This window comes from Cetorhinus maximus, chromosome 5 (assembly GCF_964194155.1).
Source record: "Cetorhinus maximus chromosome 5, sCetMax3.hap1.1, whole genome shotgun sequence".
Taxonomy (NCBI): Eukaryota; Metazoa; Chordata; class Chondrichthyes; order Lamniformes; family Cetorhinidae; genus Cetorhinus; species Cetorhinus maximus.
Window position 1 is genome coordinate 146,407,745 of NC_135883.1, and position 72,089 is coordinate 146,479,833.

Below are 72,089 nucleotides of genomic sequence, written 5' to 3' on the forward strand. Positions count from 1 at the left end.
TGTCAATTGATAACTTAATGGCCTTAACAGGCCTCTTAATTGTCGGTGAGCGCACTGCCGACTCCGGCGCACGCCCGCCAACCAAACTATCACACGACGTCAGCACGCTCGGCCAACATCAGCGCACATCATTTCACGCTCGAGCGGGTCAGGCGCGCGCCCACCCCCTCCCCCCGAGCGAAAATTTCTGCCCAGTATCTTCAAAAATCACATCCTTGTAACACGTCTGTACCACACAGAGTTCAATGAGATTGACTCTAATTTCATTGCAAGACTGGGAAATAAACACAAATAAAAATAAACAGAACCCATTCATACACATTCATCCACACACTCACACCTTCTCTCTTTGTTGTACTCTGTTTAGGTTCTGGTTTTTGTTACCACGCGGGTTTTAAACTCTGAACAGAACGCCCCTGCAGCGAGAGTAATTTTTAAGCGATATGTTTGGAGGAACAAACTCCAACAAAATAGTCTTGCATTTTTGGTTATGAATTTTTCTACAAAGATCAAGGGATTGTGATCCATATAGACTGTAGTCCCTGTGTAGCCATTTTGGATATATATATATCTCAAAGTGTTTGAGAGCTAGTAATAATGCTAAGATTTCTTACTCCACTGTGGAATAGGACTTCTGGTGTTCAATTTCTTGGAGCAACACCTGATGTGTATCCCTGTGCTCAATTCATCCTCCTGGAGCAGGACAGCCCCTACCCCGTGGTCACCAGCATCAATGGCCACTTTAAAGGCTTTGTTGATGCCTGGAGCTCCTAGCACTGGTTCGTTTGCTGCAATGGCTTTCACCTTACAAAGGCAGAGATCTCCTTCACAAGGGTGACCAAAGGTACTTGTCAGTACCCCTTTCATAAGTCTATCTTGGTGCTGTGGGCTGCATTGCCCACTCTGTCTATGCAGTCTTCCAGGCAGGGAATTGGGAAGGAGTCAACTCTGATTACTGTATTATTCTTTCGGTAAGCAATGCAGAGTCCCGTGGAGCCATCCGGCATAGGCACAAACATAACTGGGGAACTCCAGCTGCTCTTACTGGGTTCGATTAGTTTGCGCTCCAGCATATATTTGATCTCCTCCAGAACCTGATCAGTTTCTCTGGACCAGGACAGTAGGGATTCTGCATAATGGGAGGTCCCCCCACCCCCCCCCCGCTTCCAAAGTGGTGCAGCCTGGCTCACCTCTACAGATGCTGCTAAAACCAGTGAGCAGCCTTGCCAGGCCATTTCTATGTCCTGCATTTAAGTGGGCAAATATGGCGTCTAATTTCTCTAAACTTTCTGTGTTTGTTAACCAGATGGCAGGGGGTTCAATTTGAGTCTCACGCAGGCCTTCCTCTAATTCGTCCTCACTGTCCCTTTTGTCCTCCAGTTCTTTTGCTATCTAACAGACCGTTACCTGCTTGTCCCCTTCCCAGCTGTGATACTCTTTTAACATGTTGACATGACACAGCCCCTGTTTTTCCCTATGGTTTCGAGCGTCGATTAAATAGTTTGCTTCCCCAATTCTGTTTGCTGCCCTATATGGGCCACTGAACAGGGCCTTCAGGGGTTTAGCCTGTACCGGTAGGAGTACTAGCACATAGTCTCCTGGCTGAAGGGTTCAGGCCTCAGCACGTTTTCCTGCCTGCTTTCTCATGGCCTTTTGAGATGTTTTTAGTTGACCTTAAGCCACATTACATGGACCGCTCACAGAACATGGGTACATGGTCTAATATGGAGTCCTCTTTCTACCATTCCAAAAATTTCTCCTTGATTCATTTCAGGGGACCTCTCACTTGGTGTCCGTAAACTAATTCAAAAGGAGTAAACCCGGTGGATTCATTGGGTCTGTCCTTGGTGACAAAGAGAAGAAAACCCAGTCCTTTATCCCAAAATGGGGATGCTCATAGCAGTATTCCCTGACCATTGTTTTTAGACCCTGGTAGTACGTTCTAAAGCCCCTTGTGACTGTGGGTGGCATGCTGAGGACTTTAGTTGGGTTATGCCCAGGTTACCTATGACTTCCTGGAATACGCTGGACATGAAATTTGAGCCCTGATCTGACTGGATCTCGGTGAACAGTCCACATTGGGTAAAGAATTGTGTTAATCCCTCCACCACTACCTTGGTAGAGATAGTTCTCAGTAGAATGGCCTCTGGGAATCAGGTAGCTACATCCATGATAGTAAGAATATACTGGTAACCCCCTTTTCTTTTTGGCAGGGGTCCCACACAATCCACTAGCACCTTGCTGAAAGGTTCCCCAAAGGTGGGTATTGGAATCACAGGGGCAGGTTTAATTACAGTTTGTGGCTTCCCATCTATCTGATAGGTGTGGCAGGTTTTGAAGAACCTCACCATATCTTTGTGGAAATGTGGCCAGTAAAAATGCTGGATCATGCAGGCTTGGGTTTCTCATAGACCAACTTGCCCAGCAACAGGATTTAATGGCTATTCTCAGTATTTCCTCTCGATACCTTAGCGGCACCACCACCCTGTGGGTCACTGTCTACTCCTTGCCTGCAGGTCTCTGAAGGGGTTTCCACTTCCTCATCAGCACCTCATGTTTAATATGATCGCACTCCGCAACTTTCTCTACTTCAGCTTCAGTTTGGGCTAAGTTTTTTTAGCATAGGGTCGGCTTGCTGAGCCACAACCAAGGGTGACCTAGTCACTACACCCTTAATGTCTCCTAAATTCCTGAAAAAGGTTTCACATAACCAGATAGCAGAGTCATCCATCTACACTGCCAGTTTGGCCTCCTCTGATGGGGCTTGTTTGGCCATAGACCAGGTCACTACACAGTCAGGAAAAATGCCAGGGACTTTCTTCTGTACCTGCTATGTGCCCCCGACCGCACTCAGTTTCTCTAAAACCACTGCAGACACTACCACCTTTGATCCCAGCAGGTCATTGCCGGGGAGCAGTTTCACCCCATCCACAGGTAAGCTGGGGACGACTCCCACGGTCACTAGCCCTGAAATAAGATTGTACTCCAGGTGCACCGTGTCTAAAGGTATGGGCATGTACTCTCCCTTGCTATCCTTACCAGCACTTTGGCCTGTACTGCACTCTCTGGGGGATAGGTCATGCCCCATTATCCCTCAGTGTGATTACAGGCTTACTCATCTCACCCTGGGGAAAAGGAGACACCTTTCCTTCTGACACAAAACCCTTGTAACTCTCAGGGGCTTTGCTAGACTCACCTAACCCATGGGGGTGCGTTTACAGGACTTGCTGCTGCGGTCAGAGCCATAGCCTGGCCTGCTGTGCTCTTTGTCTAACTCCCTTCCTCTGCACAGGGCTTATGTGCCTCAATAAATCCTACGGGCTTTTCCCGTAACCTCCAGCAATCAGCAGGAAGGTGTCTGGCCTTATGGCAATAGAAACACACAGGCTCCTGTGCCTCAATCCTCTTCTCAGCACTATCCTTTCTGGCCTGAGAAGGGGTCCCTGTGTTCCCAGCTGTCCCTTCCCCCCTCCATGGGTGTTCAGCTTCCTATCACTCTCCTACCTTCTATGCTTTCCAGTTTGTTGGGGGTGATTAGGGATGGGTTTCCTTTGGGATGAGGTCTTGTGGACAAGTTCATAATCATCAGGTGGGGTCACTGCCTGCCTGGTCCTTTTAACTCCCTCAAGTCCTAACCTGACCTTTTTAACTTCTATTGGCCTGGGTCGACCTTTCAAAATTCAAGTGGCTTCCCCTTAGCCACTTCAACCCTCCTAGGGTTCTATCATCCCCTGTAGAGTCTCCGAACTTCTCTCAGTTCCCTGGCTCTCTGCAGAACCCTGCTGGCTTTCTCCAGTCTTCCCAGCCTCCCTGGACTGCTCTTGACTTATCTGGCGTATTACTCTCCAGCCTGTTTTGGCATCCTTTACCTCCCACGTATCCTTAACTCCCTTGCTTGCTGTTCTCTTTGAAAAGCTTGCTCTCTCTCTCCATTTCCTCTCTCTCTCTTTCTTCTGTCTCCCTTCGGAATTCTAGCTCTAGTCATTTCCGTTCCAGCAGTAATTTCGCTAAAGCTATTTTTTTCTATTTCAGTTTCTTCAGGTTCACAATTTAATTCTCTGGCCACGATTTCATGGTTTCCTGGCTTTCGAGTGAAACTTTAACTCCAACCCCTTAGTTACACTGTTTAGCTCCTCAACGGACAGAGCTTTTAAACTATCAAAAGTGATCTCAATCTGGTCTAGGAAGGCACTGGCTTCGAATGTGGACATTTTCGCACTTTAGTATGGTAAACCCAGGAAAACCTGTATCGCAGTTTTTTTTTAATACTTCTAAGGAACAATTTACTTTCCCCACTCTGATTCTCTCATACATCTCTGGAATCAATTCCAGACCTGAGACCCCACATTTCTCTTATGACCACTTGAGGAACGGGGCGTGACTCCCCTATTTTCCCACTCCAAGTTTGACTGTAACAGGGTTTTCCTGAATTTAGAGAGGATGTACTTCTGTAGGAGGCCCACTAAATACACTTTGAGTTTGTAAAGAATTACTCTGGCAGGTTTTCTTATGTTAAACAAAGAACAAGGTAAGTTTATTGAAACTATTCCCTGAGTTAAAAAAAAACTAGGTAAATCACAACAGCTCATGCACATTCGCCTGGGCCCACACACACACTAGTACTGGTGGCAGAGTAAGAGGATAGGCTTATACTGTTCTTGAAAGATAAAGCAAAGGAGTGTATGGTTATCTGTTCCCTGGCTGGTCTCAATGCAGTGGTTCCACGTTGCAGCCATTTTGTTCAGCTGTCTTCCTGGGTATAGTTGTATGGAGCAGTTTTCCATGTTTTTTCCTGAAAAGATCTCAGTTTGCAGTAGGTACCTCTTCTCAGGTTGGTTATTTTGCAAACTGGGCACAGCACTTCGAAGTGAGAAAGAGGGAGAGACAGAAAGGGCACACAGCTTCAAACAGCCTGTGTTCAGTACAGCATTGTCTTTTGTTCTCTCTCCTGCCTGGTAAATGGTCCATAATGTACTTCGCTGGGTGTATATTCCAGAGAAGTTCTATTAGTTCGTGTCTGCTGCAGTTATTGTTTCAGAGTAGATAATTGTGTTTTGATTTCTCATCTCAGAAACATTTGAAAATTCTCAGGATGGTATGGATCGACATGGGATGAGGGTCTTTCACTCTCCCCAGGGGGTTGAGTGGCTCTCTTCATCCCACTTAGTCGAATGTGAAATTGTGTGCATTGCAACAGTCTGGGCAATTTTGCCATTGTCTGTATGGGGGTTCCAGCTTTTTTAAAAGTCCACTCAGGAAAAGAAAATATTAGAAATTGTATCTTCAAACAGTGCATCTTCATGACAAGCATGCAATACAGTTGGTCCCTTCATCCAATTCATTAATATAGACTGTGACAGCACCAATCCATGTGGCACTCTAACAGTTACAGTTTTCCAACCTGAAAATGATCCTTTTATCCCCACTGTTTGTTTCCTGTTAGTTAGCCAATCCTCTATCCGTGCTAATGTATTATACCCAAAACCGTGAGCTCTTATCTTGTGTAGTAATCTTTTATGTGGCACCTCATCCCACATCCACCTCCATTCCCATCGCTGACAGGACCTAACATTCCTGCCCATAGATGTTTAATTGCATAAATTAAACTTTTGTCTTTTAACGTATGCTTTGTTTTGTATCATACCAAATACACCTTTGAATATTCCCCCTGTTACTCTGTAGGTTTACCCATTAATAGTTCCATTCAGTTTAGTGTGCCAGTTTATCTCATCAATACTTGCCTCATTAAATTTAAAACCTTGGGTTATGACTCTCCCTTCTCCTTCTCAAATATAATATGAAATTCAATCGTTTTATGGTCACTGTATTATAGATGTTCCATTGCAGTCATATTTTTTAATAATCCTAGTTCATTAGTCATCATTCTCACCTCTGAGTCAGAAGGTTGTGGGTTAAAGCCCCTCTCCAGAGACTTGAGTGTAAAATCTAAGATGACAGTTTAGTGCTGATGGACTGCTGTACTGTTGGAAATCCTGCCTTTCCAAGGGTCCATCTGGCCTCAAGCTGACATAAAAGATTTTGAAGGAAAGCAGAAGAGTCCTCCCTGATGACCTGGCCAATATTTATTCCTTGAGAAAATCATTAAAAGAAACAGGTTACCTACCTGGTCATTGTCACACAGCTGTTTGTGGGACCTTGCTGTGTGTAAATTGGCTCCCACATCACAACAGTGACCACCCTTCAAAAGTACTTCATTGGTTGTAAAGTACTTCGGGACACTGAGATTTTGAAAAATATTTTGAAATATAAATGTAAGCTTTTTGTGCCTTGCACTCTGATAGTTCACTATTTTGTAATCTTTCACTAATGATTTACATTTTCCAAAGAATAAGATAAAATACAGGAGGCAGGAAGAAAGCTAACAATGCAATGAATTTGGCAACACATTTTTAAAGGGTACATTTGATTAATAAATAATGGAAAGCAAAACAAATTGCTTTCTACATGTATAAAGTAAGGATACTTGATACAAGTCAACTAATCTCACAGTCAAAACTCAAAGGCACAAATCTGTAATTATATGTTGACAAAATATCAAATTGTTGCAAATCAATTAAACAAAATAAATGATAGATTCCAATATTTTTAAAACTAGCACAATAATGTTATTATAAATGCAAGGATAATGGTTGAAAACTACAGTGCCTAGGTGTAAAGATTCTCCTGGATGAACTATGTGGAAGAAAATCAGGCGGGGGGATTGCACGGCACTTATTCCCATTTTATTCCTGGTTTTCCATCCACTTAAATTGATGAGAAGAATATCAGATAGGCTTCTTTTCAGGCAGATGACCTTTCCTAACCTATTTTCCTCTACCCAAGCTACCCTTTATGTACAAACAATGTGAGAGGAAAACCCACTGCAATATATTGATCAGACCACCCTTCTAGTCTCCGAGACTAAGAGACTGACCAGTCATTGGGAATTCCTTCTGTAGCCTCAACTCAAGAGAAGCTCATTCACACAAAAGTCTTTAGAACGAACTGGAAGCAACTTTAAAAATTGTTTACAGGATTTCTTGACTTTACAAATGCTTCAGTAAGAGGTCTGTTCGATATGGTACTTTTAGAAATACTGAACAATGAATAAATAGTAAACGAAATGCATTTACTTGAGTGTAACCCTAGTTATAAACAAATGCTGTAATTACAGTAGCAATGAGAATGATGTAAAACAATATTATGGAAAGAGCAATCAGCAAATTTTGGGAACAGGACAGAAGTCTTTTGGTAAAATGTTGACGTTTGCTGCTTGTCTTGACGTTCATGAGGAGGACTTCCATCTTGATATTGAGAATGCCGCATGTATCGCGTAAAGCAAGGTGGCCACAAATGCAAACACCTGAAATAACAAGACACAAGAATGTTTGATAGAGAAATAATATCTTAATGAAAAAGCATTCCTCAGAACTGATCTGTGCCATTTTAGAAATGAACTTCGAACTACATTCCATTCTGCACCCAGAATATCCTTGTAATATTCGCCCACTCAAGTGCACTCAGGTGGTTCTGGTGTTTGCTCAGTAGCGCCCAAGCCTCACAGGTCAGGCTGGTGCCAGCTTTAATCCTGCTCTCAGTTAGCTGACGGCACTTAGGGTGGCAGCACATGTGCTTCCATTGTGCTGCAAAAGGGAAAGATCATCACTATCCAGTGATCCCCACTGTATGCCTGTGGCCATCAGAGGGACAACAGAATTCGCCTCACAGTTGTGATGCCCTCAGTTCCATCATTGCTACCACTTTCTTACCTGAAGCTGTTAACATGGCATAGAACAGACAAGGGAAGAAAAGAGTTGCACCTTCAATTATGGTGAAAATGTTTGTACGCACTTCCATGCTTGCCAAGGTGAGCATTATTCACAATGAGAGTGATCTTAACCAAAGAATATGGCTGGGTTGGGATTGGGTGGGAATTTAATTTTTTTTTAAATCTCAAACCCCAGCCTTCCTCCTCCAGTTTTAATGGAGATTTGATGGAATGGTGGGCAACCAATACGCTCCCTCACAGCTACTAAGCTTATCTTGTTCCTCGTCAGCCATCAGGTCCTCTCACATTATCAGAACCCCTGATCCAAAGACTCCAGGTATAGAATCCCTACCCTGGGGATCAGGGATCAGATCATGGCCAAGGATTCAAACCCCCATCCCACAAGGATTGGAACCATAGAACCATAGGAAAGTTATGGTGCAGAAAGAGGCCACTCAGCCCATCATGTCTGCGCTGGCCAAAAAGAGAGAAAAGAAACTAGCTGCTCATTTTAATCCCACTTTCCAGCACCTAGTCTGTAGCCTTGCAGGTTACAGTACTTCAAATGCAGATCCAGGTACCTTTTAAAATGAGTTGAACGTTTCAGCCTCAACCACCAACTTAGGCAGTGAATTCCAGATGCCCACCACCCTCTGGGTGAAAACCTTTTTCCTCATGTCTCCCCTAATCCTTCAACCAATCACCGTAAATTTTTGCCCCCTGGTAATTGACCCCTCAGCTTGGGAAAGCAAGTCTTTCCTCTCTACCCTAACTAGGCCCCTCATAATTTTGTACACCTCAATTAGGTCACCCCTCAGCTTCCTCTGTTCTAAGGGAAATAACCCTAGACTATCCAATCTCTCCTCATAGCTGCAATTTTCAAGCCCTGGAAACATTCTTGTAAATCTCCTCTGCACTCTCTCCAGAGCGATTATGTCCTTCCTGTAATGTGGTGACTAAAACTGTAGACAAAATTCCAGCTGTGGCCTAACCAGCATTTTACATAATTCCATAATTACGTCCCTGCTTTTGTATTCAATACCTCGCCCAATAAAGGAAAGCATTCCATATGCTTTCTTGACCACCTTGTCCACCTGTCCTGCCACCTTCAAGGACCTGTGGACATGCACTCCAAGGTCTCTCACTTCCTCAAACCCTCTCAATAATTTCCCATTTATTGAGTATTCCCTTGCTTTGTTTGCCCTCCCCAAATGTATTACCTCACACTTTTTCGGATTGAATTCCATTTGCCACTTCGCTGCCCACTCAACCAAACCATTGGTATCATGCTGGAGTCGACAGCTATCCTCTTCACTGTCAACTGCATGGCCAATTTTTGTGTCATCTGCAAATTTCCCAGCCATACCTCCCACATTTATGTCTAAATCATTAATATATACAACAAACAGCAAGCCTCGCAGCACTGAGCCCTGTGGAACACCACTGGAAACCGCTTTCCATTTGCAAAAACATCCATCGACCATTACCCTTTGTTCCCTGTCACTCAGCTAATTTTGGATCCAACCTTCCACCTTCCCCTGTATCCCATGAGATCTAACTTTCCCGACCAGTCTGCCGTGTGGGAATTTGTCAAATACCTTACTGAAATCCATGTAGACAACATCCACTGCACTACCCTCATCCATCCTCCTTGTTACTTCCTCAAAAAATTCTATTAAGTTAGTAAGACATGACCTTCCCCTAACAAAACCATGCTGACTATCCCTGATCAATCCGTGTCTTTCTAAATGACAGTTTATCCTGTCTCTCACAATTGTTTCTAATAATTTGCCCACCACCAAAATCAGACTGACTGACCATCTCCTCAAGGATCCAGACCCAGCACCTCATCTCCTCCACATTAACATTAACTCAGTTGTAAGCTGCTTAGCTGCTCCTGAGGCTGTGGCTTCCTCCATTGCATTCCCTGCCCATCCTGGAGCCAAGCCTGTCAATCAGGTTGACTTCAGAGTGGGTAACCTACTGGGAAAAGGTGACGCATGATGAGGTGCTACAACACCACAAATATGGGGACCACAACAAAGGTCCTCTTGCACACTCACAGGACCCTCCTAAGTAAATATCAGGGGCCGGTGTCAGCACACACACCCCAGTGTTGTAGTGGTAATGTCCCTACACAAGTAACTAAGAGGCCCAGGCTAATGCTCTGGGGCCACTGGTTTAAATCCCACCATGGCAGCTGGTAGAGTTCATGTTCAACATTTTTTTAAAAATCAGAATTGAAAGCCAGTCTCAATGGTGACCAGGAAACTATCATCAACTGTTGTAAAAATCCAGAACCAGGAAATCTGCAACCCTTACCTCACCTAGCCTACTTCTGACTCCAGACCCACAGCAATGTGGTTGACTTTTAGCTGCTTTCAAGGGCAATTAGTGATGGACAAAAATGCTGGCCTTGCCAGCGATGCCCACATCCCACAAATGAATAAAGAAAAAATTATGGAACAGAGTACAGTTCCTCTTCTCTACCCCAAGGCGAGCCTGAAACCCCAGTCCAGATAAGCAGCCCCATTTCACATCCTGGACATCTTAAAGTGAGCCTACATTGACAAACAACACCTTCAAAAGTTCTGAAAATAGTTCAGTCCACAGACGAAGGTGCCGTGCTGTGTAGTGCTGAGATGCACCAAGCAAAGCATTTGTTTATTCCATGAAGTTTATTTTAAATGGCTTGTTCCATGGTCTATGCTGAGTTTGCTGATTAAACTGCGACTGCAATTGAGATGTTAGAATTGGCCTTAGCGCTGGTGGTCCAGGGAGACGGGGAAAAACAAACTAGCAGTTTCCTGGTACCAATCAGTCATCTTGCATCTACAGTTGGCTATATGGAGGCTGACCACAGCTTCGCAATGCCGAGCACCTGTGGACTGTCCCTCAGGCAGAGTTGGTGCTTTTAGGAGAGGAAGGGCAAATATTAGCAAATAGAATATTCCCCAGGGTGAAACCACCAAAACTTTTGTTCATTCCCTTTACCATCATCATTAATTTTTCATTCCTAATTCTCTTTAACCTAGAAATTAATATCAACATACAAATACTTACGGTGTTCAAAGAAGATGCCCCTGTCTGTTCTGTAACATTTCTCTATCTGACCTCTTCCTCTAACAGGTCAGTGAAATATCGGGGAGTTGAGGGCTATGAGGAGCCGGCATGAAAGAGGAGATGAGGCCTGGGGCAGAGCAGCCATGATCTTATTGAGTGGCGGGGCAGGCTTGAGGGGCTGAGTGGCCTACTCCTGCTCCTATTTCTTATGTTCTTATGTATTATTGGAAGTGTTAATCTATTTACAATAAACTATTTAACAGCAATGAGAATATCTTGCATTTATATAGTGCCTCTGACGTAGTCAAAATGTCCCAAGGCATTTCACAGGAGGGTTATCAAACAAAATTTGCAACTGAGCCACATAGAGATATTAGGCCAGATGAAAGGTAGATTGTAAGGAACATATTCAAGCAGGAGAGGGAGGTAAAAAAGTTCAGGGAAGAAATTCCAGAATTTAGGGCAGCTGAAAGCCAATGGTGGAACAGTTAAAATAGTGGGTGCAGAAGAGGCCAGCATTGAAAGGGCACAGTTATCTTGGAGGGTTTTAGGATAGAAGGGGCCAGTCCATGGAGGGATGAGAATTTTAATATTGAGGTATTGCCAAATCAGGAGCCAATGTATTTCAGCAAGCACAGGAATGATGGGTGAATGGGATTTAGTGCTAGTTGGTTAATGGGCAGCAGAGCCTTGTATAAACTCAAGTTTATGGAGAGTGAAAGATGACAGCTCAGCCAGGAGTGTGTTGGAATGGTCAAGTCTCGAGGCAACAAAGGCACGAATGAGGGTTTCAGCAGCGGATAGGTTGAGGCAGGGGTTAGTCGGATAATGTTATGTAGGTGGAAGTAGGGGGTCTATCCCTACATTAAAAATGGTGGGGAAAGGAATGGAATCAAAACAGATTAAGGGTGCAGCTATTAATATCACCAACTGGCTTTGTCACTTAAATTTGATTCTGAAAAATATTTACCATAAGGCCATAAGACGTAGGAGCAGAAGTAGGCCATTCGGCCCATCAAGTCTACTCCACCATTCAATGAGATCATGGCTGATCTGATAATCCTCAACTCACTTTCCTGCCATTTCCCCAGGACCCCTATTTCCCTTACTGATTAAAAATCTGTCTATCTCAGCCTTGAATATACTTAACAAACCAGCCTCTACAGCCCTCTGCTGTAAAGAATTCCACAGATTGACTACCCTCTGAGAGAAGAAATTCCTCCTCATCTCTGTTTTAAATGGGCGACCCCTTACTCTGAGGTTACGCCCTCTGGTCCTAGACTCTCCCACCAGGGGAAACAACCTCTCAGCATCTACCCTGTCAAGCCCCCTAAGAATCTTATTTGTTTCAATAAGGTCACCTCTCATTCTTCTAAACTTCAATGAGTACAGGCCGAACCTACTCAACCTCTCCTCATAAGAAAATCCATCCATACCCGGGATCAATCTAGTGAACCTTCTCTGGAGGTCCTCCAATGCCAGTATATCTTTCCTTAGATAAAGGGACCAAAACTGTGCACAGTGTTCTAGTTGTGGTCTAACTAGTGCCTTTTATAGTTTTAGCAAGACTTCCCTGTTTTTATACTCCATTCCCTTTGAAATAAAGGCCAACATTCCATTTGCCTTCTCTATTATCTGTTGAACTTGTATGTTAGCTTTTTGGGATTCATGCGCAAGGACTCCCAAATCCTTCTGTGCTGCAGCCTTCTGCAGTCTTTCTCCATTTAAATAATATGCAGCTCCTCTGTTCTTCCTGCCAAAGTGCATAACCTCACATTTTCTCACATCATATTCCATCTGCCAAGTTTTTGCCCACTCAGTTAACCTGTCTGTATCCCTCTGTAGACTCCTTGTGTCATCCTCACCACTTGCCCTCCCAACTATTTTTCTGGCAAGTTATCGATTAATGTTCTGCTGTTTGAAATCACTGATTCTTTACTCAAAACAATTGGATTTAGTTTGTCCATTTGTTGATCCAAAATATAGCACAAATTCTGCAAAAGTGAAAGAGAGAATATCATGAAATGCATGATGACTTACGGAAGCAGCAACGTTGAGATTGTAAAATGTACCAAAATAAAATTGAGATCGCCAGGAGCTTGTGTCTCTAGCCTCCATGACAGCAACACTTAAATAAAATGCAGCTGTAAGAATGTGGTAAGTGGCATCCTGGGAGAGAAGAGCAATAACAGAATGAGAAACTAATTCACATAATCATTTTACAATCAGCTGGCGAATACACTGAGAGAAGCTATTGAGGTCCCAGTAGGGACACTGCTAGAGTTGTTCTAGAGCCAGGCTTTCCACTCTTGGTCCTTCCTGTTGCTAGAAAGTGCAAGTGTGAGGACAGAACATTCAACGAATCCTCTGACTCTCATTGACTAGCCCCACACTTGCATAATGACAGAAGTTCCTAGATTGTGCCCAGGAGAATTTTCTACAGCAGTATGTGTCCAGTCCAACGAGAAAAGACACACTGTTGGACCTGGTCCTTGGAAATGAGGTGGGCCAAGTAGATCAAGTGTAAGTGCGGGAACAATTAGGAGACAGTGATCATTGTATTGCACATTTTAGGATGATGATAGAAAAGGACAATAGGCAATCCAGAGTGAGAATAATTAACTGGACAAGAGCCAACTTTGATCGGGCAAGAACGAAGCTGGGCCAGATAGACTGGATTGAAAGATTGGTGGGGGAAACTGTAGCTGAACAATGGGCTACCTGGTTCAGGCACAGTCCAGGTATATTCCATAGAAAGGGAAAGGTAGAACAAACAAATCCAAAGCTCCTTGAATGAAAAAGGAGATAGAAATTAAGAAAAAGAAGAAAAAGTGTGCTTATCTCAGATGTCAGGTAGAAAATACAATTGAGAACCAAGAGGAATACAGAAGGTTCAGAGGGGAAGTGAAAATACATATTAGAGAAGCAAAGAGGGGTTATGAAAAAAGACTGGCAGCCAACATAAAAGGGAATCCCAAAGTCTTCTATAAACATATAAATAGTAAAAGGGTGATAAAAGGAGTAGAGCCAATTAGGGACCTAAAGGGGAATTTACACATGGATGAAGGGGCCATGGCCGATGTATTAAATGAATACTTTGCATTTGTCTTTATCTAGGAGGTAAACGCTACCCAGGCCATGGTGACAGATGAGGAAACTCTGTCACTAGAAGGGTTCAAAATTGGTAAGGAGGAAGTGTTGAACAGACTGTCGGTACTTAAAGTTGACATTATTTCCTTTTCCTTGCACTTTTTCTTTAAGTAATTTGCTTATATGCATAACTATACAAAGCCTTGCCAGTATGGGGGATGGTGGCATTATGGTATTGTCTCTGGACTAGTAATCCAGAAACCTGAATGCTCTGGGGACATGGGTCCAAATCCAACTATGGCAGCTGGTGAAATTTAAATTCAATTAATAAATCTGGAATCACAAAGCTAGTCTCAGTAATGGTGACCATAACAATATCAAAAACCCATCTGGTTCACTAATGCCCTTTAGGGAAGAAAATCTGCCATCCTCACCTGGTATGGCTGACATGTGACTCCAGGTTGATACCCTCTGAAATGGGTCTTGCAAGCCATTCAGTTCAAGGGCAATTAAGATGGGCAACAAATGTTGGCCTTGCCAGTGATGCTCACATCCCACGAAAGGTAAAATGTTTTTAAAGTTATAAACGCCCTGGGAATATAATTTTACAGCATATTGGTGATGATCAAGCCCGTGGCGTCTCTCTGGAAATGGATAGCCACATTTCCCTGCACTTTCCCGAAATCTTTGGCTAATATTTATCGCGATGATGTTGGGTGTGCGTCCCGACGTCACCGCGTGCCATTGCGATATTTCATTGGGCGGGCACACTATGAGCTCTGATGCATGCTCGCCATTAATTAACGGGCCACTTAAGGCCCTTGAGATTTTTCAGAGTCCGTGCGATCTTCAGAGCGTCACATGGGTGCAACGGGCCGGCGGGTAGGCCACATTTTTAAAAACCTCATCCACGGGCAGGATAAGAGGGGTGAGTGCACTTGCGAATGCTATTTGTTATTCATTTACTTTTTAAACTCACTGCTGCTTGTTTCTGTGAACAGGAGAACGTCAAAACTCTTCACAGCTGCTTGTACAGGAATAATAGGCTTCAGGTCAGGACTCTGGAGTAAACATCATTCTTGGGGCCTTGCAAGTTTCAGGCAGCCTTCCCTTACCCTGAGAATGGGAGTTGTGCTCTCCACTGGAGGCACCTCCTCTGAGGAGGGAGAGAGGGCCAGAAGGGGGAGGAGGCCAGAAGGGGGAGGAGGCCAGGAATCCATATTCAACCTCCAGGGGAGCCACCTTTGGGAGGACAGGCGCATGCACAAGGGGTGCAGGGCCAACAGGAAGTGCAAGGCGGAAGGGGCCGCTGAAGATGCCACTATCCTGCTGCCAGGGTTTACAGGTGGCAAGGCAGCTACCTCAATATGTCTGAGGTGCAATGCCAAAGGAGGCTCTGGCTCTGAAGGGAGACAATGACCTCCATCTGTCAGAGGATTGGCCCTGAGATCAGCTCTGACTGTGTGGGTGGACACCCCATGCCAGTGGCTCTGAAGGTCACAGTGGCCCTCAACTTCTATGCCCCCGGCTCTTTCCAGGGGTCGGTGGGTGATCTTTGTGGAGTCTCCCAATCAGCTGTCCACAGTTGTGTCAAGCTGCTGACAGACACTGGCCCGCCCGCATAAAATGGCAGCCGGGAGCCGATCGCGGGCGATGATCAGCTCCGTGCCCAATCCTGCACAGCCCGCCCAACATGCTGAAAATTCTCCCCTATCTTACAATGCGAGTACAATTGTTTCGTATTTTCACACACTCTTGAGGTGGCACTCACTGGATAACAAGTAATGATATCAGATCCAAGAAAATGACATGAAAAAGTCTTGCAAGTTAAATACCGCTTTACTCATGTGCCATGGTAAGATCAATTTAGATCTATTATTTGAATATATATACACTTAATAATTTCTAATGTGTTCACTTGAGCCATTTAGTCCACTAGCTGTCATCATCGATTCGCAGGATTTCCATACACCACTATATTGGGTTGCTGATACTCATGGAGCTGAGCCTCAGCATGGAAAATCTGGGCAACATTCTGATTTTCTTAATGATAGGTTGGGCAGCAGTTTCAACCTATGCTGCCTATTTGCAAAGTGATGGAAGTGGTCACCGACAGTACCATCAAGCTGCACTTACTCAGAAACAACCTGCTCACTGATGCCCAGTTTGGGTTCCACCAGGGCAACTCAGCTCCTTTCCTCATTGCAGCCTTAGTTCAAACATGGACAAAAGAGCTGAACTCCCGAGGTGAGGTGAGAGTGACTGCCCTTGACATCAAAGCTGCATTTGACAGAATGTGGCATCAAGGAGCCCTAGCAAAACTGGAGGCAATGGGAATAAGGGGGAAAAACTCTCCACCGGTTGGAGTCATACCTAGCACAGAGGAAGATGGTTGTGGTTGTTGGAGGTCAGTCATCTCAGCTCCAAGACATCACTGCAGGAGTTCCTTGGCCCGAACATTTTCAGCTGCTTCATCATTGACCTTCCTTCTATCATAAAGTAAGAAGTGGGGATGTTCGCTGATGATTGCACAATGTTCACAACTCTTCAGATACTGAAGCAGTCTGTGCTCAAATGCAACAAGACCTGGACAATATCCAGGCTTGGGCTGATAAGCTGCAAGTAACATTCGCGCCACACAAGTGCCAGGCAATGAACACCTCCAACAAAAGGGAATCTAACCATCGCCCCTTGATGTTCAATAGCATTACCATCACTGAATCCCCCCACTATCAACATCCTGGACATTACCATTGAACTGAACTGGACTAGCCATATAAATACTGTGACTACAAGAGCAGGTCAGAGCTAGGAATCCTGCTGCAAGTAACTCACTTCCTGACTCCCAAAGCCTGTCCACCGTCTACAAGGCACAAGTCAGGAGTGTGATGGAACACTCCCCAATTGCCTGGATGAGTACAGCTCCCACAACACTCAATATGCTTGACACGATCCAGGACAAAGCAACCTGTTTGATTGGCACCACATCTACAACATTCACTCCCTCCACCACTGATGCACAGTGTGTACCATCTACAAAATGCACTGTAGCAACTCACCAGGCTCCATAGGCAGCACCTTCCAAACCCACAACCACTACCATCTATAAGGACAAGAGCAGCAGACACATGGGAACACCACCACCTGGAATTTCCCCTCTAAACCACACACCATCCGGACTTGGAAATATATCGCCGTTCCTTCACCATCGCTGGGTCAAATTCCTGGAACTCCCTCCCTAACAGCACTGTGGGTGCACCTATACCACATGGACAGCAGCGGTTCAAGAAGGCAGCTCATCACCACTTTCTCTAGGGCAATTAGGGATGGGCAATAAATGCTGGCCCAGCCAGCAAAGCCCACATCCTGTGAACAAATTAGAAAAATAGAGCAGGTCAGTAACTCACTTTTAACTGCTCATTCCAGGCACGTACTGGAATCAAGTGGGGCATCACCGAGACCCAGATTATTGGATTTGACTCTAAGCTCCACAATGTAATCATGGCCTTCCCTGCCCCAGATTCTTCTGCTTGCCCCCTGCAAGGCACTGCTAAAACATCTAAACAGTTGACCTCCTTGCCAGCAAGCCTTGCTTTGCTGCCAGCCAGTGGCCAACTGACCTACTGCTCCCACCCACTGGCAGCATGAAGATCATACCGAGGATTAAAAATCCCAGGCTGGGCTGGGAGGCTGACCGCCCCCCGCCCGACCTCCACCTCTCCACCCCTTCCTCCACCCCACCGCCAACCTGCCCAGCTGAAATATGCTGGGAGTTAAAATGCAACCCCTTCACCTTGTGGGGTAGATCTTAACTTTGTGCAATAGTGTAAAGCTGGCCATAATGCGTACACATTCGGGAAATAACAAGTGAACTGCATGTTCTGCTTTGTGATCCAGAGCCTTTGAAAGGGCATAAACATACCAGTGCAGTCCATGAGGGTGAATAATTCTGAACTCCTGCGAAGTACAGTGTGAACAGCAGCGCAGTTACGATAAAGCAGGAGATCAAAACAAACATCAGCCAACCTTGAAGGTCAGGATTTGGAATTTCAGAAGAAGCCACAAGGATCCAAACTAAACCACCAAAACCCTAAAAAAAAACAAATGCAGTACAAAGAAAGTTAAATTTCAAACCTCTACCCAGTCTAGTCCACATGTGACTCCACATATGATCCACTAATAATACACATGGACAAGTGACTATAGACATTTTTACTTTTATGATGTGTAAGGCATGAATATGAATAGAGCAACAATTCACTATTAACAAGTGCAGATTCCAAGATGCCAATAAAGGCTGCAGAATTCTTTTAAAAAAGATATAGTTCCATTCAAAAATTGTGTTTTATTGCATACGTACATGCATATGTTCATACAAATTAGAAGCACAAGTAGGCCATTCGACCCCTCGACTCTGCTCCACTATTTGCTAAGATCATGGTTAATCTGATTGTGGCCTCAATTCTACTTTCTTGTCTATCCCCTTTGACTCACTTGTTGATCAAGAACCTATCTAATTTAGCCTTAAAAGTAATCAATGACCCAGCCTCCACTGCCCCCCCGCCGGGGAAGAGAATTCCACAGACTAACGACCCTCTGAGGGAAAAAAAATTCCTCACCTCCATTATAAACGAGAAAACCCTTATTTTTAAACTGTGTCCCCTATTTCTAGTCTCTCTCTCATAAGGGAAGACATCCCTAGTATCCATTCTGTCAAGTCCCCTCAGGATCTTTTCAGTTAGATCTTCTAAATACCAATGGATACAGGCCCAACCTGTCCAACCTTTCTTCACTATTCTTCACTCCTTCATCCCAGCAATCAGTCAAGTGAACCTTCTATGAGCTGCTTCAAATGCAACTATCTCCTTTCTTAAGTAAGAAGGCCAAATCTGTACACAGTACTTCATATGTTGTCTTACCAATGCGCTGTACAACTGTAACAAAAGATCTCTACTTTTATATTCCATTCCCTTTGCAATAACTGACAACATTCCATTTGCCTTCCTAATCACTTCCTGCATACTAACTTTTTGTGATTCGTGTACCAGGTTCCTCTAGACCACAGAGTTCAGCAATCTATCTCCATTTAAATAATATACTGCTTTTTTATTCTTCCTGCCAAAATGGGCAACCTCACATTTTCCCACATCACACTCCATCATCCAAATTTTTGCGCGCACACTTTATCTATCTAAATCCCATAGTAGACTCTTTATGTCCTCCTCACAACTTACTTTCCTACCTATCTTTGTGTCTTCAGCAAATTTAGCAACCATGCATTCAGTCCCTTCATCCAAGTCATTAATATAGATTGTAAATAGTTGAGGCCCCAGCACTGATCCCTGTGACACTTACAGCTTGCCAACCTGAAAATGATTGTATACAGTGACAAGCACCATTGTTCCTGTTCCAATCAGGTATAATTTCACACATGCACAAAGGGAAAAACACAGCCTATAGGTTCATATCCTTATTCAATAGTACTGGTTGAAATCTTAGGCATACAATTAGATTTGGTGACCTCCAAGCTGTTGCACCTGAACTAAACAAGGTTCATACGAGAGAACCAATCAAGTTACAATACAAAGAGGCTAACCTGTGTAATCCACCACAGCAATAACACAGCTACATCAACCCTGATACTTATGGATATGGATATATGAAAGTGGGCCTGGTGGTCGAAGCTGATGTTTGACTTTGGGCAATAGTTTGAAATGAGCAATATCCATTCAGTCACCCATTATGTATTAGTCCCAGGTTACATTTCAATTCAATAAAGAGATACCTAGCTCATGGAGCTGGCCTGTTATTGCCTGTTTTAAACTATCGCCCAAAGTCAAATTTGCCCCAACTCTTTATATTATGGCAGAGACCAACAGCTAGTGCTGAATGTACAGTATAAAAATTTGAAATTGATACAACGGATGATTCTTCCCGCAGAAACAAGGAAACCTGCTAATAGAAAAGAGTTTCATGCTTAAACATACTTGGATTTTCAGAAAGCTTTTGATAAAGTCCCCCACAGGAGGTTGTTTAGCAAAATAAAAGCACATGGGATAGGAGGCAATATACTGGCAAAGATTAAGGATTGGTTAACAGGCAGAAAACAGAGAGTAGTTTGAGAGGCCATTCCCGTGTTGGCAGGCTGTGACTAGTGGGGTACCGCAAGGATCAATACTTGGGCCCCAGCTGTTCACAGTATATATCAATGATCTGGATAAGGGGACCAAATGTAACACTTCCAAGTTTGCGGATGACACAAAGCTGGGTGGGAATGTGCGTTGTGAGGAAGATGCAAAGTGGCTTCACGGAGATTTGGACAGACTGAGTGAGCTGAATAATGCCGTTGCTCACCGACAGCAGGTTCCACACCCGGGAGTCGGTGGCATTCCAATTTCTGGGCCAGCCATCAGTGCAGGCCTGGTAGTAGGCTAATTGCCGCAAATTAGTGGCTACAGGCCGTCATTGCGCCCAACGGGTGATGGAGGGTGGGATGCCCAGTCTCGGAAGCTGCAGGCACCTGGAACAAGGTAAGGGCCTGTGTTTTAAAGGCCCCCCCCCCCACCGGCACTTGACAGTGTCAGGTGACCCATCAGATGATGATCAATCCAGTGCACCCACTATACATAGTGAAGATTTGTGGATCTTCCAGTCTGGTCAGGCAAGTCAATTTAAATTTTAGCTAAAATAAAAGGAAAATACTGCAAATGCTGGACATCTGAAATGTGAAAAACAGAAAAAACTCAGCAGGTCTGGTGGGATCGGTGGCGAGACAAACAAAGTTCATGTTTCGAGTCCGTATGACTCTTCTTCTGAGCTGAAAAGAGGTAGAAATGTGCTGGATTTTATTATGTTGAAAAGAGGGAATGAAACAGTTGGAGTAAAATAGAAGGTCAGGGATAGGTGAAAGTTCAGGAGAGATTTGACAAAGATGTCATGGACACAAGACAAAGGGAGTGGTAATGATAGTCTTAAAGACTAAGGAAGATGCAATGGTGACATAAAGGTCAGACAGCAGAATGTGTTAGTAGCAGAGCAAGGGTCTTGGCTCCCTGAAAGCAAAACATAAGAAGACTGGCCCTGTGGGGGGGGTTGGGTTTGGGGGTAGGGTGGTGGGGAGTTGTTTTTGGAAAAGAATATCAAAATGGAGGGCAGAGTTCGTGGCCTGAAGTTGCTGCACTCAATGTAAAGTGCAGAAGGCTGTGAAGTGCCTGATCGAAAGATGAGGTGCTGTTCCCCCAGTTCCCCAAAGCAAACTAGAGGAACTACACCTCATCTTCCGATTAGTGACTTTACAGCCTTCTGCGCTTAATAATGACTTCAACAAATTCAGACCATGAACTCTGCCCTCCATGTTGATATCCTTTTCAGGAAACACCCTCCACAGGGCCAGCCTGTAACTTGTTCTTATCCTTTGCTCTCAAAGAGACCTGACCTTTATACTGCTATTAACATATTATGCTTTCTGATCCTTATGCAACTTTTAACACCTGCCTTAGTCTTTAACGTTATCATTACCACTCCCTTTGTCTTGTGTCCATGACATCTTTGTCAAATCTCTCCTGAGTTCCCACCTATCCCTGACCTTCTACCTTGCTCCACCTGCTCCACTGCCGCTCTTCAACAGTACAAAACCCATTATATTTCTACCTCCCTTCAGATCTGAAGAAGAGACACACGGACTCGGAACGTTAACTGTGGTTTTCTCTCCACAGATGCTGCCAGGCCTGCTGAGTATTTCCCAACATTTTCTTTCTTTTGTTTTAAATTTTAGCTAACCTTTGCCAACCATGTCAAACTTCATAGGTGGCAGACGTTTTAAAATTCTGCAAGTCTCCTACCTTTTGGCATTGAGGAGTTGTACATTTATCAAACATAGATGTCTGCACCATCGGAGCGAGGGGAGAAGCGTTCTAGAAGGGACAAAGCTGCCGCCAGATTCAGTGAGGTCAGCCTTGGTGCCCTCCGGCGGGCAGTACCTGGTAGACATCACCAGCTCATGCCAGGCTGTGGGAAGAGGAGGAAGCCCAGGCAGAACCATGCTGCATGGGAGGAGGTGGCCGACCAGGTCAACAGTGTTGAGGTGGGGAGGAGGACTTGGTCCCAGTGCCACAAAAAGCTCAATGACCTCATGAGGTCAGTTGCAGTTAGGTAGGTCTCTGCCTGTATACCATTGGGGTGGCATAAGCTCATCGGCACCTCAGCTGGGGGTTTCTGGGTTCCTCGGGGTCTGACGCTGATCTGTCCCTGTCCTGAGGAACCACAGCATCCTGAGCCTCCCTGTGTTCCCTTCATCTGCTCACCCTTCTCCTCCTCATCCCCCTAACCCGTCTCTCCCCCTCACTGGATGCTGTGTCTCCAAGTGAGACAACAATCCTCATCTGTCTCAGATACCGTTCACCCCTCACCCCTGGGTAATAGACAGGGCAATAATCCATCAAATGAGCCCTCTGAATCAGAGGAGAGTTCTCCTCATGAAAAATATCCAAAAGGCCCCTCTGTCCACTCAATTGAGCAGTCCGTGCAGTCAATAGGGTTGGAACTGCAAAGCTGACAATGGTCTCAGCTGCAGTTTTACAACCAGCCCAAACAAACTTGCCCTTAAACAAATGGATTCCCCACCTGTGGTAAATCTCACCCTGAAGGTGTATTATTGCCTTCTGATCGTATTATTGCACTGAGATGGGTAGTTAATTAGTTGAATTGCATTTTAAATTGATGCTTAAGTAACACGGGCAGGTTGCCAACTTTTTTATCTGCCCATGTGCAGTATTATTGGAAGCTGGCGTAATGACATCTTAAACAGCGCCCAGCGTCATCATGCCCCATAATACACCCCACAAAGCGGGAAACACTCTTGATCCTGGGGCGTAAAATTCAGCCCAGTGAGTGGGCAAGAACATGACAGACGAAATATAATGTGGAAAAATATGAGTTTATCCACTTTAGCCGGAGGAACAGGTGTGCAGAGTATTTCTTAAATAGTAAGAGATTAGAAAGTGTAGATGTACAAAGGGACCTGGTTGCCTTCATCAATAAGTCACTGAAAGCTAACATGCGGGTGCAGGGCAGTTAGGAAGGCTAATGGAATGTTGGCCTTTATCACAAGAGGATTTGAGTACAAGAGTAGTGAAGCCTTGCTTCAATTGTATAGAACCTCGGTTAGACTGCACCTGGAACGCTGTGTGCGGTTTTGGTCCCCTTACCTCAGAAAGGGTATTATTGCCATTCAGGGAGTGCAACGAAGGTTCACCAGACTTGTTCCCAGGGTGACGGGACTGTCTTATGTAGAGAGATTGGGGAAACTGGGCCTGTTTCCTCTAGAGTTTCGAAGAATGAGACGTGATCTCATTGAAATCTACAAAATACTTAAAGGAATAGACAGAGTAGATGCGGGTAAGATGTTCCCCCAGGTTGGAGAGCCTAGAACCAGGGGACACAATTTCAAAATAAGGGGGAAGCCACTTAGGACCGAGATGATGAGAAATTTCTTCACTCAAAGGGTTGTGAATCTTTGGAATTCTCTACCCCAGAGGGCCATGAGGGCCATGAAAGCTCAGTCACTGAGTATGTTTAAAGTAGAGATTGACAGATTTCTAAATACCAATGACATAAGGGGATATGGGAAAAAGGCATTGAAGTGGATGATCAGCTGTGGTCACATTGAATGGCATACCGTGCTCCTCTGTTCCCAACATGGCATGTTGAAGACATAGTTTTTATTTTGTTTGTTCATGCTAGGCCAGCGTTTATTGCCCAGCCCTAACTGCCCTTGTTCACAGGGCATTTTAAGTTTTAAGACAAATTATTTTTATTAAAGACAAATTCAGTTTAACCACATTGCTGTGGGACTGGAGTCACATGTAGGCCAGACAATTTCCTTCCCTCAAGGATATTAGTGAACCAGATGGGCTTTTACAGCAACCAACCATGGTTCCATGGTCACCATTAGATTTTCAATTCAAGGTTGTTTTTTTGGGTTGAAATTCCACCACCTAGCCTTGATGGAATTTGAACCAGGTCCTCAGAGCGTTACCCTGGGTCTCTAGATTACTAGCCCAGCGACAATACACTACACCATCACCTCCCCTGAGTAACACCTTCCCTCGTGTTCTTCTCTTTTTAATTTTCTGGTGCTGTATTTCATTTGCTGTACAGGTGAACAGGTGACCTGTTCTCAATCCGATTGACTTGCAACGAGGGCTTTCCGATAGCCGATTCCTATCGTGACATGAATTTTCTTTCAGCAATGGGGGCCAGATGGTTAAATGTCCTTCAGGCTGGCTCATGCACTTTTTATATTCTATTGTGTGCTTTTAACAAGTAAGGCAAACTTAAAATACTTGATTATTTTTGCAGAATAATAATATAGTCATTACTTATCTAAATCAATCAGTGTTTTTACAAATGGCCAGTTTGCAAACCTGTTGCTGTGACTGCTAACACCAGAAAAAACAGCTTTTCTTTCTGTCGTACCTCTAGCTGGGAACACACAGCTTAGTTGACAGGGTGAGAGTCCCCTTGTTCAATAAATTATGTTCAGTTTTATTTATTTGGATTAAGTTGCCTCTTTAGCTTTTCAATTTTAAGCAGCCCTTTCTTCAGAATTTTGCTTTCCTTCTCCATGTGTCCCTCCCTCTTTCTGAGATGGAAGCAAAAATCAGGAGCAATATAGAAAGGGCTGAAAACTCACTATCACCCACCTTACATGATCACACAAAGTGAAAATCTCTCCCTTTGCGATCTTTTCCCCTTTGTAATTCTGTATATTCCTCTTCCTTCACTCCTCGCTCAGTGTCTCTCTTTCTCTGCCCCTCCATTCTCTCTTGTATTTTTCACCCTCTGTTTACATGTGTGCCAAGTTTTCACTCTTTTCCACCCTCCCCCTCGGCCCCTCTTGTTTCTCCCTGTCTCCCTTCTCAATCTCTTTTCTCTCCTTCCTTGGCTCTGTTCTTTCCTCTTTCTCTCTCTGTCCCTTTCTTTTTGAGCAGGGTGCTTCTCTTCCATGCACGTTTTTGGTATCTGTCTCTTTTATTTTTTTTACTTTTTATTCTTCTGTATCGTTCTTATGTCTCTCTGTCTCTCTTCTTTTCTCTTCATTCCTCTGTACTTTTTCTCTCTCTTTAATTGAATTCTCTTCTTCAACTACCCCAGTTACACAATACACATATACCTATCGGAATATCAAGGATTAGAACCATACAACCATAGAACATGGAAAAGTTACAGCACAGAAGGAGGCCATTCGGCCCATCTTGTCCATGCCAGCCCAAGGACACCCAGGTGCCCTTTCTAATCCCACCTTCCTGCACCCGGCCCATAGCCCTGCAGCTTACAACACTTAAGGTGCAGATCCAGGCACTTTTTAAAAGAGTTTAAAGTTTCTTGCCTCTACCACCAACTTGGGCAGCGAATTCCAGACACCCACTACCCTCTGCGTAAAAAAGTTCTTCCTCATGTCCCACCTACACCTTCTGCCACTTATCTTGAATCTATGTCCCCTGGTTCTAGAATTCTTCATCAAGGAAAACAATTTTATCCTGTCCACTCTATCTATTCCCCTCATCATTTTGTACACCTCAATCAAGTCACCTCTCAGCCTTCTTTGTTCTAAGGAAAATAACCCCACCCTATCCAATCTCTCCTCGTAGCTACACTTTTCTAACCCTGGCAACATTCTTGTAAACCTCCTCTGCACTCACTCCAGAGCTATTACGTCCTTCCTGTAAGGTGGTGACCAGAACTGCACACAATACTCCAGTTGTGGCCTCACCAGTGTTTTATACAATCCCAACATTATATCCTTACTTTTATATTCTATACCTCTGCCAATGAAGGAGAGCATTCCATATGCCTTCTTTACAACCTTGTGTACCTGAACTGATTGATTCTGGCAAAGTCACACTGAAATTCAAAGTATAAATATACAATAATACATTTTTGGCACCAACTTAATAAAACAGTGTGATGTTACTTACAAATTCACCTATCATGAGGAACTCTGGAAATGATGTAAGCAGTTTCATCCCAGATGGTATGGGACTAGTTGAAGTCGCTGAATCTGACATGGTGTTATTTGCAGCACGCAAGAAGTTGCGAGAAAGATTGCCTGGCTAGTGTAAGCACGGTTAAGTGGCACTCAGAATCTATATTCCAATGTGTATCTACAATGGTTTAAAGGCACCATGTGAAGGTGTATCAGTTAGACTTAATCTTTGCACTGTCATTTTATCTGAATTGCACCAATACCATCTCCCATGTGAGACTGCAAGTGAGAAGGAGAGAGAGTGATTGTGCTAACTATTCCTGAGGTGAGGATTTCCTCACCTGTTTTTCCTTTTACCTTCATGTGTGGCTTTGTTAGCCCTAAACTTGACTGTTAAACAATGTTCTCCTGGCCTGCATCCCATAAACTTGAGCTCATCCAAAACTCTGCTGCCCATATCCTGGCTCACATTATGTCCCTATTACCCCTGAGCTCACTGACCTATATTGGCACTCAGTCCAGCAACGCCTTAATTTAAAATCCTGACCCCCTCTCCCATGGCCTCACCCCTCCCTGTCGCACCAAGCCTCCTTAGACAGCACCTTTCAAACCCATGACCACTACCATCTGGAAGGGTAAGGGCAGCAGATAGATGGGAACACCACCACCTGGAAGTTCCCCTCCAAGCCACTCACCATCCTTACTTGGAACTATATTGTTGTTCCTTCACCATTGCTGGGTCAAAATCCTGGAACTCCCTTCCTAACAGCACTGTGAGTCTACCTACATCACATGGACAGCAGAGGCTCAAGAAGGCAGCTCACCATCACCTTCTCAAGGGCAATTAGGGACGGGAAAAAATGCTGGCCTAGCCAGTGATTCCCACATCCCATAAATGAATAAAAACCAAACCTCCTTCAGTCCTAAAACCCTCTGAGATTCCCACGTTCCTCTAACTCTGCGTATCATTAAATTTAATTGCTTCACCATTGGTGGTCGTGCCTTCAGTTGCTAAGGCCCTAAGCTCTGGAATTCCCTCTCTAAACGTCTATGTTTCTTTATCTTTCTTTCATACTTTAAGATGCTTCTGAAAACCTACCTTTGTGATCAAATATTTAGTCATCTGCTCTAACATCTCAATTGGCTCGGTCAAAATTTTACCCCTATAGAAATTATTTCCCTTGGCTGAGGCATTTAACTAGGGTCTCACAATCCAACAATAAAGGCTCAGCCATTTAATCCCGAGATGAGAAGAAATTTGTGGGTCTTTGGAGTTCTCTATCCTAGAAAAATATGTCTCAACACATGCAGATTCCAACTCTATTCAATAAGATATACCCTGTGCCTGTGTCTGACCTAGTGGTTGAAAGTGAGGGTACTGAGTTTTCATTGGCACTCTCTTTTTTGATGACCCCCCCCATTTGCTGACCGGGATGTACCTTTTGGGTTTTGAAAGGGAAAAAGGAACAAGGGTAAGGTTATGGTATTGGCAGTGGGCAAAATAAAAGGCCATGTTTGCACTATCTCAACTTGTGCACTCGATGTGTGCAAGATCACTGCCGTGTTTCTCATATTCAAGAGGAATTACGCTTCACAAGTATTTAATTGGGAGTAAGGTCCTGGGGCTGAAAGACGTGATATAAATTTTTTCTTGTGAAATTTTTAATTACTTTATAATTTTGTTTCATGATTTTATGCATTCAAAAACGTAGTAAAACGCATAGCCCTCAGGGCAATGTGTTTGGCAAGGCATTTTTCTACATTTTGTCAAGTATCAACCAAGAAAGCTCGCTCCATACATATATGAGCAAGGTTTAAAATGAGGATATTTGATACAGGTCCACTAACCTTACAGCAAAGTGTAAATCTATAATGTGAAGAAAATGGCAACACATTACGATAAATAAATTAAATAAGGGCTAAAAATATATCGGCAGATTTTCATCTGCAATGCTTGGGAGCAAAAATCTCCAGGGTGAGCCATAAAGAGGAAAGTCAGGTGGATAGGATTGGATTCATGGAATATCCCTGGTTTTCCATCCAATTAAACTTATAATTAGAAGATCAACCAGGCTCATTTCTAGAAATGTGACTTTCCCAGCTCTATTTTTCTCTACCTAGGTTACCTTTTACACTCTAACACTGAGAGAAAATGTGCCCCATAATATATTGAGCAGAACACACTGCTAGTCTCTGAGTCTATAAGATAAGTTGTTCATTGTGGATTTCTTCCACATTCTCAAGAACTTAATCCACTCAAAGTTCTTTCGAATGGACTACGAACAATTTATAAACTGCAGGATGTCTTGACCTTATACCTGATTCATTAAGATGTGTGATGTGAACAAGATACAAGCTTTCCAAACATTATGGAAATTTTAGCACTCCGATCTTTACACATTAAATAGGGGGACTCTATCATGGTTCTGGGAGGGAAAGGAAGGTGTGAGGGCGGATGCGCGGGAGATGGGCCGCACACGGTTGAGGGCCCTGTCAACCACCATGGGTGGAAAACCTTGGTTAAGGAAGAAGGAAGACATATCAGAGGAACTGTTTTGGAAAGTGGCATCATCAGAACAGATGCGACGGAGGCGAAGGAACTGAATGGGATGGAGTCCTTACAGGAAGCGGGGTGTGAGGAATGTAGTCGAGCTTCCATGATAGGGTTCCCGTTGTCCTCACTTATCACCCCACCAGCCTCCGCGTTCAAAGGATCATCCTCCACCATTTTCCGCCAACTCCAGCCTGATGCCACCGCCAAACACATCTTCCCTTCACACCCCCCCGGCGGCATTCCGCAGGGATCGTTCCCTTGGGACACCCTGGTCCACTCCTCCATCACCCCCTACACCTCAACCCCCTCCCACAGCACCTTCCCATGCAACCACAGAAGGTATAACACCTGCTCCTTTACTTCTCCCCTCCTCACCGTCCAAGGGCCCAAACACTCCTTTCAAGTGAAGCAGCATTTCACTTGCACTTCCCTCAACTTAGTCTACTGCATTCGCTGTTCCCAATGCGGTTTCCTCTACATTGGAGAGACCAAACGCAGACTGGGTGACCGCTTTGCGCTCCGCAAGCATGACCCAGACCTCTCTGTCGCTTGCCATTTCAACACTCCACCCTGCTCTCATGCCCACATGTCCGTCCTTGGCCTGCTGCAATGTTCCAGTGAAGTTCAACACAAACTGGAGGAACAGCACCGCATCTTCCGACTAGGTATTTAACAGCCTTCCAGACTTAACATTGAGTTCAGATCATGAACTCTCTCCTCCATCCCCATCCCCTTTCCGATCCCCCCTTTTCCAATAATTTATAATTTAAAAAATTATAAATCTTTCATTTCAGACCTATTTTAAAATTTATTTTGATCTATTGTTTTATCTCCACCTTTTAGCACATTTCGATCCCTTCCCCCCCACCCCACCCCCACTATGGCCATCTGCCACTAGCTTGTCCTGCTTGCTACCCTTAATATCCCCATTAGCACATTCCTTAGATAATATCACCACCGTCAACACCCCTTTGTCCTTTTGTCTATGACATCTTTGGCAATCTCTTCTTTGTCTCCACCTATCACTGGCCCTCTATCCAGCTCTACCTGTCCCACCCACTTCAACCAGCTTATATTTCACCTCTTTTCTATTTCTCTCTAGTTCTGATGAAGAGTCATTCGGACTCGAAACGTCAACTGTATTCCTCTCCGCAGATGCTGTCAGACCTGCTGAGTTCTTCCAGGTATTTTTGTTTTGGTTTCAAAGCACACTAGTGGTTCAGAGGTTCAATCAGTGGTAAGCATAAACCATGCTGATGCTGGCTTTGATCCCCAATCTGTTGTCAATTAGCTAAATCAACTTAAGGCTACAATTGGTCATAGTGGTGCTGTGGTTTGAAAAAGGGAATAACTCAGCCAAGGTTTCAGCTCCTAATCAACACTAACCAATAATCAACTGCTATATGCATGTGGATATCAGAGGGAGGGCAAGTTTGCAGCCCACCAGGGTCATTTTTGAGCAGACAATTAGGCTGCTAAAGATGAGGTTCTGATGCCTGGATAGATCATGAAGAGCATTGCAGTTCGTGTCATCCACAGTTTCACTGATGGTCTAGAGGAGAAGCAAGACAGCGGGCATTCCTCTGATGATGAGGTCGAAGAAGAGGTGGTGGAACACCCTGACAGGGAGGTGCAAGGGCTGGCACAGGAGTAAATGGATGGCCATGGCACAAGGCAGGCCTTGACAAGACAGAGGTTCCAGTAGGTCAGACATTGTTGTCCTCAGGTGCGTGCACTGCCTGTGTCTCAACATCAATCCATCTCGACTATGACCTCACTGAGGAATCCTGGCAATGCAGTCAGCATCTCAATGCCATTTGGCATTGTTGCATCTTGACCAAAGTTCAGTATTAGCAATTCATGAATCTTTTTCCATGCATTTCTTATAGTGCTTACAGATAGCATGAAGGTAGTAAATTGAATGTTTACTAACATATTGGCACTAGCCCATCTGATAACATATATAATACGTATGCATGTGATCCAATTAGTCACCAGTATGGAGTTTTTAAAAATTCTTTTCTATGTGCTCCAGTGCAGTGCTTCACCCCTCACTTGCTGCTGCCCTAGAAAGAGGCTGCTTATCTGCTTGCCCCCTTGCCCTGGATGACATTAGTGGGCGTCCTCTGTTCGGCTGAGGCCTTGAGGGTGGACGGAGGAGAGGCTGCCCCTTTCAGAAGTGCCCTGAGAGGTGCTTCCAGATGCCAGCAGCTGCTGCTCATCCTCCTCCATGAGGATTGATTGGCATGCAGCCAGGGCAGCAAGCAAGGGTTGTACTGGTGTTATCTCGCCAGCGGGCACGGTAGCATACAAGTTCTGCTGCAGAGGATTCTGATAGGCACTTCAGTGGGCCAGCCTACAGAAGAAAAGTGATGCTACGCACAATCAAATATTTAGTCAATTGGCAGGTCAGCCAGAAAGTCTGGGTGCAAAGAGCGTGGAGGGGTCTGGCACCAACTTCACACAGGGCTTGGTGCAGAGCTTGGACTCTGTCCTTTCCTGCATAGTCAGTACACATTAATATACACGATGCATCGCCCGATGTCTCAGCTTCTTGGGCTGAAGCAGAAGCCACCCAACATCAGGGTACTGCAGCTAAAGTCAGATTCCTGTCACGCAAGCTCAGACTGCCCTCATGCACCTCGTTGTGAAGTGAAGATAGCTCATTCAACAGACCTTGCTGAAGTTGAGGCAAGTATGGATTGCTTCCTAAAGGCAATCAGTGAATATATCTTCCTGCTAAGAAACCTTCTATCCCTCCTCCTCCTCCCTCTTCTAGCAGCTTGTCCTGCTCTGCGTGACCTCTCTTCATTCTCCTAGTGATGATTAGTCCCCCATTGGAAGCCTTACCAGGCCACCAATGTCTGGAGGAAAGTTTTTCAGCACAAGGTTTTAAATGAACAAACAAGTACTTCAGCACCAGCCAGACCATTCGCTCCAGACTATTCAAACTTTAAGTGGAAGAAGGCTTCACAATGTGCATTTGCACCAGCATCCAGAAGAAATAATCAAACAGCTAGCCTGTAAAGAGTCCTTTGAAATAGCATTAGTGGGGCAGGCCCTTCATTCTGTTTAGCACTGTGTTCAGCTATGCTAGATTAAGAAAGGGCATTGGCTGGAGTGTGCAGTTGGAAAATGGCAGCATTGGTGTCAAATCAGCATTGCATATTGATTCTTTAAATGATCTTCCTGCTCTGCATGCTGCTGGGGGTCATTAGCTATGTGCTCAAACCCATTTACCAAGATAACGCTCTGCTCATGGGCACCACGGATGCCATTTTCAAGTGATAGGTGGGTTCATAGCACCTTACACAGCCCAACTTAGCCTCCATCTTAAATGGCTAACAAACCTAATCAAATTTTTTGTGGAAGTAACCAAAATAGTAGACAGGAATCTCTATAAATATAGTTTATATACACTTCCAGAGGCATTCGATAAACTTTATTATGATCCAGTTATGTTAATACTGGATAGGTCAGATCCCAGACTGAAACCTGGCTTGATAGATCCTAACTTTTATTTTTTTTAGAAACCGTGGAAGTAAGTTACTGAACACATTCACAAGAGTCTGCTGATGAACTTTTAACGCAAAGAATAAAACATTTAATAAACAAGAGAAATAAACTGTATTGTACCAGACAAAAAAGTTGGAAAGAACTCAATACAAACACCAAAGAAAATGATTCAAATATTTATTATTCCTTTCACCCCAGCTATATCTTTACAGACACATACAAATTCAGAAAGATAAAACAATTTACCACATTGATCTTATACTCTAATATTCAGGGTAAGTGAGTGGTACATGTGAATTAACAGGCAAACTGTAGACAGGCACACCACAGTCCAAAGTAAATGACAGATGCAACCAAAGCAGATTCTATTGATTTCTCAACAACTCAACCTCACACTTGTCACATCGTGAGCCAACTGGCCTCACTGAAACTCTGTCTTTCTCTCGAGGGTTTCAAATCTCCACGTTTGGAAAACTCACCTTGGAATTTTCTCCAAAAGTTGCTCCCACTCGGACAGCTTCAACAAGAATCCATCTCCATGGTTTCAATCTCACCTTCCATTCTTTTCCCTTGGATCGCCGAGTGCACCCATGCTTTACATTCCAAGCATAATTTCAGATCTTCGGCCTTGCCAAGCAGCCACCACTGCTCCAAAAGGATACCTTTGCCCTTACGGCTCGAAGCACAGAGTCACCAACCTTCGGTTGCCCTCCCAGGTCTTCAGGGCTTCTCTCAAGCCCACTTTGCTTCAGCTCCGCTCCCCACAGCTCTTTCTTTAACTCAGAGCCTTTTTCCCTGCTCCTGTCATTTATCAACAGGATCTATCCCTAAGCCCTGTCTTGGTCCCTGCCTTGGACTTTATTCTGGGACCTCTCCTTGATTTGAGACCTTCTTCTTGGGTTGGGACTTTCTCACTCTCCCCCTCCCCGTGTCCAGCTCCCTGGGACACCTTCTCTCGAACGGTGCTCCGGTTCCAGATCACTTGACCTGCAGTTTCGCACCACTTTACGCCTTTGCTTCCTATTTTTTTATTCATTCTCGGGATGTCGGTTTCACTGGCTGGGCCAGCATTTATTGCCCAGCCCTAGTTGCCCTTGAGAAGGTGGTGGTGAGCTGCCTTCTTGAACCACTGCCATCTATGTTGTGTAGATACACCCACAGTGCTGTTAGGGAGGGAATTCCAGAATTTTGACCCAGCGACAGTGAAGGAACGGCGGTATATTTCCAAGTCAGGATGGTTTGTGGCTTGGAGGGGAACTTTCAGGTGTTGGTGTTCCCATCTATCTGTCGCCCTTGTCCTTCTTGATGGTAGTGGTCGTGGGTTTGGAAGGTGCTGTCTAAGGAGCCTTGGTGAATTCCTGCAGTGCATCTTGTAGATGATACACACTGCTGCTACTGTGCGTCAGTGGTGGAGGGAGTGAATGTTTGTGGATGTGGTGTCAATCAAGTGGGCTGATTTGTCCTGGATAGTGTCAAGCTTCAGGAGTGTTGTAGGAGCTGCACTCAACCAGGCAAGTGGGGAGTATTCCATCACATTCCTGACTTGTGCCTTGAGGATGGTGGACAGGCTTTGGCGAGTCAGGAGGTGACTCATGATTCCTAGCCTCTGCCTCTGCACAGATACGCAGTGCCTGTTCCCAGCCTAAAGACATGAGAGACGTCAACTGCACGTGTGTGGCCACCCTCCAGCCAGTGCAAGCACAGAAGGCCCGAGACCTGCTGGGAATTGGAGTTTCAAGCCTCTGACCGCCGATCTAAAGCTGAAATAAGTTTTTAGGTTTCCTAATAGCTTCGACAACTGTTAGAGTCATAGCAACACAGGAGAGAGTCCTGGCCTGAGTTTTCACAAAGATTGAAGGGCTCCCCAATTTAGCCAAAATAGCACCAAAGCCCCAAATCCGGAAATACTGCTCCCATATCCAGCACCCACCAGTTTTGCCGGCGGGCGGTGGGGGTAGGTGTAGAACGGGGACAGGGCGATTTTCATACATTCAAGGTTCACGGAGGTAGGGGCACATTTAAAAATACTGCTGCCTTCAATGAAAAGCAATTTTCGTCATCCAGGTTCCTGAAACACGACTCATGGGGCAGAATTTTCCCGTTGGCGTGCGAGGGCGGGCCCCACACAAATACACGTAAAATTACACGGGGTGACATCGGGCGAGGGTCCCGACATCACCACGCGCCATCACGATATTTCATTGGGCGTGCACGTGATGATATCCGATGCGCGCCCACCATTAATTAATCGGCCACTTAAGGCCCTTGAGGCACCAATTGACAGCGACTTTTTGGCACCCGTACAATCTTCAGGTTGGCGCACGGGAGCAATGGGCAGGCAGGTAAGACATATTTGTATAAACCTTATCCACGGGCGGGATAAGAGGGCTCAGTGGGGTTGCGAATGTGTTCTGTCAAATATTGATTTTTCAAAGTTACTGATACTTGCCTGTGTGATCTGCAATACTTCAAAACGCATACCAGCTGCTTGGACTGGACTCAACCTTCAGGTCAGCACTCTGCAGTGAGGAATCCTTTTTTGGGCCTGCATGTTTCAGGAAGCCTTCCCTTAGCCTGGGAACGGGAGCTGAACTATCCATTGGAGGCACCTCATCTGAGGAGGAAGAGGGGGCTAGAAGGGGGAGGAGGCCTTGAGTGCACATTCAGCCTCCAGGGGAGCCACCTTTGGGAGGACAGGCGCAGGCACAAGGGGTGCAGGGCCAAGAGGTAGTCCAAAGTGAAAGGGGCCGCAGAAGACACCACTATCCTGCTGCCAGGGTATACAGGCAGCAAAGCAGCTACCTCAATATGTCTGAGGTGCAGTGCCGAAGGAGGATCTGTCTCTCTAGGGAGACAGTCAACTATATCTGTCAGATGATTCGGCCTGAGATCTCCACGAACTGTGTGGGTGAACATCCCATGCCAGTGGCTCTAAAGGTCACAGCTGTCCTCAAAGTCTATGCCTCTGGCTCCTTAGAAACATAGAAATATAGAAACTAGGAGCAGGAGTAGGCCATTTGTCCCTTCGAGCCTGCTCCGCCATTCATTGTGATCATGGCTGATCATCCAACTCAATAGCCTGCTCCCGCTTTCTCCCCATACCCCTTGATCCCTTTCGCCCCAAGAGCTATATCTAACTCCTTCTTGAAAGCATACAATGTTTTGGTCTCAACTACTTTCTGTGGTAACGAATTCCACAGGCTCACCACTCTCTGGGTGAAGAAATTTCTCCTCATCTCAGTCCTAAATGGTCTACCCATATCCTCAGACTGTGACCTCTGGTTCTGGACTCCCCCACCATCGGGAACATCCTTCCTGCATCTACCCTGTCTAGTCCTGTTAGAACTTTATAGGTTTCTATGAGATCCCCCCTCATTCTTTTGAACTCCAGTGAATATAATCCTAATCGACTCAATCTCTCCTCATATGTCAGTCCCACCATCCCAGGAATCAGTCAGGTAAACCTTTGCTGCTCTCCCTCTATAGCAAGTACATCCTTCCTCAGATAAGGAGACCAAAACTGCACACACTATTCCAGGTGTGGTCTCACCAAGGCCCTGTACAATGGCAGCAAGACATCCCTGTTCCTGTACTCGAATCCTCTCGCTGTGAAGGCCAACATACCATTTGCCTTCTTTACCTCCTGTTGCACCTGCATGCTTACCTTCAGCGACTGGTGTACAAGTCTCGTTGCACATTCCCCTCTCTCAATTTATAGCCATTCAGATAATAATCTGCCTTCCTGTTTTTGCTACCAGAGTGGATAACCTCACATTTATCCATATTATACTGCATTTGCCATGCATTTGCCTACTCACTCAGCTTGTCCAAATCACACTGAAGCATCTCTGCATCCCCCTCACAGCTCACCCTCCCACCGAGCTTTGTGTCATCTGCAAATTTGGAGATATTACATTTATTTCCCTCATCTAAATCATTAATATATATTGTGAATAACTGGGGTCCCAGCACCGATCCCTGCGGTACCCCACTAGTCACTGCCTGCCATTCGGAGAAAGACCCGTTTATTCCTACTCTTTGTTTCCTGTCTGCCAACCAGTTTTCTATCCATCGCAATACACTACCCCCAATCCCACGCGCTTTAATTTTACATGCCAATCTCTTATGTGGAACTTTGTTGAAAGCCTTCTGAAAGTCCAAATAAATCTCATCCACTGGCTCCCCCTCATCAACTCTACTAGTTACATCCTCAAAAAATTCCAGTAGATTTGTCAAGCACGATTTCCCTTTCATAAATCCATGCTGACTCTGTCCAATTCTGCCACTGTTTTCCACGTGCTCAGCTTAAAATCTTTTATAATAGACTCTAGAATTTTCCCCACTACTGACGTCAGGCTGACTGGTCTATAATTCCCTGTTTTCTCTCTGCCTGCCTTTTTAGATAGGTTTAAATAGTTAAATAATTTTTAAATATTAGCTACCCTCCAGTCTGTAGGAACTGTTCCAGAGTCTATAGAATCTTGGAAGATGACCACCAATGCATCCACTATTTCTAGGGCCACTTCCCTAAGTATTCTGGGATGTAAATTATCAGACCCTGGGGATTTATCAGCCTTCAATCCCATCAATTTCCCCAACACCATTTGCCTACTAATACTGATGTCTTTCAGCTCCTCCCTCTCACTAAACCCTGTGTTCCCCAACGTTTCTGGTATGTTATTAGTGTCCTCCTTGTGAAGACAGAACCAAAGTATGTATTTAGTTGGTCAGCCATTTCTTTATTTGCCATTATAAATTTCTCTGTTTCTGACTGTAAGGGACCTACATTTGTCTTCACCAATCTTTTTCTCTTCACATACCTATAGAAACTTTTACAGTCAGTTTATATGTTCCCTGCAAGCTTACTCTCATTCTCTATTTTCCCCTTCTTAATCAATCCCTTGGTCCTCCTTTGCTGAATTCTAAACTGCTCCCAATCCTCAGGTCTGTTGTTTTTTCTGGCCAATTTGTATGCCTCTTCCTTGCATCTAATACTATCTCTAATTTCCCTGGTAAGCCATGGTTTGGCCACCTTTCCTGTTTTACTTTTGCACCAGACAGGAATAAAAAATTGTTGCAGTTCACCTATGCGCTCTTTGAACGTTTGCCATTGCCTATCCACCGTCATCCCTTTAAGTAATATTTCCCAATCCATCATAGCCAACCCGCGCCTCATAACATCATAGTTTCCTCAACTTCTCTGCCTCTAGCTCTTTCCAGGGCTCGATGGATGATCTTTACGGTGTCTCCCAATCATCTGTCCACACTTGTGTCAAGCAGGTTATCGATGTTCTGTTCAGATGGGCACTGACCTTCATTCACTACCATTGGGACCAGGCAAGCCAGACACAGCGAGCCAGAGGCTTCGTGGCGATTGCTGGCTTCCCCCGTGTCCAGGGTGCAATAGACTGTACACATGTGACCATCAAGGCGCCAGCAGGTGAGCCCAGTGCTTTCGTCAACAGGAAGGGCTTCCACTCCTTGAATGTGCAGATAGTGTATGATCACAGGATGCTGATTCTACAAGTCTGTGCAAGGTACCCAGGCAGCTCCCACGACGCCTACATCCTCAGACACTCCCAGGTGCTGGGGCTCTTCAGTGCTCCAGCCCGGCTGGATAGTTGGCTACTGAGTGACAAGGGCTATCCCCTCAGAAGGTGGCTCATGATGCCTCTCCGCCATCCAAGAACAGAAGCTGAGCAGCAGTACAATAGGAGCCATGCCTCCACAAGGGCTCTTGTAGAGAGAACCATCGGTCTTCTCAAGATGCACTTCCGATGCCTGGACCATTCAGGGGACGCACTCTAGTGCCCCCCAGATCGTGTGTCGGTGATAGTGGTTGCATGCTGCGCTCTCCACAATCTTGCGCTGGAAAGGGGGGATGCTGTGGACGATGAAGACGTCGACACTGTGGCTGTGGCTGCACACGATGAGTCCAGCAGTGAGTCCAAGGATTAGCACGCACAGGGAAATGCTGAGGGGATAGACGCTGACCCAGGCATACTCCAGGGAGGCAGGGACACCTGGGAGGCTTTAATCTAGTGAACCTTCAGCTAGCACAGCACATATGGACCTCCAGGACAAGCCTGGGCTGTAGGCTCCATTCTCGATACCTAAGTGCAAAATCTGCCAGGTTAGGAACATTAACTAAGGGCCTTGTTAATAAAGCTGAATGTCCCACAAATCACTCAACATTTTTGGAAACCATCCACCTGCAGAAGAAAAGAGGCACCCTCAGCCATGGTGACATGTCTGAATTTAATATCACAAGCAAAGAAACTATATGAAACAAAATAACAATGGTGTTCCAAATCAAAACAAATTATAGACCTCATCTCGGGCCAGCACAAAAGCACCAGTGATAAACCTGTGGTGTGCCTAAGGTGCCTTATGTTTACGTTTCCGGGTGCTATGTCTTGGTGCTGTCCCCTCGCTGGGAGTGGCATCTGAGACAGCCTGCTGACTCTGCTGTCCTGTTGGCCTCAATGACCTTGGCGATCGTCCTCTGGCCTGTGGAGCCTGTGCTAGCCCCGCCTGGGAGGGAGCTGCCAGGTCCACAGCTGGCACCTCCCCAGTCGTCGCAGCCTCATCAGATGCCATGGTCACTAGCAGAGGGGCGGAGCATTGCCACCCTCATCCAGAGTGCCCTGAGAGGAGCCCGCAGAGATGACAGGCAGCTGCTGCACCGACGTGAGGTCGCTTCGGACCTCCCTGCTCACCACGGATGGATGGGCACCGAGCTCGGAAACTTGATGCCAGCTGAGGTCAATGCCAACGTGAGGGCTTGCTGGTCAGAGCCCTGATGGGTCTCCTGGAGGAGCCTCTCCACGAGTCAGCACTCTCTCTATGGAGGACGCATGGCGCTCAGACATGTGGCTCATTGCTTCAGTGATCGTCCACATAGACTCCTCCACAGAGACCAAGCCAAGCATAGCCTCAGGTATCTTCCCCAGATGCTCCCGCACACCCGGCTGCATTTTCTGCACTTGCTGCAACGCAGACAACTCCAGAGGCACATCATCAGGCACCGACTGAGCATGTGCCTGGTCCCCTGCAGTCCTCCGACTGCTGGCGCCATGGGCACTGTCTGTCTCTGCCAGCTCCTCCAGCAACTGTGAAGTGCCCTCACCGCTGTGCCCCGGGACTCTAGCCGATGTTCTTATTCCCACCGAGGCACTAGTATCCACGTTGGTGCCTGCCTGGCAGAGATGGTGTGAAGCTGGTGAGACTTCAGGCCTCTCAGGTGTGAGAAGGGGCCCCTGTTGCTCCTCCCCCTGGCCCTGCTCTGATGATGCTGAAAGGAAGAACAAGGACATTGGATCAGTTAACGTGGAGACAATATCAAAGTGCTTCCTTGTCTCCCGGATAATTATGCACTCATCCTTCCATAAGCAATGGTCAAGCCATGTTGCAAACTTCAATCACTGAACATTCAGCACTGCCATGGCTGCTGGGAGAACAATGGTGACCTCAGTGCTGGGCAGACATACCCGCCCATGGCACCCCAGCCTCACCGACACCGGGGACCTGGGCGCATGGCGCCTCTCCAAATCCAGGGCCTCCTGCTCAAAGCGGCTGAGAATCGCTAACTGTGCCAGGCCGCCGCCAGTCCTCACCCGCTCGGCTGCATTTTGAACATTCTTCTCCTGAAAAGGAGAGAAGAGCATTGATTAGTACTACTTGTACCTGGACTCTCTTCGCGCACAGCCCACCCCAACCAGAGTGGGACATTGCAGGCCTCCAGTACCTCCTCACCCAGCTGCTGCTAAACACTCACACAAAGATGCCAGGCCTGTTCCCCCACCTTCACCAAATGCTGCCTACATCACATTAGGCAACACATGGTATAACCTTCAATAGCAAGGAGGCACAAGTACGTGGAGCGTAGAGGGCAGCAGATGGTTCGTTGCCACACCACCTTGAAGCTCCCCTCCCAGCATGTCATCACCCTGACTTTGACATGTCCTGGAGTTCCAGTGCTGCGCCTAGATGCAGCTCCTCCAGGTTGCCCCCAAAACAGTAATGTGGGTCTCAGTGTACCACATGCTGTGGGGGCAGAACCCATCTCTTCACCACCCTCTCAGGGTGACCACGGCATGGGCAATATCTGCTGGCCCACCCAGCAAAGGACACACGCCGTTAATGATTCAATGCAGTCAAAAGGAGACATGAATGTGCATAAAAGGTGAGTAAGGTCTGTGGAACTGTCAAGCTGTCAAGTAATTTAAATCCCCTGCGCTTTAAATTTTGGAGAAAAACAGGCTTCTAAGATACTCAGTTGAAAAAAAACATCAGTGGTTGCAATTTTCATAGACATTTGTTGACATTAGCCTGAGGTCTATCATTGTAGGATTAGCACTGCTCAACTAATTCCACAACCTATCATTATCACAGTGGCGGGCCTGTAAGTTCACTGTTTGATTGACAACTTCAAGTAGTTATAGAGGGTTTAACTGTCTTTGATGTGGGGCTATGAATGCAAATGTTTGTTTTTATAAGGGGTTAAGTACTTGAAGGGGTTTGAATGTAATGAATAGCTTTTATCAATGAGGGACTTTTTTAATATAGTGAAGTCTGTAATAAATACTTAAAACTTTATTTTATTTTATCTCAACATGGTACCTGAGGTCTGCCCATGGTGGATACTGGCATGACAGGGTATAAGGGCAAAGGGTGGTGGGTGATGAGCATGGATTCACATGAGTTGGCACTGCATTGGCATAGGTGCTATAAAGAGTTGTAGGAATGAGGGGGGTCATGGGTAGGTATGAGTTAGCACTAAGTTGACATGAATGCTATGAAGAGCTATGGGGGTTGAGTACTGGGGCATAGGTTAGCAGGGCCATGGGGTTGGGCAGAGGGGCATTGTTTGACATGGAGGGTATGAGGGGCCATTGGGGGGTGGGTAGAAGGACATGAGATGGCATGGAGGGTATGAGAGGGCATGGGGATGGGTGGGGGGCATGAGGTAGCATGGGGTGGCATGGATGGTACATGTGGATTGTATGGGGGGTGAGTTTCATCACTCTATAGTTCTTGTATCTCTCTGTGATACCCCTGCAGATTGGCTCCTCTATGGGCAGAAATTTTCGCTCGGCGGGTGGGTGCGCGCCTAACCTGCTCGAGCGTGAAATGGCACGTGTTGACGTTGGCGAACATGCCTACGTCAACACGCAGTTGCATGATAGTTCGGTTGGCGGGCGGGCGCGCGCCGGTGTTGGCAGCACGCCCACCGACAATTAAAAGACCTGTTAGGGCCATTAAGTAATCAATTAAGCTACATTTCTTTTCTGCCCGTCCAACCTAACGGTCGGCGTGCAAGTGAAAAGGCCAAGCGGCCTTTGCAGTTTTTTTGGAAACCTCATCCACGGGTGGGATGAGGTTTCCAAAAGCAAATAAAAATAAAATAAAAGTTTTACAATTGAATTAATAACATGTCCCTGCTCATGTCACAGAGTAACATGAGGGGACATGTTTTATTACAATTTTATTTTTGTTATTTTTTTTATATCTCTTCATCTCCCTGAGGCAGCTCTGAGCCTCAGGGAGACTATGAAGAGCTGACTTGTGCGCATGCGCGAGGTTCACACTCGGCCACTTGCCCTCCTCCCTCACCCCCTGCACAGACAGCGCTGAGCGCTGGTGCTTACATTTCACCCTGGGTGGGCCTTAATTGACCCACCAACGTGAAATTTGCTTCCGGTGCTGATCGTGGGCGGCAGTCGGCTTCCCGGCCGCCCCTGCCCGCCCCCGCCAAGCCTGCCCGACGGGTGAAATTCTGCCCTATATATCTCTCTCTGTCACTATTTGGAGGTCCATTGCATATCCCACAATCCTGAACATACCCTGTTTTCCTTCTTAACTCTAATCAAATCAAATCTGTTCTGTTGAAGGGTCATGAGGACTCGAAACGTCAACTGTGCTCCTCTCCACCGATGCTGCCAGACCTGCTGAGCTTTTCCAGGTATTTTTGTCTTTGTTTTTGTTTTGGATTTCCAGCATCTGCAGTTCTGTGCTTTTATCAATTCTGTTCTTCCCCCTCAAGGGCATCCTCTCTTTCCAACATTACAATGTCTTCACTTGATCAGTGCTATCACCTCACCTTACTTTTTGTCCTTCCCTCCCTTTTCTGGATATTTTGAATCCTTGAACATTAAGCACTCATTCCTCACCATTTTTAGCCACATTTCTGTTATTGACACTATATCGTATTTCCAGATTACTATGTGCGCTTGTAGTTCATCAGCCTTATTAACCACGCTTTGTGCATTTAGCTACACACATTCTAAACCTGTTGTTCCATTCCTTGTAGTGCTTCTTAGTCTGCTCCTATCTAATATGGTGCTACTTCCTTCGCTAGCACTATTCAATACTCTCACCCCTTTATTCACCATATTCCTCTTTTCCACTTCTAGGTGTTTGTACCCATCCCCCTGCCAATTTGGCTTAAACCCTCCCCAACCACGCTAATGAACCTCTCTGCAAGGACATTGGCCCCAGCCCTGTCAAGGTGCAACCCATCCCTCTGAATAGGTATCTTCTACCCTAGATCTGGTCCCAATGTCCCAAGGATCTGATGTTCTCCCTCCTGAACCATGCCTTAAGCCACACATTGATCCTTCTTACCTTCTTATTCCTAATCTCTTTAGCACGTGGCACTACCTTCAAGATATTAATGTTACTTAAAACAAAAGCTCCTGGAGCTGAAGGCAAATTATTGATCTAGTAATGAGATTGATTAGGTGGGAGAAGACAAGAGGTAGGGATAATGTATGTATACTCAAATTGGAAAGAAGTGATGAGTAGTCCCCCCAACAAGGATCTGTGCTGGGATCACACCATTCACTATTTTTAATAATTACTTAGATAACACAATGAAGAATCATATATCTAGATTTACTGATGACCTTCCCTCCATCACCAGGTCAGAAGAGGGGATGCTCGCTGATGATTGCTAAATGTTCAGTACCATTCACAACTCTTCAGATACTGAAGCAGTTTCGTGTCCATACACAGCAAGACTTGAACAACATTCAAGCTTGGGCTCATAAGTGTTAAGTAACATTCAGCCCACACGAGTTTCAAGCAATGACCATCTTCAACAAGAGAAAACCTAACTACTTCTCTTTGATGTTCAAATGCATTGCCTTTGCTGAATTCCCCACCATCAACATCCTGGGGTTTACCATTGGCTAGAAACTTAACAGAACCAGCACATTCCAAACCCATGACCCTGACCAGCCAGAAGGACAAAGGCAGCAGGTGCACAGGAACACCACCACCTGCAAGTTCTCCTCCAAGCCACTCGCCATCATTCACTGTCGCTGGGCCTAAAACCTGGAACTTCCTTCCTAACAGCGCTGTGGGTGTACCTACACCACATGGACTGCAGCGGTTCAAAAAGAAAGCTCATCAGCACCTTCTTAAAGACACGATGGCCGTGCTGTAAACTTTCTATGATTCTATGATTCTAATTAGGGCTGGCCTTGCCGGTAACACTCACATCCCATGGATGAAAGTGAAAAATATAAATACTTTAGCTATTAGAGCAGGTCAGAGACTGGGAATTCTGCAGTGCATAACTCGTTTCCTGAATCCCCAAATCCTCACCATCATCTACAAGGCACATCAGGAGTGTGATGGAATACTCTCCACTTGCCTGGGTGAGTGCAGCTCCCACAATACTCAAGAAGCTCAGCACCGTCCAGGACAAAGCATCCCGCTTGAAACTGCACCGTTCAGAGCAGCCCACACAATCAGCACCACATCCACCACCTTAAACATTTACTCACTCCATCACTGGTGGCCAGTGGCAGCAGTGTGTACCATCTACAAGATGCACCTCAGCAACTCTTCAACACTCCTTCAATAGCACCTTCCAACCCCTGAGCTCTACCACCTAGAAGATGAAGGGCAGCAGACGCATGGGAACACCACAACCTGCAAGTTCTCCCCCAAGTCACACACTAAGCTGGCTTGGAAATATATCGCCGTTCCTTCACTGTCACTGGGTCAAAATCCTGGAACTCTCTTCCAGCACTGTAAGTGTATCTACACCACATAGACTGTAGTGATTTAAGAAGACAACTCACAATCACCTTCTCAAGGGCAATTATGGATGGCCAATAAATGTTGGTCTTATCAGTGAAGCCCACACCCCATGAATGACTATTTTCTTAAAAAAACTCCCACCCTTTCTGGCTTTCCCTGGATGGCTTGTGGCTAGTGTGCAGGTACAGCAAATGATTGGGAAGGCAAATGGGGTGTTGTTGTTTATTGCAAAGTGAATGGAACCATTGCCCCTCGATGTTCAATGGCATTATCATCGCTGAATAGAAACATAAAAACGTAGAAAATAGGAGCTGGAATAGATCATTCGGCCCTTTGAGCCTGCTCCACAATTCAACGTGATCATGGCTGATACTCTATCACAACACCATACTCCTGCCCTCTCCCCATGCCTCTTGATGCCTTTAGAGTCTAGAAATCTATCTATTTCCTTCTTAAATATATTCATTGACTTGGCCTCCACAGCCTCCTGTGTTAGAGAATTCTACAGGTTCACCACCCTCTGAGTGAAGAAGTTTCTCCTCATCTCAGTGCTAAATGGCCACCCTGTATATTGAGATTGTGAGCCCTTGTTCTAAAACCCCCAGCCAGAGGAAACATCATCCCTGCATCCAGTCTGTCCAGCCCTGTCAGACTTTTATACGTTTCAATGCGAGCCCCTCTCATTCTTCTAAACTCCAGTGAATACAGGCCTAGTCGACCCAATCTCTCGCCATGCGACAATCCTGCCATCCCAGAAATTAGCCTGGTGAACCTTTGCTGCACTCCCTTCATGGCAAGTATATCCTTTCTTAGCTAGGGAGACCAAAACTGCACACAATACTCCAGGTGTGGTCTCACCAAGGCCCTGTACAGCTGCAGTAAGACATCCTTGCTCCTGTACTCAAGTCCTCTCACATTGAAGGTCAGCATACCATTTGCCTTCTTAACTGCTTGCTGCATCTGCATACTTGCTTTCAGTGATTGGTGCACAAGGACACCCAGGTCCCTTTGTACATCAACAATTCCCAATTTATCACTATTTAAATAATACTCTGCCATTCTGTTTTTCCTACCAAAGTGGATAACTTCACACTTATCCACATTATACTGCATCTGTCATGTATTCGCCCACTTACTCAACTTGTCTAAATCGCCTTGGAGCCTCTTAACATTCTCCTCACCATTCACATTCCCACCTAGTTCTGTGTCATCAGCAAAGTTGGAAATATTACATTTGGTTCCCTAATCCAAATCATTGATATATATTGTGAATAGCTGGGGCCAAGCACTGATCCCTGCGGTACCCCACTAGTCACCGCCTGCCATACCAAAACAGACCTATTTATTCCTACGTTTCCTGTCTGCTAATCAATGGTGAATCCACTGCTATAAAAATTCTGGGGATTACCCTTGACTAGAAACTTAACTGGACCAGCCATATAAATACTGTGGTTACAAGAGCTGGTCAGAAGCTGGGAATTCTGCAACAAGTAACTCACCTCCTGACTTTCTGAAACCTGTCCACCATCTACAAGGCACAAGTTAGGAGTGCAATGGAATACTCTCCACTTGCCTGAGGCTCCAGCAACATTCAGAAGCTCAACACAGAGAAGGCCACACAATCGGCACCCCATCCACCACCTTAAACATTCATTCCCTCCACTACCGAGGCAGAGTGGCAGCAGTGAAGCATCTACAAGATGCACTGCAGCAGGTCACCAAGGCTGCTTTGACAACACCTTCCAAACCTATGACCTCTAGCACTTGGAAGGACAAGGGCAGCAGATGCATAGGAATACCACCATCTGCAAGTTTCCCTCCAAGACACACACCATCCTGACTTGGAAATATATCGCCGTTCCTTCCCTGCCGCTGGATCAAAATCCCGGAACTCCCTCCCTAACAGCACTGTGGGTGTACCTACACCACATGGACTGCAGCAGTTCAAGAAGGCAGCTCACCACCACCTTCTCAAAGGCATTAGGAATGAGCAATAAATGTTGGCCCAGCCAGCAATGCCCACAGCCCAAGAACAAATAAATTTTGGAAAAATAAATGTTGGGAAATTTTGCTTCAGTTGTACAGGGTTAGTGTGACCACATCTGAAGAACTGTGTACAGTTTTGGTCTCCTTAATTAAGAAATGATACAATTACATTAGAAGCAAATAGAGAAATTCCACTCGACTGAATGCTAGGGTGAAGGTATTATCTTATGAGGAAAGGTTGGATGGGTCGGGCCTGTATTCATTGGAATTTAGATAAATCTGAGGTAATCTTAATGAAACTTATATGATCGTGAGGGGACCAGGCAGAGTGGATACTGAGGTGCTTCCCTTTATGAAAGAGACTAGAACTGGAGAATGCAATTTGAAAAAAGGGATATCCCATTTAAAATGGCAATGAGGAGGAACTTTTTTCTCTCAGAAGGCCGTTAGCCTGTGGAACTCTCTTCCGCAGAGAACAGTGCAGGCAGGGTCATTGAATATTTTAAAGGCTGAGTTAGGTATTCTTGATTGACAAGGGTGTCAAAGGTTTTGGGGTAGACAGGAATGTGGTGCTGAGGCCACAATCAGATCAGCCATGATCCTATCAAATGGCGGAGCAGGCTCAAGGGGCCAAGTGGCCTATTCCTGCTCCTAATTCATATATTCATGTGTATGTTCACCTGTTCAGAGGATTACCCCACGGGTGTGGCGGGAAGCCAATTGTGATGGTTTAAAAGGCATTGAAGAGCATTGTTAAGCTCAGAATCCCTCTTTGCCAACAGTGCATGGGTGTGTCTGCAATTTGCCAGGTTGCACAGTGGGAAGTCATTGCAGAGTGAAACTGGCCTGATATGAGCTGCATAAACGGTGAAACCAGCAAACCTGTGGTCAGTCACAGTGAAACGCTTGCGCTGACATGAGCAGTAGCTTCAGCCTCGTGCCTTAGATACTTCCTAGGGTCATCTCACCATGTTGCCTGTGAGACTTCCCACGGCATGGGGTCTACATATTCAAACATTGGTCAGGCATCTGAGGAGGAGGTGCAGCTTCCTCTGGCTCAACAGTGACAGTGGCAGGGCAGCAGCTCTAGCAGCAGCCACACACAGCAAGGCTGAATAGAGGGGATGGGCACAGGGATGCACCTCACAAGCTCAGAATGCAAAAAAAAAACACATGGCGGGAATCACAACTAACAGCAATGGGTTAGGCAGCACCTTTTTATATATCTTATTATTTTTCTATTAAACAAGCAATAAAAACCAAAACAAAAATTGCTTTAAGCATACATCAGCAAGGCTCTAAAGAATATTCAATACAAGCCAACTAATCTGGCGACCAAGATGCAAAAGCACAAATCTGTAACAATATATGTGGACAAAATGATTTGAAGTTGTTGTGAATCAATGAAACAAAATGAAAGAAATGGTCTTTATCAGATTATAAAAAATCAGAACTAGTACAATAAACTTATTATAAATGCAAGGGTTTAAGGGTTCAAAATATATAGGAAGATTTTTTCTTTTTCATGCTTGGAAGAACCATCTAGAAGAATTTCAGATGGGGAGAATTCCACAGCACTCAGGCAGCATCATTGATTTCCCATCCTTTAAAATTAATAAGCAGATAGTCAGACTTGCTCCTTTCTGGGCTTTGTGATCTCATCTGCCCTATTTTTCCCCACCTGGGTCACCACGCCCACCCAGACACAATAAGCAGAAAATCCGCCTTAATTTTCTTGATTAGATCACCCTCTGGTCTCCGAGTCTACAAGATTGATGCTTTGCATCTGTCTTCGCAGAAGAGGGGGACAATGCAGACATTGTAGTTAAGGAGAAGGAGGGTGGAATATTGGATGTGATAACCATTAGGGAGAGAGGAAGTGTTAAGGGAGTTAGAATCCTCGAAAGTGGATAAATCACCAGGGCCGGATGAAATATACCCCAGGCTGTTAAAGTAGCCAGGGAGCAAGTAGTGGAGGGTCCGACCACCATTTTCCAATGCTCACTGGATACAGGTGTGGTGCTAGAGGACTGGAGATCTGCTAACGTTGTACCTTTGTTTAAAATGGGAGCGAAGGATAGACCAAATAATCACGAGCCAGTCAGTCTGACCTCGATCATGAGCAAATTACTGGAATCAATCATAAGGGAGAGTATAAACTGTCACTTAGAAAGGCAGGGATTAATCAAGGACAATCAGCGTGGATGTGTTAAGGTAAGGTCATGACTGACTAATTTGAATTTTTTGAGGAAGTAACGAGGAACATTGATGAGGGTAGTGCAGTCGATGCGGTCCACATGGATTTTAGCGAGGCTTTTGACAAGGTCCCACATGGCAGTCTGGTTAAAAATTAAAAGCCCCTGGGATCCTGGGGAATGTAGCAAGCCGGAAACAAAGGGCAATTGTTGATGAGTGTTTTTGTGACTAGAAAAGGTGTTTCAAGTGGGGTCCCGCAGAGCTCAGTACTAGGTCTCCTTTTTTTGTGGCATGTATTAATGATTTGTATATAAATATAGGGGGAATGACCTTAGTTTGCAGATGACACAAAAATTGGCTGCATGGTTGATAGCAAGCAGGATAGCTGTAGACTGCAGGAAGGTATCAATGGACTGGTCAGGTGGGCAGAAAAGTGGCAAATGGAATTCAGCGCAGAGAAGTGTGAGGTGACGCATTTGGGGAGCTCAAACAAGGCAAAGGAATACACAATAAATGGGAGGATACTGAGAGGTGTAGAGGAAGTGAGAGACCTTGGAGTGAATGTCTACAGATCCCTGAAAGTAGCAGGCCAGGTCAATAGGGTGGTTAAAGTGACATATGGAATCCTTTAATTTATTAGCCAAGGTATAGAATATAAGAGCAGGGAGGTTATGCTGGAACTGTATAAAACATTAGTTAGGCCACAACTTGTGTACTTTGTACAGTTCTGGTCACTTCATTACAAAAAGGATGTAATTGCATTAGAGAGATGATCCAGAGGAGATTTATGAGGATGTTGCAAGGACTAGAAAATTGCATCTATGAGGAAAAATTGAATAGGCTGGGGTTGTTCTCCTTGGAAGGGAGGAGGCTGAGGAGAGATTTGATAGCGATGTGTAACATTGTGAGGGGCCTGAATGGAATGGATGGGGAGGGCCTGTTGACTTTAGTAGAGAAATCAGTGACTAGGGGACATAGATTTAAAGTGATTGGTAGAAGGATTGGTGGGGAGGAGATGAGGAAATGTTTTTTCACCCACAGGGTTGTGAGTGCCTGGAACTCACTGCCTGAAAAGGTAGTAGAGGCAGAAACCCTCAACTCATAAAAGGTTAGAAAATGCTGGAAAAACTCAGCAGGTCTAGCAGCACATGTGCGGAGAGAGAAACAGAGTTAATGCTTCGAGTCCATATGACCCTTCTTCAGAGCTCTGAGGAAGGGTCATACAGACTCGAAACGTTAACTCTGTTTCTCTCTCCACAGATGCTGCTAGACCTGCTGAGGTTTTCCAGCATTTTCTGTTCTTGTTTCAGATTTCCAACATCTGCAGTATTTTGCTTTTAACTCATTAAAGGTGCCTGGGTCTGTACCTCAAGTGCTGTAACCTGCACAACTAAGGACCAAATGCTGGAAAGTGGGATTAGGCTGGGTGACTCGTTTTTCAGCCAGCACAGATACGATGGGCCAAGTGGCCTCTTTCTGTGCCATAAACTTTCTGTGATTCTATGACTTAACCATTGAGAATTCTCAACCCGAGAGAAACTCATTCAGAAAAAAGTCTTTACAGTGGGTTGTAAAAAGCTTAATAACTGCTTGCAGAGTTTCTCAATCTTTCAACTATTACAGTAAGAGGTGTGGTATAAACAAGATACAAGCTATCCATGAGATATGAAACATAAGTAGATGATCCAACTCTTCCACCTGTCAATTAGAGCATGGATAATCTGCACCTGTACCTTAAGTCCATTAACCTGACTTGGTTCCATAGCCTTTAATACCCTTACTGAAGAAAACTAACCACCTGAGCTTTGAAATTTTGAAATTGGCCTATCTAGAGTTCCAGATTTCCAATATCCTGTGGAACTTTTAGTATTCCCAACCTTTACATATTAAATACATTTCACATATCCCATTAGTTCCTTTGTGTATGTTCCTGGTTATATATAAATCCTGTAATTACTGTTGCAAACGCAAATGATGTAAAACAATATTAAGGAAAGAGCAATCAGCAAGTTTGGGGAGGGGCAAAAATCCTCTGGTAAGATGTTGACATTTGCTGCTTTGCCTTCAGGTTCATGAGGCGGACGTCCATCTCAGTATTGACAGTATCCCATATATCCATGACATGTCCTTGTTCTCCTTTAGATTCGCCACCACGCACCCAATCACAGGACCCCGAAGAGCCACCCCTGACGCCAGAGGTCCGCCAGGCTCCAGATGCACCTGCATCACACCCGGTCTCTGAACCAAGCACCAGCGCAGATACGAGCACCTCGGTGGGCGTTAGACCTTTGGCTAGATTGTTGGTGCACAGCGGTGAGGACACTTCACACTTGCTTGAGGTGCAGGCGGAGGCAGAGAGTGCCCAGGGCACCAGCAGTCGGAGGACTGCTGGGGACCAGGATAATGCTCAGCTGAAGGCAGATGTTGAGCCTCTGGAGTCATCCATTAGGAGGCAGATGCTGGATGTCCAACGAGATTTCCAGGAGCATCTGGCGGAGATCCATGAGGGTATGCATGCCATGGTCTCTGTTGTGGAGGAGTCCATGCAGAGCATGAGCATGAGTTGACCCTCATGGCCGAGCGCACTGCCTCCTCCATAGAGAGAGTGGTGACTCTTATGGAGAGGCAGCTCCAGGGACAGAATCAGGGGTTCCTAGGGTTGCGCTCGGACCTGCAAGCCCTCACACAGATGGAGGTCACTGTCTTCCTTAAGAGACGGAACCTCCTTCAACATTGCACCTCGGACATATTGAGGTAACTGCATCGCCACCTGTAAACCCTGGCAGCAGGATAGTGGCATCTTCTGTGGCACCTTTTGCCTTGGACTACCTGCTGGCCCTGCGCCCCTTGTGCCTGCGCCTCTCCTCCAGCAGGTCGCTCCCCTGGAAGCTGCATAGGGACACTCGGCCTCCTCTCCCTTCCGTCCCTCTCTTCCTCCTCAGAGGAGGTGCCACCAGCAGAGACCACAATCCCCATTACCAGGGTGACAGGAGGCTGTCTGATACCTGGAAGGATCCACACGGTCTGAATTCTCTGGTGTCCTTGGAGACACCAATGAGTCCTGAAATGAAGCCTGGAAATGCTAATAATGAAGCCTTGAACAGAGATGAAGCTGCCATATACCAATAACTCACCAGCAGCAAACTATCTAGCAAACTCTTCACTACTCGCACTGGCAATGCTGCTGGCTCTTTTTATCCCACCTGTGGATGAGGTTTTTGAAATTGTCGGCTGGCCGCCTGCCCATTATTCCCGTGCGACGAGCGCAAAATCGCACAGTCAATGAAAAATCGCCATCAATTAGCTTTTCAATGGCCTTAACTGGCCTCCTAATTAATGGCGGGCGCAGCTCCGGCACCCACGTGCGCCCACTGACCGAAATATCAAATGAATGCGCGATGGCCTTGAGATGCTCACCCGAAGCCACCACGCGCTATTTTACACTCGAGCGTGTCAGGCACGCACCCTCATGCCGAGCGAAAAATTCTGCCCAAAGTGTTTCAGAAGTTTTCCCACTGGGCTGCTAAACCTCATTGATCAGGTTGGCACCAGCTTCAATTCTGTTCTCAGTTAGCCGGTCAGGTTTAGGGAGGCAGTTCAGCTACTATTGCATCCCAAAGGAGGTAAAGCTCAGCAAGACCCAGGCGCATACATGTGGATATCAGAGGGAGAACAAGATTTCGCCATTTGTCATCTCCCCAACACTATCACCGCTACCAGTTAATGACCTGGAGCTATTAATATGCACAGAACAGACATGGAAAGAAAATAATTTCACCTTCAATTACAACGAAAGAAACTTAATTACACTTCTTACTCATCAAGGTAAGCACCATTCGTGCTGGGGAGGGGAAGCGTTTGTGGTTCGAACGTGCAGTGTCAGCATCATGCACTTCCAGGTCAAGTATGGAACAGTGGAATGCAGAGTATAGGTCCCTCTACTCGACCCAATTCAGACGAACGGGTCTCCAGGGAAATTCCATTTGCTATCCCAAACTTCTCAGTAAGTCTGCGTTCACAAAAAGATCTTGGCAACCCAAAAAAAAAAGTTACAATCGTTCATTCCATAGACAAAGTCACCATCCCACGTAGCACTGAGGTGGACAGACCAGAGAATAAATGGTTTGATCCCTGGTCTGTGCTGAGATTCAGCTGTGGGCAGCAAATTGAGCCAATACATTGCTGATGGTCAAGGAAAACGGGGAGAAAAACAAATCAGCCAGTTTCCTGGGCCCAATCGTATTCCGAAGACTCCAGCTGGGAATGTGAAAGCCGTCAGCCTAGGCTCACACATGAAAAAGAACACTAGGGACCTGTTGAACCGTACCCCAGTGAGAGTAGGTACTTTCAGAAGAGATGGCAAGAAAATTAGAAAAAACAACGTGCTCTCGGTAAAATTAATTAATTTTTTGAAAATTAATTCAGTCACTTAACCACCATCATTCTTTATTATTCCTAATTCTGTTGCCTTTCAGGTCTTAGTCTAGAAGTTAAAATGAGCAAACATGTAAAGTAATCAAATAACATTTCTACATCCCTTATTTACTGAAATGATTAACCTTATAAAAATAAACTTTTTAATGCAAATGTTTAAAATAATGAAGAAAGGAATTGGGATATGAACAGGCTTGTTGTGCATCTACTTCTGCCATAAGTATGGGGAGGTGGTGACATAGTGGTATTGTCACTGGACTGGTATTCCAACAACCCAGGGTAATTCTCAGAGGATCTGGATTCAAATCCCACCATGGCAGATGGTGAAATTGGAATTTACTGGATAAACTGGAATTAAAAGTCTAATGATGACCATGAAACCATTATTGATTGGTGTAAAAACCCATCTGGTTCACTAAGGAAGCCTCTGTCCTTACCTACATGTGACTCCAGACAGCAATGCAGTTGACCAGCTGCCCTCTGAACAAGGGCAATTAGGAATGGGCAATAAATGCTGGCCTAGCCAGTCATGTCCAATGAATAATTTTTAAAAAAAAGCTTTGTCACTTAAATTTGAGTTTAAAAAGAATTGGAAGTTGTTGGTTATTGTTCCGCACTTCGGTACTTATTTAAAATGATTGGGCTTATTTTGTCCATTTGTTAAACATAGTAATGATCGATTATAAAGCATAGGTTCTGCACAAGTGGGAGTTAGTACTTCAAGAAATACATGGTGACTTACTGTGGCAGCAGTGTTGATTCTGTAATTTTTTTTTGATTCATGTGTGCTAAAGTGAACCTCGTGTCACGAGCCTCCAGAACGACAATACTTAAATAAAACACAGCTGCAATAAAGTGGCAGAAGACATCCTGAAAGAAAAGAGGAAGCAAAGAATGACAAACCAGTTCACACAATCATTTACAATCGGCTCCCCCAAAGGTTCAGTTGGAAAATATACAGCTCACTGAGAAAAGCCAACAAGGTTCTGTGAAGGACTTTGGAATTACAATGGTTATCTTGAGATAGGCGTGTAAATATTAGTTATGCTCCCTGCTCTTGTAGCGCCATCTGCTCTAAAATGCATCCTTGAGGACTGAACAACCAAAGAACCCACTGACCCTAATTGACTAATTCCATACATGAATATTGACAACATGGCTGAGGTACCAAAGAGCAGCAGGAACTGTATCCCACCAAGAGTTAGCATCTCTAGGAGAGGAGGGGAGAAAAGCAAAGGGACCAAAATAACATCACCAACTTGAAAACCATTTACAGAAGATGACAATGGATCAAGTAGCCGCTTTCAGTATTATTTACACCCTTCAGCTGTCTCAAGGCACGTTATTAAGAGCCATATCGCCATTGCTTCACTGTCGCTGGGTCACAGACCTGGAATTCCCTGCATAAGTGCACTGTGGGTGTAGCTACACCACATGGATGGCAATGGTTCAAGAAGACAGCTCACCACCACCTTCTCATGGCCAGTTAGGGATGGGTTATAAAAGTTGGCCTAGCCAGCCACATCCAAATCTCAACAATTAATTTTTTAAAAGTTTCTAACATTAATTTTGTACACATTTTTTTTTCAATACTTCTCCTTTCCTCTTACTTTCTCTTCAAGGTTTTTGTACATGTGCAAATAAAAATAACAATGTAAAAACTGGGCTGTTATCTGGACATAATGTCTGACTTTCTATGCAAGCCATCGATCATAGAATTTTTCAGCACAGAGGAGGCCACTCAGCTCTGAAAACTGGCTGAAGTGGAATAGGAAAATAGATTAAAAGGTGAGGCAGTGGCAGACCTTTAAGGAGATATTTCATAGCTCTCAACAAAGATATATTCCATTGAGAAAGAAAGACTTTATGGGAAGGATGCACCATCCGTGGCTAACTAAGGATTGTAAGGCTGGTATCAAATTGAAAGAAAAGAAGCACAATGCTGCAAAGATTAATGGCAGTGCAGAAGTTTGGGAACATTTTTAGAAAGCAGCAAAGGATAACAGGGGAGTTGGTGGTGTAGTGGTAATCTCCAGAGACCCAGGCTAATGCTCTAGGGAGATGGGTTCAAATCCCACCACGGCAGCTGGTGGAATTTGAATTCAGTTAATAAATCTGGAATCATAAAGCTTGTCTTAGTAACGGTGACCATGAAACTATCATCGATTGTCATTAAAAACCCATCTGGGTCATTAATGCCCTTTAGGGAAGGAAATCTGCCATCCTTACCTGGTCTGGCCTACGTGTGAATCCAGAACCACAGCCATGTGGTTGATTCTTAACTGTCCTTTGAAGTGCCTGAGGCAAGCCACTCAGTTCAAGGGCAATTAGGGATAGGCAACAACTGCTGGTCTTGCCAGTGACACCCACATCCCGTGAAAGGATAAAGAGGGAGAAATTGGAGTATGAGAGTAAAACTAGCAAGCAAAAATAAAAACAGACAGTAAAAGCTTCTACAAGTATATAGAAAGAAATAGAGTAGCTAAAGTGAACATTGGTCCCTGGAGGGTGAGACTGGGAATTAATAATAGGAAATAAGGAAATGGCAGAGACTTTGGCTGGGATTTCCTGCCTGCCCCCCTTTGTGACAGGTGTCATGGCGGGATTGCAAAAATTGGTTTTGCGTTGTCATAAAACCAGTTTGCGATCGTCCACTCCACCCGTCAATGGCAGACTGCGTTGCCTGCCACCCCACTTCAGGAACCTAGGTCAGAATTATTACCTAGTCGGGCGGGCGGTTGTCCGACCTGAACAACGCACGACATTTCAGTCAGCTGGCACATGCAGGAGTCAGCAGTGAGACCGCTGACAATTAACAGGCCTATTAAGACCATTAAAGTCCCAATTAAATGTAACTTTTCGCTGCTCGTCCAACCTTACCATTGGCGGGCAGGCGAAAAGGCCAAGTGGCCTCTGCATTTTTTAGGAAATCTCATCCACGGGCAGGTTGAGGTTTCCAGCAGCAATTAAAAATAAAATTAAAATTTTAACTTTTCATTAATAACATGTCCCTGCTCACGTGACAAAGTCACATGAGGGGACATGTTTTGTAACATTTCTGAAATCTTTTATTTTTATTTCTTAAAATCTTCATCTCCCTGAGGCAGCTCTGTGCCTCAGTGAGCTTTTGCTGTGCGCGCCTGTATGCATGCGCAAAGTTCCCCGCTCACCCTCCCCTCCCCCCAACACAGGCAGCACTGAGCTATACACACCGGGCGGGCCTTAATTGGCCCACCAGAGTGAAATCGCGGTCTGGCCCCGATCGCGAGCGGCGGTCAGCTTCCCAACCGTTCCCGCCCACCCCGCCAAGCCCACCCGACAAGGGCAAAATCCTGGCCCTAATTTCAATACTTTAGCATCTCATTATAAGCCCTGCTCACCGTAATCATTCCCCCCAAGCTGAATCATGAGCTCACATCGTGCTTCACAAGGGTACATAAGCGGCGTGCACCTGGCAACCTGCACTTCGCTCGGGACTTCGAGGTTTGTTTGCCTACCTTGCTTCGGGCAGCACTTGTGGTCATCAGCGCCAGGCTTCACAGGCAGCACCACATCACTTTTAGGGGGGCTCATGGGCAGGTCTCTACCTACCAGACCAGCCGTAAGGCGGGGGTGGCTTTTCAATGGCTGCAGGGCTAGGGCTGTACTGGGGGAAGGGGGGTATCCCAGGGTGTGCGTGGGGGCACATGTTGATCTGTGCAAGTGGCCTCAAGATGGTGGGGGCTGAGGAGGCAATCTCCAGAGGAGATGAGGCCAGATGGAGATGCGAGGGTGTGTGTGTGAGAGAGTGGGTGGTGATGTCCCTTGAGCTGGCAGTGAGTGTGGTGCCAGTGAATGTGTGATGTCCTCATGAGTGTGTGAGTTTAGAGTGATGAGATGTTGCCTTATCCTGGTGGCACGGGTAAGATCATTCATCCTCTTTCTGCACTGGATGGTCAATACCTTCTGTGCAACGTTGGCACTGACCACCACTGACACTGCCTCCCAAGCCGGAGTGGTGAAATCGAGGACCTCCTGCAACCAGAGCGGGGGTAGGGGACATCATTGTGGGCCTCCAAAAGGCCCAACTAGTGATGGGTCACTGAACTCTTCTTCGCTTTCGAGGCCATGTCTTCACTGGAGCAGCCCTGGGCTGCAAGTTTTGAGAACTGCACGCACAGCTGCAGTTTAGAAATGGCAACCAGAGTGAGGAAACGCTGTGGTAACGATGACTCAGAGGCCGCCCGCCAACAAGATGGCGTGTTTCCTGTGGCTGCGTAATTAATGGGATGGGGAGCGGACGATACAGCGCAAAAATCCACCCTTGCGGCCAAGGGGAAAAACGTCTTTTTTCACCCCCGCCACCACACAGTGCAATTCAGGGAAAATTACGCGTTTTGTACAAATATTTTGTATCTGTCTTCACAGTGGAAGACACAAAAAGCATCCCAAGAATAGTAGAAAATCAAGAGGCAAAACAGAGGGAGGAACTTAAGAAAATCACAATCATTAGAGAACGACCAGGAAAAATAATGGGACTTAAGGTTGACAAGTCTCCTGGACCTGATGGCCTGCATCCTAGGGTCTTGAAGGAAGTGGCTGCAGTGATAGTGAATGCATTGGCTGTAATCTTCCAAAATTCCCTCGATTCTGAAAAAGCCCCAGCAGAGTGGAAAGCCGCAAATATAACACCACGATTCAAGAAAGGAAGGCAACAGAAAGCAGGAAGCCTTAGGCCAGATAGGCTGACATCTGCCATTGGGAAAATTCTAGAATCCATTATTAAAGAGGTAGTAGCAGGCACATCGAAAATCTGAATACCACCAGGCAGAGTCAGCATGGTTTTGTGCATTGGAAATCATTTTGATTTTATTTTGAATTTATTAGAGTTCTTTCAGGATGTATCAAGCAGGATGGCTAAAGAGGAACCAGTAGATGTAGTGTATTTGGATTTCCCAAAAGGCATTTGATAAGGTGCCACACAAAATGTTACTACACACGATAAAAGCTCCTGGTGTTAGGGATGATATATTAACATGGAAGAGGATTGGGTAACTAACAGGAAACAGAGAGTAGGCATAAACAGGTCATTTTCAGAATGGTAAACTGAAATTAGAGGAGTGTCGCAGTACAGGGGCCTTAGCTGTTTACAATCTATATCATGACTTGGATAAAGGGACCGATTGTATTATGGAAAATTTGCTGATGACGCAAAGATAGAGATATGGGGATAGTATGAGAAAAAGGCTCTGAAGCGGATTATCAGCCACGATCGTATCGAATGGCAGAGCAGGCAAGATGGGCTGAATGGCCTACTTCTACTCTTATGTTCCTATTGCTAGGAAAGCAAGTTGCGAGAAGGACACAAAGAGTCGGCAAAGGGATATAGATGGGTTAAGTGAATGGGCAAAAATTTGGCAGATGAAGCATAATGTGGAAAAACGTGATGTTGTCCACTTCGGTTAGAAGAATAGAAAAGCATAATATTCTTTAAATGGGGTGATTCCACAGAATGCTGCAGTACAGAGGGATCTAGGTAACCTTATACATGAATCACAGAAAGTTAGCCTGCAGGTGCAGCATGGCAAATAGAATGTTGGCCATTATAGCGGGGGGATGGAGTGTAAATGTAGGGAAGTCTTACTACAACTGTACGGGGCATTGGCGAGACCACATCTGGAATACTGTGTACAGTTCTGGTCTCCTTGGGGTGAATTTTATGGGTGGCGTATTGCTCACAACCCCCCCACATTAAACAAGGCCGTCCCACAGCAATAACACACTGTGGGCGGCATGAACAAAGCGAGAGTGGGACTTCTGCCCCTCATTGGGAGGAAGTCCCACCCTTGCGAGCTGCCAGCCAATCAGATTAGCGGTCCCAGGGGTAATTCTGGGGTTTTGAACGGGAAAGGATTGGGGAGCCTCAGGAGGGGGATAGTGGGGTAGGGGGTGGGTGGGTTTCGGAGGCCAGGTTGGAAGTGGAGGATTATCATCTTGGGGTGGGGGTGGAGTCGCTGATGCACACAGGGCATCCCCAAAGGGCATAACCCCCCTTTCCTGCCCACCTTTTAAGCAGTTTGCTTATAAAAGGATCGGCCCACTGCTACCCGCCTGCCCACACCAACAGCGTTGTGGAATGGGGAGCGTATTATTTGGGTCAATTGGCTTGTTAACAAGCTCGATTGACCCTTAATTCTTTATTTAAAAATGGCGGGCAGGCCGATTTTGGCACCCACCCACCTACTGTATTATGGGGGACACTCAGGCATGGGCAGGAAGGTGGTGGCCCTTCCACCCCTTGTATTTTATGTGGCCCCTCCCTTCCTTGATCGACAAGGGAGTCGAGGGTTATGGAGGAGAGGCAGGAAAATGGAGTTAAGGCCACAATCAGATCAGCCATGGTCTTACTGAATAGCGGAGCAGGCCCAATGGGAGGAGTCGTCCCAGATTTGCACTAAGTGCGGTAGCGGGCGGGTAAAACGACACTTTACCTGCCAACCGCGATGGCAGGTTTTCACGCTGTATCGTCCCAAACCTGCCTCATTATTTATGCAGACCCGGGAAACATGCCGTTTCCATGGTGGGCAGGCTCTCATTCGCCCGCCGAGCCATCACCTCACCGCTTCATTACGCCGGGCGCCATATTTAAAGTCCAGCCACGCGCGCACATCTTGGTGCTTCCAGCCCACAACTGCTGCAGGGAAGTTGTCCACGAAAAGCAAAAAGACTGCAGCCCCCAGGTTTAGCTATGTGTCGCTGGAACACCTTTTGGATGCCGTGGAGGACAGCCGCGATGTTCTCTACCCCTGCCCTGGCCGCAGGATGGGCAGCGGCGTGACCAACCAGGCTTGGGAGGCGGTGGCAACTGTGGTCAGTGCCAATGCCCTTAAAAAGAGGACAGCCACCCAGTGCCACAAGAGGATGAATGATCTCCGTTCCGCCAGTGTAAGTCACTCTTCTCAAGCCCATCATACATTCACAAGGATCTCACTCACTGTCAGTTCAAGGGACATCACCATTCATTCTCTCGCACACACCTTCATTGTCCTCATCCTGTCCATGGGACCACTCACCACCCACACATGCCAGGCATACATATCATCTGGCCTGGCAGGCATCCTTCTTACACTTTCTCTATCTCTATTCATGCAGGAAAAGCTGGCACACAATAAGAGGGAGGTTGCAGACCGTTGGAGGGGTGCCAGATATCAAGGTCCTCACGGACTTTGAAAACAGAGCCATCCAGCTGGCCAGCAACAATCTGGACCATTCCTGTGCTGACGGTGAGGTCGGTGGTGCTCTACCAAGTGAGGATCCAGCAGTGCAACATTATGTGAGTGATGTGCCCTGTTTCACAGGCCACTGCCATGCACAAATTATCTCCCCTTACTTCCGCAGACACACCTGGGAAACAGCCGGGGAGTCCATGACTCAGGGCCTCCAATCAAGCTCCGAAGAAACCTCTCTGAAGAGGAATCTGAAGGCACCCTCCCTGAAGTCCGTTCACAGCGCTCACCCACACCCTCCACCATTGCAGAGACACACACCTCGGTGGGACCTAGTTTTAGAGTAGCCTCGGGGTCACAGTCTGGAGAGCACATCGCACTGTCTGATCCACAGCAGGCAGAGGCAGGAACTTCTCAGGTGTCCGGCGCTCGGTGGACTGCTGGAGGCCAGAAATCTGCTGAGTCCGAGTCAGATGACGAGTCATGTCACATTTGCTGGAGCTGCAAAGGCAAACCCTGGAACATCAGGAAGAGATGTCCACTGCACTCCTCAGATTGCAAGGCACAATGGAGGAGTCCGTCCGCCTTCAGTCTGAGGTGATAGCATTGGTATGCCACCACACCGAGGTCAACACTGGTAGGGTGGCAGCCGCCATGGGGACCTTGGTCCAGGACGTCGCTCCTGCACTGCTGCGCGGGCTCAACTGCATCACTGAAGCCATAATTGGCCTCCAACAGTGTGTACGCGAGGGGGGATGCAGGGCACCCTAATCTCACTTCCCCCACCGGGACCATCCACCCAGGTGACTCCAGGTGTGTCCAGCCCATCCGAATCCCCTCTACCTGTGACCCCAGCAGCTCCAGCTCCACAGGCTGATGAGGGTGCCACTGCCACACCACACAGTAGGACTGGAACAAGAAATGTTCCACATACCCCATAAAGAGACAGGCATAACTGGGGCCCATGCGGGTACCCATAGCCACACCTTTTATTTGGAGGAAGTAAGACAAGTTTAAGGAGAAATTGTTCAGTGAGAGAACTATTTAAGCCAGATGGAGGAGAGTGTGGGCGGATGGGGATTGTTCGGGCCTCTGTTCAAGGAAGAAGCGGAGAGCCCTCAGACAATCCCGGTGGGGGATGGAGGTGTAGAGGGATTGGATCCATGGTGAAGAGGGGACAATTACGGCCAGGGAACTGGAAATTGTTGATATGACTTGGGGCATCAAAGGAATCGCGGATGTAGGTGGGAAGAGACTGGACAAGGGGAGAGAGAACGGAGTCAAGATAGGAAGAAATGAGTTCCATGGGGCAGAAACAGGCTGACATGATCAGTCTACCGGGACAGTCCTGTTTGTGGATTTTGGGAGGGAGTAGAAGTGGGCTGTCTGGGGTTGGGAGACTATAAGGTTGGAAGCTGTGGAGGGAAGATGTCCAGAGGAGATGAGATCAGTGACAGTCCTGGAAATAATAGCTTGATGTTCGGTGGTGGGGTCATGGTCCAGGAGGAGGTAGGAGGAAGTGTCTGAGAGTTGGCACTCAGCCTCTGCGAGGTAGAGGTCAGAGGCCAGACAACAACAGCATCACCCTTGTCGACAGGTTTGATAATAAAGTCAAGGTTGGACCTAAGAGAATGGTGAGCAGCAAGTTCAGAAGGAGACAGGTTAGAGTGGGTGAGAGGGGCAGAGAAATTGAGACAGCCGTTGTCACGCCGACAGTTCGCAATGAAAAGATCAAGAGCAGGTAAGAGGTCAGAGGGAGGGGTCCAGGTGGAAGGAGAATATTGGAGGGGGGTGAAGGGACCTGTGGAACAGGGGGAGGAGAACTCATGCCAAAAGAAATTAGCACATAATCGAAGGTGGCGGAAGAAGAGTTCAGCACCGTATCGAACTTCTGCTTTTATCCCAAGAATGTTTCCCTGACTATGGCTCCTTGTGCTAATGAGCAGTGTTTGTGTCACTCAGATGTGAAACTTCTCTGCACAAGATAAAGGCTGGTATCTCAATCCAGGCCCTCTTCCCTGTGCTCTGTGCAGCCTTCAGGCCAAAGTGATGGTCCAGCCTCACATTCCCTGGAAACATTAGTGACGCGTGCACCTCGATGGTTCTTGTCATCGCTGCCAGGATGTTGTGGGCAGGCGTCACAGAGTTCTGCCATTCTCTCTGTGTGCTCTCAGCACCTTTAAAGTGGGGCTGGCCCCCATCTCTTCAGCATCTGGGACCAGTGATGCTGTGCTCCTGAAGGGGTCAGGTGCTGAAGGCGGACAAAGGATCAGATGCTTCTAAAGTTTCACAGCTAAGTCTCCATGATATGACCCTGACCACAGAGCACAAGTGAGCTGCCCTCGGCCAGACAGGAGTCAGACATTCTCAGAGGCTATGTGAAGATCTATGGAGTATCCTCACTGCATGTCATCATCATCCTCCTGCAATCGAGCGACTATTAGGGCCCCACTGCGTCTCCATGACAGGAGCGTTATCACAGAGGGTATGTGCACTGCCATAGGCCGTGGAGTCAAACAATCATAGATGCAATGTGAGGATCTTACGTTGTCTCCTCACTGCATGTCATCTTCATTCTTCACAAATCTAGCAGTTATGAGGGCCTCCCAAGCACACCTGCCTTGTCTGGCCAGTGTGAGAGCCTCATCCCCACCTTCGCCACCTTCGAGGACCTCCTCACCCTCAACCCCATCAGCCTCCTCCTCATCCGAGGAGATCTCCAGCTGCTCCTCAGCCAGCTCCTCTCCCTGCTGCAGCGCCAGGTTATAAAGAACACAGCAGGCGATGACGATGCGTGACATTCTCTATGGACTGCATTGCAGGGCTCCACCAGACTGGTCCGGGCACCGGAACCTCATTTTCAGCATCCCGATGGTCTGCTCCACCAAGTTGCGAGTTGCAGCATCAGCCTTGTCATACCATCGCTCTGCTGCAGTCTGGGGCCGCTTGCAGGAGTGTCATCAGCCACGGTCTCTGCGGGTAGCCCTTGCCCCCGAGAAGCCATCCCTGCAGCCTCTGTGGATCCTGGAATTCGTCGAGGATCTGTGACCAACTGCGAATGAAGGAGTTGTGCACACTCCCTGGAAACCGTGCGCAGACCTGCAGGATGTGTTTGTGGTGGTCGCACACCAGCTCTACTGGAATCCCTCGTGGTTGATCTAGTCCACTGCGTGTTGCGATGGAGATCTGAGCGCCACATCAGTGCACTCGCTGGCACCCAGCACCTGTGGGAAACCCGAGATCTGGGCGAATCCAATCGCTCTTGCAACCTGGCTGTCCCTGCCCCGGGTGAAATGTACAAAGCTGTGTGCCCTCGCAAAGATGGTACCTGTGACCTCATGGATGCATTTGTGGGTGGAGGCTTGTGATATACACAGAGGTCACCTGTGGATCCCTGAAAGGAGCCACTGGCGTAGAAATTGAGCACCACAGTCACTGGCAGTGGATGCCCTCTATGTCCCCTTGGCGCCAAATCCTGCAGCAGGTGGTAGATGTGACAACCAGCTCCCTAGACATGTGCAGTCTTCGGCGACACTGGTTCTCAGTCACCTGCAGGTATGGAAGGCAGCGTCTATAGACCCTGGGCGTCTCTAAGCCCCCACCAGCGTCGGCTCGCTGTGGTTCTTCAGCGGCATGTGCAGGAGCTCCAGCCACCGTTTTCCCTGAAGGTGCTGCTCCTCCCTCTGCACAGCCAGGTACCTCTGTCACTCTCTCCTCCATTGTCTTCGCTCTCTATATGCCACGATGCGTACAGCTAGTTCACCAGGCTCCATGATCCTGATGTACTCCTCCTGCAGGATGAAAGAGAGAGACACGTGGTAAGCGTGGGTGTACTAAGAGCCTATCCTGGTTAAGTGTGATGGCCCCTTAACACATCCCGGGAAGTTCTGGCCACCACTTGGATGGCCAGAGTTTAGTGCACATCAACAATCACCATTACTGAAACTAGCTTTTATATTCCAGGTTTATTAACTGATTTTACATTGCACTAGCTATCATGGTGGGATTTGAACCTATGTCCCTACAGCATTAGCCTGAGCCTCTAGATTCCCAGTTCAGTGACATTACCACAAAGGCACATCTCTCCCCTCTGACTGTGGGCATCCGACATTGGTGGGGGTCTATTTCCAGCCGACTCTTCGGTTGGCAGGATGAGAAACTCAGCCACCTGTAAAATTCTGCCCTACTCGGCTCCTTTCTCCACTGAACAAACACTGGTAGTTTATTGGAACTAAGAACAGAGAACTAACACCATTTGTGCTTCTTCAATCATCTCCAGCTCTAGACTTAGTTACTCAAGAAGCCTGCACTGTGTAGCGATTGGTCAATACAGTCACATGGCCAACTAATTACATTCTCTTAAAGGTACATAGCAATCCACTGGGTTGCTAATGGCAGAGGTAATATACGTCTGTTATGGCACAGATCTATGTTGAGTAAGATTATGTATAATTTTGATATTGTTTAGATAGAAGTAATGTTAACACTTACATCCCAGTAAGTAGCAATTCAACAGTGTGTGAAATTATGAAACAATTTTACTTGTATCACAAGATAGAAACTATGAAGAAACACATTGTTGCGGTGACCTACATCATTATTGTTACTGTGTGCTGTTTTGAGTTTCTATGATAAAATAAATATAGAGAATTGTTCCATTAGTTAGCGATTTGATGACTAGAAGGTAAAACATTTAGGAATGAAGGGGGAGATTTATGATATATATATACATATATATGTATATATATACATACATACATGTATATATAATATACATATACACATATAGTTGTTAGGACACATTAGGACATGAAATGTGCTAGCAGAAACAGAGGTGTAAGCACTGTAATTGTTAACCTTTATTGCAAGGAGGATAGAGTATTGAAATAGGGAAAACATGTTACAGTTGTATAGGATATTGGTGAGACCACACCTGGAGTATGTACAGTTTTGGTCTCCCTATTTAAGGATGGATATACGTTCACTGGAAGAGATTCAGGGAAGGCTCATTAGGCTGGTTCCTGGGATGAAGGGGTTGTCTTATCAGGAAAGGTTGAGCAGATTAGGCATATAACCATTGGAGTTTAGAAGAATGAGAGATGATCATATTGAAACAAGTAAAGTTCTCAGGGGGTTGGACAGGGTAGATTATGAGAGGGTGTTTCCATTTGCTGGGGAATCTAGAACCAGGGAGCACAGTTTCAGAATATAGGGTCTCTCGTTTAAGATGGAGATAAGGAGGATTTTCTTCTCTCTGAGGGTCATTAGTCTTTTGCAATGCGAGCGGTCCTGCTGTGTAATACAGGGCTCACTGAAAGCCATAGACGTACCACTGCAGTCCACGCAGATGAACTGTTCTGAATTCCAGCCAGTTACAGTATGAGCAGCAATGTGGTTATAACAAAGCAGAAGACCGAAACAAACATCACCCAGCCTTGATCAGCTGCAAATGAAACTCGAGCCGAAGCCACAAGGATCCAAACTAGGCCACCAAAAACCTAGAAAGACAAATACAAACATTATTATGACCCAAGCATTATTCCAACTCCAGACTATCTAATGTACTCATAATTTGACATTTGACATGGCAAGCCATTTTTAGAAGCTGCTAGGAAGTTCAGTAATATTAATACTATCAAGGAGCACCATCCATCGCCACAAGGATTGCAGCAGTTCAATGTTCACTTTGTCCAGAACAGTGGTCTGCACTTGAAAGGACTCAATTGACAGAAACAATATTTTGGTGAATAAGCGGTAAAGCTCTGGATAGATTCCATACGGGACATGGTGGAAAATCAATATAGATCAAACATTACTTAACAGACAATTAATACACTGAACTAAAGAAAAGGTATTTCCACATCGACAGATTAATGCAATCGAGGTATATCTTACAACTCCTTTTGCTGTGCACTGCACTTCTGGAGATATGTAGCATTATAAAGTCAAGCCCCACGTCACTCCTTGCTTTCCAGCAGGCTCACTTCTCCCTGCCACAACAGGTCGGATCTCCCAGTATCCTTCGAAAATTGTTCCACTCAGTCTGAGTATTCAAGAACTGACTTGCACCAGCAACGCCCACCTCAGCGATTCCTTAAATCTTGTTCCTTAAATCTCCAGAAGTCCCATCAGTTCCATCTTCTTCTTTTTGAACAGAGAACCTGCTCTCACCTGCATCCTGCTTGGTTGTTAACACAAAAACAGACTTTTCCTGTTCTTCACAGCAGTAGCTGCATTGTTTTTTTCTCTCTCTCTCCCCTGTCTCTGTGTCTGTCTCCAAAAAGCAGCTGTCCCCTTTTTGTGACAAGGTGTGAAAACTGTCACTTGATTCTAAATATGTTTTGGCTTGGGTTTCTTTCCCCATGAGAACCAGATCACATGGGCCTGTGTCTGGGCAGAGGTTTAGTATGACCACCATCCCCCCTTATCCAGAACATTCTGTTTCACATTAAGGTAAAGGAGGCATTTTTAAGCATAACCATCTTGCAAAGTCCTGCATTCATAACGCTTGGAACAGGTTGATCTGCCACCACCCAATCCTTTCCACCTCCTTTAAAACAGGAAATGGGAAGGTTGATGGGGTTTGGAATTCAGACTTTTAACATCTTAACACCCTCACCCAGGATGACTCAAATGCAACCATTCTTGTGAGGTTAAGAATGTGATAAGTAAAGCATCGTTGGGAGGAACAGATGACTTTGGACGTAAGGTTCTCAAAGCTTTTCACCATTGAGTCCGTTGTAGACTAATTCAACAGTATGATTAATCTTTTTTTTATACATTCTTATGATATGAGTGTCACTGGCAAGGCCAGCATTTATTGCCCAACCCTAAGCTCCATTATCATTGTGTCATGTTGCCCCCGAGGATGGCTTGGCAAGGTAAAATTGCCCAGGATTCCTACTTCCGATTACTATCTATTGATCCCCCGCTGGAACTGTACACTGTGTGTGGACGTTGTCTTAAGGGTAGGATTGTACTTTGTCAGGATGTCTCCAAGTTGCATGACCAGTCAATATGTGCTGTTAGGGCTCCCATCTGAATAATTGAGTGAGGTAATGGGAGAGTGACTGCCATCAATGGAATTGTCTCCCAAGAAGAAGTAAATGCCTTGAGTAGGAGAGAGGAGAAAATTGGAGGGAAAAAAGAAAGTAAAATTGAGGCTCACATTTAAATATGAACTTAACTCAGCCTCAGTATTGACTTCAAACATTACTCCACCTTCAGCTTTGACTAGAATTCAGCCTCATGCTTAAATTCCACCATAGTCTCCTAGGAACAGAGGAACAGGACTAGGCCATTTAGCTCCTCAAGCCTGCTCCACCGCCATTCCATGAGATCATGGCTGATCTGTATGTGACCTAAATCCATATACCCACTTTTGCCCCATATCACTTAATACCTTCAGTTAACAAAAAAAAAATCAATCTCAGGTTTAAAATTAACAATTGATTCAGCATCATTTTCCATTCGCAGAAAAGAATTCCCAAATCCTTCCTCGCTTTATGAACGGAAATGTTTCCTCATTAATCTCCTGAAAGATCTGCCTCTAATTTTTGGACTTTGCCCCCACTCATTTTTAGACTATCCCCAACAAGCGTAAATAGTTTCCCTCTACCTACACCATCCGTTTCCCCTTAATATTTTGAAAACGTGCCCATGCAATGGCATCCTCATGTGGCTCATCTGAATCCTCGCCATCTTCAAATTCATCCCCTTCAATGTCCTCCTCATCCAAGGAGATGTCCAGCTCCTCCATGTCTCCCTGTGGCAACACATCCCCCCTTTGCAGCACTAGGTTGTATAGTGCACAGCAAATAATGATTCTGCGGGACACTCTCTGTGGTGAGTATTGGAGGACCCCACTGGAGCAGTCCAAACAGTTGAAATGCATCATTAAGAGGCCAACAGTCTGCTCTATTAAGGACCTTGTGGCTGAATGTGCAGCATTGTACCTCTCCTCAGATGCACTCTGTGGACAACGAACAGGTATCATTAGCTATGTCTTCAGGAGGTACCCCCCAACACTGGGGAGCCAACTCTGTCAGTGCTGAGCTCCCTCAAATATCTATGGCACCTGGGAGTGACTCAAAAGGTAAGAGTTGTGTGAGCTCCGTGGGCACCTAGCACAAACATGCATGATATGCTTTCAGTGATCACAAATTAGCTGGACGTTCAGAGACTGAACTCCTTTTCTATTAATGAAGGAGGCAATGGCCAACTGTACTGTCGCTAGACTAGTACTCTAGAGACCTAGGGTAATGCTGTGGGGACCCGGGTTCGAATTTGAATTCAATAAAAATCTGGAATTAAAAATCTAATGATGATCATGAAACCATTGTTGTAAAAACCCATCTGGTAATATCCCGTAGAGGGACGCCTGGTCTGGCCTACATGTGACTCCAGGCTCACAGTAATGTGGTTGATTCTTAACTACCCTCTAACCTGGCCTGGCAAGCCACTCAGTTCTAACAATCTGTTACAAAGTCACAAAAAAGGAACAAGACCGGACGCATCGACCTGGACACCGACAACAGCAATTTCAGCCCTGTTGACCCTGCAAAGTCCTCCTTACTAGCATCTGGGGGCTAGTTGCAAAATTGGGAGAGCTGTCTCACAGACTAGTCAAGCAACAGCCCGAAATAGTCATCCTCATGGAATCATACCTTACAGATAATGTTCCAGACACCACCACCACCATCACCATCCCTGGGTATGTCCTGTCCCACCGGCAGGACAGGCCCAGCAGAGTTGGCGGCACAGTGGTATACAGTCAGGAGGGAGTTGCCTTGGGAGTCCTCAGCATCGACTCTGGACCTCATGAAGTCTCATGGCATCAGGTCAAACATGGGCAAGGAAACCTCCTACTGATTACCATGTACTGCCCTCCCTCAGCTGACGGATCAGTGCTCCACCATGTTGAACACCACTTGGAGGAAGCACTTAGGGTGGCAAGGATGCAGAATATACTCTAGGTGGGGGACTTCAATGTCCATCACCATGAGTGGCTCGGTTGCACCACCACCGATTGAGTTGGCTGAGTCCTAAAGGGCATAGCTGCTAGACTGGGTCTGTGGCAAGTAATGAGGGAACCAAGAAGAGAGAAAAACATACTTGAACTCATCCTCACCAACCTGCCTGCCACAGATGCATCTGTCCATGACGGTATCGGTAGGAGTAACCACTGCACAGTAGTTGTGGAGATGAAGTCCCACCTTCACATTGAGGATACCCTCCATCGTGTTGTGTGGCACTACCACCATGCTAAATGGGATAGATTTTAAACAGATATAGTATTTCAAGGCTGGGCACCTATGAGGCGCTTTGGGCCATCAGCAGTAGCAGAATTGTACTTGGACACAATCTATAACCTCATGGTCTAGCATACGTGCCACTCTACCATTACCATCAACCTTGGTTCAATGAAGAGTGCAGGAGGGCATGCCAGGAGCAGCACCAGGCATACCTAAAAATGAGGTGTCAACCTGGTGAAGCTAGAACAGAGGGCTGTTTACATGCTGAACAGTATAAGCAGCAAGTGATAGACAGAGCTAATTGATCCCACAACCAATGGATCAGATCTAAGCTCTGCAGTCTGCCACATCTAGTTGTGAATGGTGGTGGACAATTAAACAACTCAATGGAGGAGGAGGTTCCATAAATATCCCCATCCTCAATGATGGGGGTGACCAGCACATCAGTGCTAAAGATAAGGCTGAAGCATTTCTAACAATCTTCAGCCAGAAGTGCCAAGTGGATGACCCATCTCAGCCCCCTCTGGAGGTCCCCAGCATCACAAGCAAACTCGGTGAGTGTTTGTTTCTCCGGCTCCCTGCCCTGCCTGCCTCAGGTTAAATATCAGCAGCAGCAGAATGAGGCCCTTAAGTGGGCATTAACTGAGTGAATTTAATCAGGGCAGAAATGGGGAGGCAATGGGGCACCCCTCCAACCCAATTAAATGCCCCCCTACACCACCCCCAAAACCCCCGTCCCCCACTCCGGAAAATAAATTCCACCCTCTGCCTTAACCTAATGATTGTCTTATCTCTGCATTTACACAATCTACTGCTTCACGGCTGCTATCAGGGGGCCACAACTCTCATTACAATCTTAAATCCTTTTCTATTTCTTCATTCTATTCATAAAGCTTCCACTGCTTGCTTACCTCTCATTATATCCTCTCTTATAATTGAAGTGATTTCATCCTTAATTTGTGAAGCTGCCATTTTCCCTCTCTTTCCTATAGACCTAACAATCTGGTATATTTAGTTCCCAGTCCTGACAAATCTTGCACCCATGTGTCAGTAATGGTCACCGTGTCATACCCTCCAAGTTAAATTTACAGATAAAATTCTTTCTATTTGTTCCTCAGACATGGTTTTGTTTCAAGAACACTTATTTGGTACATATCATCCCAACTTGTCTTTCTGCTGTAATGCTTTACTCACATGTTTCTTATTTTCCTCTCCTGGCTTAATCACTTTGCATCTTTCAGTTTTGCTTTACGTGTAGTGCCTCAAGCACTGTTTCTGACTCTAACTCGATTCTCTTCCCTTTTGTTTATTTAAATATACATTACCTTTTCCGCTTGAGCTCTGTCCTGAATTACTCATTTAAAGTCCTGGTGGCTGTCCTATTTTCCTTTTCCGCCAGGGCCCTGGTGCCAGCCCAGTTCAGGTGACAAGACAAAAACAAAAATACCTGGAAAAACTCAGCAGGTCTGACAGCATCTGCGGCAAGGAACACAGTTAACGTTTCAAGTCCGTATGACTCTTCAACTCAGTTCAGGTGACGCCTGTCCTAACAGTAAAGTTACTTCCTGTCCCAATACTAGTGCTATTATCCCATGAAATGGAACTCATCTTTCCTACACCACTCCTTCAGTTATGTGTTCACCTCCGTATTCTCCTTATCCTTCTGCCTAGTTGAATTTGGCTTGACTAATAATCTGGAGATTAAAATCCTTGAGGTCTTGTTCTTTAATTTAGCATCTAGCTCCTGATATTGTCTAAATGGGATCTCTTACCTACTCTTGCAAATGTTGTTGATCCCAATATGGACCTCAACAACTGGATCCTCCCCTCTCTTTCAAAGTCCTTTCCAGCCAGTTGAGGTGGTATCAGGTAGGCGACATACCATACCACACCATCCTCCTTACAAAGGATGCTATCTAAATATTGAATCCCCTACGACTATCACGTTACTCTTCCCCTTCTCTTCTTCTTCCTCCTCCTCCCTCCTTTGGACAGCCTCCTGCTCCAAGGTACCATGGTCACCACTCTGGCTGCCCTTACAACATCTTTATTCTCACAGGTAGCAAGTACATTGTACCCGTTGAATAGGGTCAATTTCTGCAGATCCTCATTCTCTATCCTACCTGGGTTCCTCTTACTCTACACACCTCTCTATGAAACGTCACTGACGTCCGGAGCAAACAGTCCGAATACTGCTCCCCGCCCGCCCTCTCCTCCGTCCTTATGTGGTCAGGATTGTCTAGAACTTGCATTTCACCTCATGACCATAACTGCCAATTGATGAACTGGATTCGGGATTGGATGGGGATTGAAGCCCCAAAAAGTGCCAGTGGATTGGGAACCCAATATGATCCTCCCCACTTCTGGATTTTACCAGGGTGCATTTGGAAGCCAGCAGGAAACCCCCGTGGAGCTGCTGGGTCAGTCATTTCAATATTTAAACAATAAGTTGAGTCTTTCATTCAGGATTGTGGCTTTAACTGCCAGTGTATGAATTTCCTGGGCTGTGTGGATCTCCCCAGGGTCAACAAGGTGAGAGAACGTTGGTGAGTCATTAATCAATGAAACTGATGGGCCGGAATGCCTTGGAATGAAACTACCTAGCTGCTGCCCCGCCTATATGGAAGACTATCGCTCACAATGCTTGTTCCGAGATCCAGGTTACACTGCTTCACAGGTGGTTTCCAACTTTTTGGAAGTCATTTGATCTACCATGGACTTCACACACCTTGATCCAATCTTGCTGCTGCCAGGCTTCACCACAGCATGGGAGTAGGGTATGCAGCTCGAACTTGCATCCCTGATGAGAAACAAGAGGAGCAGCACCAGCAATGCCAAAACTTACAACAACATCACCAACAGTCGCACCAATACCAACAACACCGGCAGCACCAGGAGCAGCAACAACAGCAGCAGCTACTCCCCTCTCCAGAACCACAGGCCGCTCCAAAGGACAAGGGGGATGGACACAGAGCTTCAGTCAGAA

The 72,089-nt window shown here is 45.9% G+C and overlaps 1 protein-coding gene across 1 annotated transcript; it reads right to left on the bottom strand.

Moving 5' to 3' along the window:
- Window positions 1–7,251: 7,251 nt before the first annotated feature.
- LOC144680372 (myelin and lymphocyte protein-like) lies at window positions 7,252–25,989 on the bottom strand. The gene is made up of 4 exons (XM_078541339.1): window positions 25,900–25,989; window positions 17,844–18,011; window positions 12,872–13,000; window positions 7,252–7,363 (listed from the first exon to the last, which is right to left on the bottom strand). Exons 1-4 carry the CDS (start codon window positions 25,987–25,989, stop codon window positions 7,286–7,288), a joined length of 465 nt encoding a protein of 154 aa, XP_078397465.1. The 3' UTR covers window positions 7,252–7,285.
- Between the last annotated feature and the right edge of the window lie 46,100 nt (window positions 25,990–72,089).

Bases quoted from the DNA above. Each gene is read 5' to 3' on its own strand.
- LOC144680372 (XM_078541339.1), bottom strand. From the start codon at position 25,989: ATGTCAGATTCAGCGACTTCAACTAGTCCCATACCATCTGGGATGAAA. The intron at 13,001-17,843 runs GTATGTTTATGC...CTTCTCTCCCAG, and splicing joins CACCCTCATGGACTGCACTG to GATGCCACTTACCACATTCT. The intron at 7,364-12,871 runs GTAAGTCATCAT...TTGTTATTTCAG, and splicing joins ATCTCAACGTTGCTGCTTCC to GTGTTTGCATTTGTGGCCAC.